The sequence below is a fragment of the Coregonus clupeaformis genome, chromosome 17, assembly GCF_020615455.1.
Source record: "Coregonus clupeaformis isolate EN_2021a chromosome 17, ASM2061545v1, whole genome shotgun sequence".
In the NCBI taxonomy this organism is placed as follows: Eukaryota; Metazoa; Chordata; class Actinopteri; order Salmoniformes; family Salmonidae; genus Coregonus; species Coregonus clupeaformis.
In genome coordinates this window covers 35,755,777-35,816,610 of record NC_059208.1, presented here as the reverse complement: position 1 = coordinate 35,816,610, position 60,834 = coordinate 35,755,777, and the positions used below count along the sequence as shown (strand labels likewise).

The 60,834-nt window shown below is 45.5% G+C and overlaps 1 protein-coding gene across 1 annotated transcript; it reads left to right on the top strand.

Annotated features, from left to right (window-relative positions):
• Positions 1–28,744: 28,744 nt before the first annotated feature.
• Positions 28,745–40,575, top strand: LOC121585543 (cellular retinoic acid-binding protein 2). Its single transcript, XM_041901868.1, has 4 exons — positions 28,745–29,025; positions 36,397–36,575; positions 38,662–38,778; positions 38,917–40,575. Exons 1-4 carry the CDS (start codon positions 28,944–28,946, stop codon positions 38,965–38,967), a joined length of 429 nt encoding a protein of 142 aa, XP_041757802.1. The 5' UTR covers positions 28,745–28,943; the 3' UTR covers positions 38,968–40,575.
• Positions 40,576–60,834: the final 20,259 nt, after the last annotated feature.

Genomic DNA, 60,834 nt, shown 5'->3' with positions numbered 1-60,834 from the left:
TGATTTGAGTAAGTTTATAGTACGTTAATAATTATATGACTGAAGCAATTCATGGATTCGGGATTGAATGTTTTGATTTTTGTTATGCTAATTGTGACATGGTTAAAGAAGTTGTGTACTAAAGATATTGACACTATTCTCAGCATGCCCTGGTTAATAGAGAGGGTGAACTCTGATCCTGAGAGTGAAACTGATCCTAATCTATTTGATCTGTATCCATTACCAAATTACATTTTTGATGATAATGATAATACTCAGGAACTATGCTAATGATACATAGAGTCCATAGGCGTTGCCTTATAAATAGTGGGATCATGATGTTTGTCCTGGGTCATGTTCATTAGGCACTAAATTGAATAAATGTTACTTAAACCGGGAGTTGGCCAACAAGATATGCTAATTTTAGCTCCTACAGAAGATGGTGTTATGGGGATGGAAATAATTATTTCCACCATGCTGACCAATGGGAGTATGCTCAGTATCAACATGATGATTTTGTTTCGTACTGATGAAAAATGTACTCTGATTTAGATTGCTGATGATTTCTTAAATGATATTTTATTGGTTATATCATTCCCAATGAAGGATAATTTATGTTAAGGTTAAAAGCTCAATGAACTAACAGAGGGAGCTTACATGGAAATAAGTTACTCGACATTGAAGGGTTTTGATTCTCTGTTTTTCTTATTTTTAATAATTAATATATTCTGCAACAACTGTTAGTAAGATTTGCCATGTTACTGTTCATATTCTTCCTGGAAGGAACGAAGTCCCTTGAGAGGGGAATGTGAGAGAAAAATTAACATGTCACATGTTGTCATGTGAATTTCTATCTCTAATTCGACCTAAGCTTGAATCATTACCAGAGGTTGTAAGGCTCTGGTTTTAATCATCAATGATTCAAGGTCCATAACCACGGAGAAGGATTTTTTGTATATTTATTCATGGAGAGAGCTCTGGGGCCAAAGACCCAAACATACGATTTTATACCTCCTGGACTTGACTCCTCCCACCTTTGTACCGCCCCCTCTGTTAGTGGGTTGACACTACATGATAAATCTAACATTTATACTGTATTTGGGGTAAAATCCTTTAGTCATTATTCTTAAAATCCAAATTAATCTAACAATCCACCCCTTTGACTAAATATTCCCACATTCAGGATAAATGTATTTTACAAGCATGATTAATCTCAGAGATCACATCAGAACTAATAAACATTTCATCCAATTGCGGTCTTTCAGGGTCCAAATCCTCGTCATCCACCAAGCCTGGAGGATCGTTTTTCACATTCCCCTGGTCAGAGTCCGGAGTCAGTCCATCTCTCATCATTGTTTAGATACTGCATTTCACCAACGCCTGACTCACCAATCCTCGGACACAGGGAACAAGACAACAACCACATAATACAAGAATACCCATACAAACACTGATCGCTCCTAAGATGGTGGCTGCTAGGGTTTTCCATTTACCAAATATTTCATCAAACCATCTATCCACAATGTACTAACTTCTGAGTTCAGTTCATCCTTCACTTAGTGCAGTTAATTCTGTAAGAGCTCTGGTGACTGTCCCATCCAGTGTGGTGTTGTTAGGGATAAATATGCAATAATGGCTTATCTTTCTATAGACACCAGCCCTTTCTGCCTGATCTAGAACCAACCTCTACTAAGTTATGAGCAGGATGGCGGATAATCGCTCAGAGATCCCCTTTACTGCATCTCTAGTCTGGTCAATAAATCGTTGTTGGTTGTAATAGATATAATTTATCCAATCCATATTTTTGTTTATTGTCACCCACCAGAAAAATGTTGTAGTAAAACTCTCTCATATTTGATTCATAGCTTTGTATTCGTCTGGAACACCCCTGGGGATGCCTATACCATCTATCCAAATTGGGCTATTTCCTTCCTGACTTATATTTATTTTTCTCCTAATTATTCTTCCTGTCACTGGTCTTTGATGACCAATTCTTACAGGTTGGACCAACAATACTGGTGCACAAGTACCCACCCATCCCTCTGGTAATGTCTGCCGAATGCTCCCTTTGTTAGTGCATGCCCACCACACATCAGTCAGAGGGATGGTTAGGCTCCTAATTTTTTTTCTCCCTTCCTTATCTAAATCAGTCACATTAATTATCTCCTTACAGCCATCAAAATCACCCAAGTTACGGGTGCCATTTCTATGTCTGTAACACTATTATTCGCCAGGAGTTTAAAGTGAATCTAGGTGGGCTGGCCCAGTATGTCAATTTTGCCAGCCCAATCCCTGTGCAATTTGGCTCTTTTTGATTGGACCCCAGGTCTAATACACAGGGAAACATTGCCTTTGGCATTGGTGCGGTCAACATTGTCGGTCGCCCAATGGAGCATGCATAACAATTGGTCTCCCCCAAGGCCCTAGCGGTGTATTTCATCCACTTTAACCAGAGATTCTCATCAGGGACCCCCTCCACTTCCCCATTGTTCCATTCTTGGAGGAGAAAATCTTTCATAGTGGACGGGTTAGTCGAATTGACTCCGTCATCCCTTGACTGATTTACTCGGTCTATTGCCATTAATGGATTAATGACAGTACCTGCTCCCTCTATATCTTTTGACTCCATCAAATGTAATCTTAGACAAGTATCCCGTCCGTATACGTCCGCGCAAGCCCAGTAAGTTCTTTTCATGTCCTCTTTAGTGACTTTTACTATCGTTACTACCATTTCCGTGGGGATGTCGTTATACCTTCTTATCCTCCATCTGGACGTCCAGCCCCCCCCGTCTCATATCTCCGTCCCCCAGTATGTCTAAATACCTGAGCCCAGGAACAATCTGCCGAGGGAGCTGAACATAAATACAACGGGATCTTATAATCCCCTGTTGCTTGCTTATCCGCTCTGATAAGATCCCTAATCCTAATTTTGAATCTTACTCCCCACCCCTCTCTGACTCCTATTTTGTAGATCACTCGCCCTTGACGGTCAGTATGTCGGGTCGCTTCCCTTTTATTTCTTAATAATGGTAAGGCCATAGCGTAATTGGTGCGAGGTGGTGGTGGATCTTGACATACCACGACTATTGCCGAGACTATGATGCAGCTCAGGGTCACCCATATTCCCAAAAACCGCCAACCCTCTCCTGTCTTGAGTCCTTCTGCTCGGTACCACCCCATACTCACACCCTAGGAACACACTACAGTGATGATAGGTCTGGGTAGGAGATCTTCGTTGACAGAGGTGACCCCCGGACCCTGTGGCCCAGTTCCGCTCGTCAACTCTGCGTGTGCTAAGCGGTGCTTGTATGTGGTCTTACCTTCTTGCAGTGGGTAACATGGACCCAGGTTCCTCTCTCTGCTATTCTAATGGCCAAGGTGGTTACCAACATAACCTGATAGGGCCCTTCCCAACAGGCCTGCTTCCAGTTTTCCTTCTAGTGACTGGATGCTCACCAGTCACCTGGTTAGATAGTGGGTCACCTTCTCCTTTAGTTCACCTGTGGGGCACAAAACCTCTGACATACGGGTGTGGTTAATAAACTATCTTCACACATGTTCAGATTAATGTAACAATTTCTGACTGCATTCTCTTTTTAGACTATCTAAAAAATGTTTGTTTTTAAAAAAAAGTATTTTGTCCTCTCCTTCGTATATTATTTAATCCTACAATTAGCCTCTTCCCCCCTCTTGACACATAGTTCTGCTTATGTGTCAAATTTTTTCCACCTTCCTAAACATTCCCTTAGGTAATTTATCAACCAATTGCCATGCCTTTCATTTTTGAGATTGTCTTTTGCTTATTTATTGCTCCTCCCACTTCCTTTGTCTTTATGGCGGCTAAATTCGACTTTCATTTAGTTCAGAATCAATTAGTAATCCAATCAAACAATCTCTTATCTTGTAAAAACACTTATGTTTAATTCAACCTCTGTTCTACCCCGGCTCTCCCGGGCTTGACCTGAAGACTGATTGTTGGACATGACAAGTCCATATTTAGGTCACCTAAGTGTTCTGCCTAGCAACAAAGAATAAAAACCTCTATGTTCGTGATTAACCCAGTTATCTCTAATAGCCCACCAAAAAAAACCCTCATCTTTAAATCACGACCAATGTCATATCCCTCCATCTACCATTTGGGTAACATCCCTGATATATGTATGAAAAGCTAAGACTGTTTGGGAAGAGAGCAACAACATAAACTGTTCTTCCTCCTCAGAGTTCCAAATGATTTTATCATGGGCTGCCATTGCCTTCCTATAGATAAGATCACTTAATTTACCCGTATGCAGTACATAATGGAGTACCCAAGCTTTACAGCAGTCTATCCTTACCAAAAAGCTCATCATTCTTCATCTAATTTTTTTTCTCTAGTCCTTATCTACCTGATCCTATTGCTAAATCAATGATCTAGGCAATAGTTGTCTCGCCTTAGATTGTACATTCCTCTGATTACTGCAGCTATCATTTCCCTGTCCCTAGGGAGGCTCAGGTATTTCACTTGGCTGATGGTCTCACTGTCTTTCTGTTTACATTCATGTACTTTGGAGAAGTCAGCATGTCGATGGTAAGGTTCCCTTAAATTATTACACAACTCAGTTATTTTCCCAACATTTTACCCATCATCTGCCCATGGTAGGACTGCTCCATTGGCATCCCCTGAAACCCACTGCCCCCGAACAGCTGCCCAATCTTTCCCAACTAGGGTTCTGACTGCCCTCTCAATTTCCCCTGTGTTTAGCTTAAAGCTTGCTGCTAGACTCTCCAAATCCCTCCTGAACCCCTCTATTCCTGTCTTAGGGTGCACTACACCCTCTATAGCTCTCACTACATCTCGCTGTGTCCATGCCCTATATACATCCAGTGTGTCTGGTGCATGCTCCACCCAAGCCCTTGGGTTCGGCAAGGCTATCAAAGGGTACTGGTCATCCCCTTCCTCATCATCTAACCACTCTTTCTTCCCTGGCTTATTGTAGTTTTCTAATCTTTTTAACTCCCTGTTTTTAAACTCTCTGTGTTTACTCTCTCTAGCTTTTCCTGCCTCTTCCCTCTCTACCCTCCTATCATTACTGAATCAATGATAATACATTTACATTCTAGTCACCTAGCAGACGCTCCTATCCAGAGCGACATACAGTTAGTGAATACATATTTTTTTTTACTGCCCCCCCCCTCGTGGGAATCGAACCCACAACCCTGGCGTTGCAAACACCATGCTCTATCAACTGAGCTACATCCCTGCCGGCCATTTTCCCCCCTACCCTGGACGACGCTGGGCCAATTGTGCGCCGCCCATGAGTCTCCCGGTCGCGGCCGGCTGCGACAGAGCCTGGATCCGAACCAGGATCTCTAGTGGCACAGTTAGCCCTGCAATGCAGTGCCTTAGACCACTGCGCCACTCAGGATAATAATAACTGCAATAACTATCAATAATAATTATAATAACTATTACAAATTATATTGTCCTTTTTCTGATGTTATAATTGTAGTCTATTCCATCACTTTAGTTTAAAATATAAAGTTATTTATAACAAATCCAGAACCCACCACAGGCTGGCGCTATTCCCCCAGCACAACAGCCAATGCCACTTGCTTCCCTGTAACAAAAATAAATTATCGTTTTAAAATGTTCCAACTATTTGTATTTTCCCGCTAACCCATTTCAGTTCGCTATTCAATATCTTTAACAGTTCTCTCTGATTCGGCCCCAATCAATAAAAGAAATGCTTGATATCGTTGATCAGCATACATGACATTCCTACCATCTGAACTTATTTACTGTCTCCCCCCCCCCTCTCCTGCTCCTTCCTACATTATGGGGGAGGCGCGGGAAACTTCCCTACAATCTTCCTTCTTAGGAAATAATGTCATTCGTACTTATAACATATTTTCATAGACCTATCTAATGCAACTTTTAATACACGTAAAAAAACTCTCTCCCTACACCCATATTTCACCTTATGCCATTCAAATGCCCAACACAACAGAATAGTTCCATGCAAACCTCTATTGGCTCTTCAAGTCGCTCCAGACCAGAGCGTCTGCCAAATGACCAAAAATGCAAATGTAATTCTTCTCTACTTTAGTAATAATTCCCAGAATTATTGTTCTAGGAGCTATTATTTTAGTGCGTCTTTTGAGCCAACGTATGATTTGCTTTTGTAATTAACCATTTAAAATTATTTAACCCCTAACCCAGAGCTTTTATTTAAAACTCCGGTTTCATGAAAGGGGTCGATAACCATTTTTTCTCACGCGACCTATTTTTTTTAGCTCCTTCCTAGAAATAATTATCACGTATACTGATGGATTCTTAAGTCTCACACGTACACAACATTATACAATCATTTGCTAAACCTATTTGTAACCTAGAGGTCGTAACTGCTCTAGTTTCATGAAACACACAGAGTTCTAGCAAAAATCCCCAGTCGTATACGCGACTTTTGACCCGTTTATCCATAGCACACGACGAAAATCATCCCATCTTGTCATTTCGGACTAGATTATTCTGGTAATAGCTATTAACCTAGGGTCAATTGCGGACCCTCCCTGTTTCGTAATAATTATTACTTCCTTTGACTTTGTGTCACGATCGTCGTAGGAAGTAGACCAAGGCGCAGCGTGATGAACGAACATGTTTATTTATCTTTAGTGATAAATACAGACAATCAACAAAACAACAAACGACTCGTGAAGTCCACGGTACAAACACAACCAACTGGAACAAGAACCCACAAACACAAAGGGAAAAACAGACAGTTTAAATATGGCTCCCAATCAGAGACAACCAGCCACAGCTGACACTCGTTGCCTCTGATTGGGAGTCACTCAGGCCAACATAGAAACAGACAAACTAGAACTCCCAACATAGAGATATAACACATAGAATGAACACACCCTGGCTCAACATATAGAGTCCCAGAGCCAGGGTGTGACAGTACCCCCCCCCCCCTAAAGGCGCGGACTGCGACCGCGCCTCAACTAGAGCAAAACAGGGGAGGGCTGGGTGGGCATTCCTCCTCGGCGGCGGTTCTGGCTCCGGGCTTGCCCACCACCCTCCAATACTCCCCCCATAGCGCCCCTGGATGCTATCACCCGCCCGTGCACGGGTTTCGGTGTCTTTAGAACGATAAAGATTATACTGTATTTATGATAAAACCAACAGCCACATTCCATTTCATGATTAATGGTGTGTGAGAGGGAGATGTCTCTGGTCTGACTAAGCCTGCATTTTCATAGACTGAATTGGTGTCTGTAAGGTACCAGGGACGAGATCTGTTATGAATAGTTGATAAGAACCTTGTCTTGGGGGCCAAACCCTGGTATCCCTACAATGAGAACAGTCTTCATAGCAGATACTGTCTGCTGTGAATTATTCCATTCTTTCATACAAATCCTAACCTTTTGACTCATTCCACACATCTGCTGTTTGTCATGTAGAGTGAGAGGGGGTATCGTGCAATAAAATATATTTGTATTGTCTGTATGTCAGAGCTCTCCACCCAACACTCAAGAGTGTTGGGTCGACCAGCCTCACTTACTACCGTTTTGAATAAAGTAATATCCTGATTGGTGATTGACCTTGTCTCTCCTCATTATTGATTAGAATTTCCACGACAGATGTATTCACTATTATTCTACATCCACAATCACCCGACCTCAATCCAATTGAGATGGTTTGGGATGAGTTGGACCGCAGAGTGAAGGGAAAGCAGCCAACAATTGCTCAGCATATGTGGGAACTCTTTCAAGACTGTTGGAAAAGCATTCCTCATGAAGCTGGTTGAGAGAATGCCAAGAGTGTGCAAAACTGTCATCATGGCAAAGGGAGGCTACTTTGAAGAATCTCAAATATATAATATATTTTGATTTGTTTAACACTTTTTTGGTTACTACATGATTCCATGTGTGTTATTTCATAATTTTGATGTCTTCACTATTATTCTACAATGTAGAAAATTGTAAAAATAAAGTAAAACCCTGGAATGAGTAGGTGTCCAAACTTTTGACTGGTACTGTATATATTTGCTAAATCTCGGTTGACCAACAACCTATCAACCAAACAATCGACCAGTCGAATAATGTTGACTATGACATTACTTTAGCTAATATGGTGACAACGATGTAGGCTGTGTGTAGCGGTTATGATATGGTTTGGCTTGGAAAGGTTTTTTCGCCTGGTCACATACAGCTGATGTATTGTGGATTGAAGTCCACAAGCGAAGGGAAAAGGTGAGAGGAGGAGAGCGCATAGATGCGAGAAGGAATACAACGTCGCTGCTATGAAAAAGTGAACTGTATTTACGCGTGATCAGGGGTGTATTCATTCTGCCAATTCTGTAAACAGCAAACGGAACGAAATGGGGATAAACATACCAGAATTTGTCCAATAGAAACTCTCGTTTGCAACTCGTGGACAAATGATTACACCCTATATCAGCTAGATGCTGGCAAGAGTGTGCAACGCGGAATGTGTCACTGTCTGTCCATGTGTCACTGTCTGTCCCCTGAAGTTTTTCTCTCGACCTGTGTTCACCTCTTTGTAAACTTTATTCATAGGCTAGGTTGTAGCAACCTCATGATGGGTATAGGGAAAATTGGAGTATCATGTAGTAGCCTAAACCTATCACTGTTACATTGAACTGGATGAATGGAATATGAATGACAGTCATCCAATATGCTATAATAGAAATAAGGCAATGCTCATGAAAAAAAACATTGTACTCCCTCATCTTTAACGGCACTGGCGTTGACGTTGCCCTCTTGGACCATCACCGTCCAAGCAACAAAACAAAGACATGTTGTGACTTGTACAAAGTCGTCCGGGTGGAAGCAAAATAGTACAAAATCTTCTGTTCCGCAATAATAGAAAATCATAATTAGAAAATCGCATTCAACACTAGATGGTGCTACATCGACATCCTATCCTGTGATGAAGCTTTACTTCGATCATGCACAACATAAATCAATTTTATTAGATTGGACAGAACAAGATTCAAATTTCATAATCATGTCAACAAATACTGAATTACTACAAATCAGGTAGCTCTGTTTTATAAAAGCCATATCAATGTGGTGGTACTAGTCTAGATCATGTTGTTTTTATTCCATTACATTTCTTCACTGTTTTTCCACCACTGACAGAAACATTTCTCAACACAAAATGGCAATACGGAGTGCATTAATGTAACAATATTCATTACATTCAGCTCCGTTTTAACTCCATCAGTTCAGGCCATCGATTAATTAAAATCAAATTCATAAACTCATGAAAATCCTTAGAATTTATGAAAAAACGTTTTTGTTATTGGCTTTTTAAAATGTATTCTTGAATTGAATGTCAATTATCATGCCATCTGAAATGAAATGGACCCTATGAGGACACAAACACACAATCATACATTGGGAATGCCTATTTCCCTCAATTGCTCCTCAGTGATTATTTCCTGTAAAATGAGACAACATTCAAGGGAAACATTAACAATCAAGAGTTTTGAAATGATACCGGTCATCATAACAACCAGGACTAGACGTCCTCACATTTCCCTTTTATCAGAGGACCTTCTCCTCTCCTTTCTCTAACTAAGTCCTTAGCTGGGCCTCTTAGATTCATAAACTGTGTCCGAAGGGCACCCTATTACTTATATAGTTCACTACTATGGTCAAAAGTAGTGCACTATGTAGGGAATAGGGTGTGATTTCAGGCTCAACAGTTCTTCAGGGAGCGATAAAAGGGGATGAGGTCAGCCAACGGTGAGTGTGGGACTGTGCATCTCATTCGAATTCTTAAGTATATTATTGAGCTGCTATAATGGAAAAGCAGAGGTAAATTACGTTTTAAATGACAAGATGAAAGAACATACGGGGGGAGGAGGGGGTAGAAATGTTTACCACTAGAATATTCTGCAAACAACATAGCTAAATGTTTTGAATGTAATTGTTTTGGTTGGTTGAATACACAGTATTAGGTTTCCATGGGTGTCAGTTTTGATCCAGACTTGTTGAAATGTTCTTTGCAGAAGGGAGAGGAAGAGAAGAGGAGAGGGAGGGGGGTTGTAAGAGGCTGTGGAGGAGAAGGAAGCAGTGGGACAGAATTGGTTGGTAATTACCTCTTGACATTTGGAGAGAGAGAAACGGGCGTCTCATAATTACCTCTGGACATTTGGATAGGGATAGAGGGGGGGGTGGAGAGTGAGAGATGTAGAGAGAGAGAGAGGGTCTTCTCATTTTACACCCTCACCCCAGTCTCCCTCTGCTGCTGTGGTACATTTGACTTTGATCTCTCACTCTGTTAAGCAACACATTTAAAGGGTGACAAATTGTATGGTTGCAGACTCACATGTATGGTCGCAGACTCACATGCTCACTTTCCCCTACTTTCCCTTATTGCTATATGAAAAGTGAGTTTCTTGTCATAACTTCTATTTTGGAAGAGAGGATTTTCACTGGAGTGCAATCAAAGGGATGGAGAGAGATATAAGGAAGAGATAGTGGTCTTTCTTCAGTTACTTACAATACAGTGGGGGAAAAAAGTATTTAGTCAGCCACCAATTGTGCAAGTTCTCCCACTTAAAAAGATGAGAGAGGCCTGTAATTTTCATCATAGGTACACGTCAACTATGACAGACAAAGTGATATTTTTTTCTCCAGAAAATCACATTGTAGGATTTTTAATGAATTTATTTGCAAATTATGGTGGAAAATAAGTATTTGGTCAATAACAAACGTTTCTCAATACTTTGTTATATACCCTTTGTTGGCAATGACACAGGTCAAACGTTTTCTGTAAGTCTTCACACACTGTTTACTGGTATTTTGGCCCATTGCTCCATGCAGATCTCCTCTAGAGCAGTGATGTTTTGGGGCTGTCGCTGGGCAACACGGACTTTCAACTCCCTCCAAAGATTTTCTATGGGGTTGAGATCTGGAGACTGGCTAGGCCATATGACATTCTCCCAATCCTCTTCTGGATCATCCAAATGCACTCTAGCAAACTTCAGACGGGCCTGGACATGTACTGGCTTAAGCAGTGGGACATGTCTGGCACTGCAGGATTTGAGTCCCTGGCAGCGTAGTGTGTTACTGATGGTAGGCTTTGTTACTTTGGTCCCAGCTCTCTGCAGGTCATTCACTAGGTCCCCCCGTGTGGTTCTGGGAATTCTGCTCACCGTTCTTGTGATCATTTTGACCCCACGGGGTGAGATCTTGCGTGGAGCCCCAGATCGAGGGAGATTATCAGTGGTCTTGTATGTCTTCCATTTCCTAATAATTGCTCCCACAGTTGATTTCTTCAAACCAAGCTGCTTACCTATTGCAGATGCAGTCTTCCCAGCCTGGTGCAGGTCTACAATTTTGTTTCTGGTGTCCTTTGACAGCTCTTTGGTCTTGGCCATAGTGGAGTTTGGAGTGTGACTGTTTGAGGTTGTGGACAGGTGTCTTTTATACTGATAACAAGTTCAAACAGGTGCCATTAATACAGGTAACGAGTGGAGGACAGAGGAGCCTCTTAAAGAAGAAGTTACAGGTCTGTGAGAGCCAGAAATCTTGCTTGTTTGTAGGTGACCAAATACTTATTTTCCACCATAATTTGCAAATAAATTCATAAAAAATCCTACAATGTGATTTTCTGGATTTTTTTCCCTCAATTTGTCAATTTGTCAATTTGTCTGACAAAATGAGGAAAAAAAATCCAGAAAATCACATTGTATGATTTTTTATGAATTTATTTGCAAATTATGGTGGAAAATAAGTATTTGGTCAATAACTAAAGTTTCTCAATACTTTGTTATATACCCTTTGTTGGCAATGACACAGGTCAAACGTTTTCTGTAAGTCTTCACAAGGTTTTCACACACTGTTTGTCACGCTGCTGTGGATTGGTGTGGTGTAGAATCAGGCGCAGGAAGCAGAGGATAAGTCCAACAAGACTTTACTAGAGCACACAAAAATAATCCAAACAGCCCGGAGGCAAAAGGACGCACACAGGCGTAAATAAGCGAGCGCACACACAGGTGCGAAAAATACTCTCCTAAACACAAGGAGGAAGCTATGAAAATAGCGTACCGACACGGGTCGCGCAACAACACGACACGAACAATTACACACAACACTAAACTAACAACAAGGAAACTAAATAGGGTGCTAAATGAGACATAACACAAAACAGGTGTGACTAACAGACAAAACCAATCAAACAAGAAACATAGAGCGGTGGCAGCTAGTACTCCGGAGACGACGACCGGCGAAACCTGCCCGAACAAGGAGGAGGAGCCGCCTCGGCCGAAACCGTGACAGTACCCCCTCTTGACGCGCGGCTCCAGCCGCGCGCCTCCCGGCCTCGGGGACGACCAGGAGGACGCGGAGCAGGGCGCGTAGGATGACCACGATGGAATTCGGTCATCAGGGACGGATCCAGAATGTCCCTCCTCGGCACCCAGCACCGCTCCTCCGGACCGTACCCCTCCCACTCCACGAGATATTGGAGACCCCCCATCCGGCGTCTCGAATCCAGGATGGTCCGAACAGTGTACGCCGGAGCCCCCTCGATGTCCAACGGGGCGGAGGAGTCTCCTCAATCTCAAAGTCCTGGAGTGGACCAGCTACCACCGGCCTGAGGAGAGACACATGGAACGAGGGGTTAATATTCTTGTAATCAATAGGTAGTTCTAACCTGTAACACACCTCGTTCAATCTCCTCAGGACTTTAAAAGGCCCCACAAACCGCCGACCCAGCTTCCGGCAGGGCAGGCGGAGGGGCAGGTTTCTGGTTGAGAGCCAGACTCGATCTCCAGGTGCGTACACTGGCCCCTCACTGCGGTGTAGGTCGGCGCTCGTCTTCTGTCGACGTATGGCACGCTGCAGATGGACGTGTGCAGCGTTCCACGTCTCCTCCGAGCGCCGCACCCACTCATCCACAGCGGGGGCCTCGATCTGGCTCTCATGCCACGGTGCCAGAACCGGCTGGTACCCTAACACACACTGGAAAGGGGTTAGTCTCGTGGAGGAGTGGCGGAGAGAGTTCTGTGCCATCTCGGCCCAGGGCACATATCTCGCCCACTCCTCCGGCCGGCCCTGACAATATGACCTCAGAAACCTACCCACATCCTGGTTGACTCGTTCGACCTGCCCATTACTCTCCGGGTGGTAACCCGAGGTAAGGCTCACCGAGACCCCCAAACGTTCCATAAATGCTCTCCAGACTCTGGAGGTAAACTGGGGACCTCGATCGGACACTATATCCTCGGGCACCCCGTAATGCCGGAAGACGTGAGTAAATAGAGCCTCAGCGGTCTGTAGGGCAGTAGGAAGACCCGGCATGGGAAGGAGACGACAGGCCTTCGAGAACCGATCCACAACGACCAGGATGGTGGTATTCCCCTGTGAGGAGGGAAGATCGGTAACAAAATCCACCGAGAGGTGAGACCAGGGTCGTTGTGGAACGGGCAGGGGCTGTAATATACCCCTGGGCAAGTGTCTGGGCGCCTTACACTGGGCACACACTGAGCAGGAGGAGACATAAACCCTCACATCCCTGGCTAACGTTGGCCACCAGTACTTCGTACTAAGGCAGTGCACTGTCCGGCCAATACCTGGATGTCCAGAGGAGGGGGACGTGTGAGCCCAATAAATCAGCTGATCCCGGACCTCGAGCGGGACGTACGCCCGACCCACCGGACACTGTGGAGGACTAGGGTCGGTGCGTAACGCCCGCTCGATCTCCGCATCGACCTCCCACACCACCGGTGCCACCAGACAAGACTCCGGTAGTATGGGAATGGACTCCACGCACCTCTCCTCCGTGTCATACCGACGGGACAGAGCATCTGCCTTCCCGTTCTGGGACCCAGGGATGTAAGTGATCTTGAACACAAACCGGGCGAGAAACATAGTCCATCGAGCCTGGCGAGGATTCAGTCTCCTAGCTGCCCGAATGTATTCCAGGTTACGATGGTCGGTCAGAATGAGGAAAGGGTGCTGAGCCCCCTCAAGCCAATGCCTCCACACCTTTAGGGGCCTGTACTACGGCTAACAGCTCTCTGTCCCCTACGTCATAATTCCGCTCCGCCGGACTGAGCTTCTTAGAATAAAAAAGCACAGGGGCGGAGCTTAGGTGGTGTACCGGATCGTTGAGAAAGAACTGCCCCGATACCGGCCTCAGACGCGTCCACCTCAACTTGGAAGGGTAAAGTGGGATCCGGGTGCGCCAACACCGGAGCCGAGGTAAACAGGTCCTTCAGTCTCCCAAAGGCCCTGTCCGCCTCAGCCGACCACTGCAAGCGCACCGGACCCCCCTTCAGAAGAGACGTTATGGGAGCTGCCACCTGTCCAAAACCCCCGGATAAACCTCCGGTAGTAATTCGCAAAACCCAAGAACCGCTGCACCTCTTTAACCGTAGTTGGGGTTTGCCAATTACGCACGGCTGCCACTCGGTCCACCTCCATTCTCACCCCTGACGCAGACAACTGGTAACCCAAAAAGGAAACTGACTCCTGAAAGAACAGACATTTCTCAGCTTTGACATACAGGTCATGCTCCAACAGTCTCCTCAATACCCTGCGCACCAGGGCTACATGCTCGGCCCGAGTAGAACTGTACACAAGAATATCATCTATGTACACCACTACTCCCTGCGCCTGCATGTCCCGGAAAATTTCATCTACAAACGATTGGAAGACTGATGGAGCATTCATTAACCCATATGGCATGACGAGATACTCGTAATGGCCGGAGGTAGTACTAAATGCTGTCTTCCACTCATCGCCCTCCCTAATGCGCACCAAGTTATATGCGCTCCTGAGGTCCAATTTTGTGAAGAACCGTGCCCCGTGTAATGACTCCGTCATGGTCCCAATCAGCGGGAGTGGATAACTATATTTCACAGTTACCTGATTGAGACCGCGGTAATCAATACACGGACGCAAACCTCCATCCTTTTTCTTCACAAAAAAGAAGCTCGATGACGCGGAAGAAGTGGAGGACCGTATGTATCCCTGTCTCAGAGACTCGGCAATGTAAGTTTCCATTGCCCTTTTCTCCTCCTGTGACAAAGGATACACATGGCTCCGCGGAAGCGCGGCTCCTGTCTGGAGGTCTATCGCACAATCCCCCTGTCTATGAGGTGGCAACCGTGCCGCTCTGGTCTTACTAAACACGAGCGCCAAATCCTCATACTCAGGAGGAATGTGCAGTGCTGGCATCTGGTTCGGACTCTCCACCGAGGTCGCCCCTACGGAAACACCCAGACATAACCCCTCACACTGAGCAGACCACCCTTTAAGAGCCTTCTCTCGCCACGAAATAGTAGGATCATGGGTAATCAACCAGGGAAGCCCCAGTACCACCGGATACGCAGGAGAGTCGATCAGATAGAGTTGAATCGTCTCCTCATGACCCCCCTGCGTCATCATCCTAAGTGGCGCTGTGACCTCCCCAATCAACCCAGATCCTAACGGACGACTATCTAAGGCATGTACAGGAAAGGGCTGTTCGACTGGAAGGAGGGGAATCCCTAACTTAACACAGAATTTCCGATCTACAAAATTCCCAGCTGCGCCTGAATCGACTAGCGCCTTATGCTGGGAACGAGGTGCAACCTGTGGGAAACAAACAGGTAATGTAATGTGCACGACAGAAAGCTCTGGGTAAGTAGGGCGCCTACTCACCTGGGAGGACTCCCCACTGTATGACCTGCCATCTCCCTCACCAGGGGACCCTCCCCAGCACCTAGCCGCGGTGTGCCCTCCGCGGCCACACTTGGGGCAGGAGACTGCCCCCCTCGGGCTCCTACCTCTTCTCCCTCTAGCGCCAGCACCTCCAAGCTCCATCGGACTCTGCTCGGAGGCGCTGGAGGGTGGAATGGGAGGCCCCCACCTGGGACGTCCCGCGGGTCGCAAGCAGGGTGTCCAGACGAATGGCCATGTCCACCAGCTGGTCAAATGTTAGTGTAGTGTCCCTGCATGCTAACTCCCTGCGGACGTCCTCCCGAAGGCTACATCTAAAGTGGTCTATGAGGGCCCTCTCATTCCACCCAGCATCAGCCGCTAGAGTCCGGAACTCCAGCGCAAACTCTTGAGCGCTCCTCATCCCCTGTCGGAGGTGGAATAGACGCTCCCCCGCCGCCTTCCCCTCTGGTGGATGGTCGAAGACTGCACGGAAGCGGCGGGAGAACTCCGCATAGGTGACTGTGGCGGCGTCTATTCCCCTCCATTCGGCGTTGGCCCACTCCAACGCCTTCCCGGTGAGACAGGAGATGAGGGCGGAAACGCTCTCGTATCCCGAGGGCGCCGGGTGTATGGTGGCAAGGTAGAGCTCCACTTGTAAGAGGAACCCCTGACACCCGGCAGCGGTGCCGTCGTACGCCCTCGGGAGCGAGAGCCGAATCCCACTGGGTTCCGGTCGATGGACGGGCTGGCTGTCCGGTGGTGATGGTGCGATAGGTGGGGCTGTGGGAACCCCGCTGGTTTCCCATCGACGAAGGGTGTCCATGACGCCCTCCAAGGCGTGCCCGATCTGGTTGATTCGGTGCTCTTGACCAAGGAGACGCTCCTCCATGATGTCGACGGGTGCTCCTGCTGATTCCATGTGGGGGTGTGTAATTCTGTCACGCTGCTGTGGATTGGTGTGGTGTAGAATCAGGCGCAGGAAGCAGAGGATAAGTCCAACCTGACTTTACTAGAGCACACAAAAATAATCCAAACAGCCCGGAGGCAAAAGGACGCACACAGGCGTAAATAAGCGAGCGCACACACAGGTGCGAAAAATACTATCCTAAACACAAGGAGGAAGCTATGAAAATAGCGTACCGACACGGGTAGCGCAACAACACGACACGAACAATTACACACAACACTAAACTAACAACAAGGAAACTAAATAGGGTGCTAAATGAGACATAACACAAAACAGGTGTGACTAACAGACAAAACCAATCAAACAAGAAACATAGAGCGGTGGCAGCTAGTACTCCGGAGACGACGACCGGCGAAACCTGCCCGAACAAGGAGGAGGAGCCGCCTCGGCCGAAACCGTGACACTGTTGCTGGTATTTTGGCCCATTCCTCCATGCAGATCTCCTCTAGAGCAGTGATGTTTTGGGGCTGTCGCTGGGCAACACAGACTTTCAACTCCCTCCAAAGATTTTCTATGGGGTTGAGATCTGGAGACTGGCTAGGCCACTCCAGGACCTTGAAATGCTTCTTACGAAGCCACTCCTTCGTTGCCCGGGCGGTGTGTTTGGGATCATTGTCATGCTGAAAGACCCAGCCACATTTCATCTTCAATGCCCTTGCTGATGGAAGGAGGTTTTCACTCAAAATCTCACGATACATGGCCCCATTCATTCTTTCCTTTACACGGATCAGTCGTCCTGGTCCCTTTGCAGAAAAACAGCCCCAAAGCATGATGTTTCCACCCCCATGCTTCACAGTAGGTATGGTGTTCTTTGGATGCAACTCAACATTCTTTGTCCTCCAAACACAACGAGTTGAGTTTTTACCAAAAAGTTATATTTTGGTTTCATCTGACCATATGACATTCTCCCAATCCTCTTCTGGATCATCCAAATGCACTCTAGCAAACATCAGACGGGCCTGGACATGTACTGGCTTAAGCAGGGGGGACACGTCTTGCACTGCAGGATTTGAGTCCCTGGCGGCGTAGTGTGTTACTGATGGTAGGCTTTGTTACTTTGGTCCCAGCTCTCTGCAGGTCATTCACTAGGTCCCCCGTGTGGTTCTGGGATTTTTGCTCACCGTTCTTGTGATCATTTTGACCCCACAGGGTGAGATCTTGCGTGGAGCCCCCAGATCGAGGGAGATTATCAGTGGTCTTGTATGTCTTCCATTTCCTAATAATTGCTCCCACAGTTGATTTCTTCAAACCAAGCTGCTTACCTATTGCAGATTCAGTCTTCCCAGCCTGCTGCAGGTCTACAATTTTGTTTCTGGTGTCCTTTGACAGCTCTTTGGTCTTGGCCACAGTGGAGTTTGGAGTGTGACTGTTTGAGGTTGTGGACAGGTGTCTTTTATACTGATAACAAGTTCAAACAGGTGCCATTAATACAGGTAACGAGTGGAGGACAGAGGAGCCTCTTAAAGAAGAAGTTACAGGTCTGTGAGAGCCAGAAATCTTCCTTGGTTGTAGGTGACCAAATACTTATTTTCCACCATCATTTGCAAATAAATTAATAAAAAATCCTACAATGTGATTTTCTGGATTTTTTTTCCTCAATTTGTCTGTCATAGTTGATGTGTACCTATGATGAAAATTACAGGCCTCTCTCATATTTTTAAGTGGGAGAACTTGCACAATTGGTGGCTGACTAAATACTTTTTTCCCCCACTGTATATGTCTGTTGTTTTGCAAACACACAAACATGTAAAGATATGAAACTGTGTTCTGTTCCAGATAGTTCTAGAACTTTCTAGAGCTTCTCATTGGGAAGCATCTCAAGATTTTTTCACCGAATTTACATTTACATTTACATTACATTTTAGTCATTTAGCAGACGCTCTTATCCAGAGCGACTTACAGGAGCAATTAGGGTTAAGTGCCTTGCTCAAGGGCACATTAACGTCATTTAGCAGACGCTCTTAGCCAGAGCGACTCACAAATTGGTGCGTTCACCCTATAGCCAGTGGGATAACCACTTTACAATTTGGGGGGAGCTTGTTCCACCATTGGGGTGCCAGAGCAGCGAACAGTTTTGACTGGGCTGAGCGGGAGCTATGCTTCCCGCAGAGGAAGGGAGCCAGCAGGCCAGAGGTGGATGAACGCAATGCCCTCGTTTGGGTGTAGGGACTGATCAGAGCCTGAAGGTACAGAGGTGCCGTTCCCCTCACTGCTCCATAGGCAAGCACCATGGTCTTGTAGCGGATGCGAGCTTCAACTGGAAGCCAGTGGAGTGTGCGGAGGAGGGGGGTGACGTGAGAGAACTTGGGAAGGTTGAACACCAGACGGGCTGCGGCATTCTGGATGAGTTGTAGGGGTTTAATGGCACAGGCAGGGAGGCCAGCCAACAGCGAGTTGCAGTAGTCCAGACGGGAGATGACAAGTGCCTGGACCAGGACCTGCGCCGCTTCCTGTGTAAGGCAGGGTCGCACTCTCCGAATGTTGTAGAGCATGAACCTGCAGGAGCGGGTCACCGCCTTGATGTTGGCGGAGAACGACAGGGTGTTGTCCAGGGTCACGCCTAGGCTCTTCGCACTCTGGGAGGAGGACACAGCGGAGTTGTCAACCGTGATGGCGAGATCATGGAACGGGCAGTCCTTCCCCGGGAGGAAGAGCAGCTCCGTCTTGCCAGGGTTCAGCTTGAGGTGGTGATCCGTCATCCATACTGATATGTCTGCCAGACATGCAGAGATGCGATTCGCCACCTGGTTATCAGAAGGGGGAAAGGAGAAGATTAGTTGTGTATCGTCAGCGTAGCAATGATAGGAAAGGCCATGTGAGGATATGACAGAGCCAAGTGACTTGGTGTATAGGGAGAAAAGGAGAGGGCCTAGAACCGAGCCCTGGGGGACACCAGTGGTGAGAGCACGTGGTACGGAGACAGCTTCCCGCCACGCCACTTGGTAGGAGCGACCGGTCAGGTAGGACGCAATCCAGGAGTGAGCCGCGCCGGAGATGCCCAGCTCGGAGAGGGTGGAGAGGAGGATCTGATGGTTCACAGTATCAAAGGCAGCAGACAGGTCTAGAAGGACAAGAGCAGAGGAGAGAGAGTTAGCTTTAGCAGTGCGGAGAGTCTCCGTGACACAGAGAAGAGCAGTCTCAGTTGAATGACCAGTCCTGAAACCTGATTGGTTTGGATCAAGAAGGTCATTCTGAGAGAGATAGCAAGAGAGTTGGCTAAAGACGGCACGCTCAATAGTTTTGGAAAGAAAAGAAAGAAGGGATACTGGTCTGTAGTTGTTGACATCAGTGGGGGTCGAGTGTTGGTTTTTGAGAAGGGGAGCAACTCTCGCTTCTTGAAGACGGAAGGGACATGGCCAGCGGTCAAGGATGAGTTGATCAGCGAGGTGAGGTAGGGGAGAAGGTCACCGGAGATGGTCTGGAGAAGGGAGGAGGGGATGGGGTCAAGCGGGCAGGTTGTTGGGCGGCCTGCAGTCACAAGTCGCAGGATTTTATCTGGAGAGAGAGGGGAGAAAGAAGTCAAAGCATAGGGTAGGGCAGTGTGAGCAGGACCAGCAGTGTCATTAGACTTGACAAACGAGGATCGGATGTCGTCAACCTTCTTTTCAAAGTGGTTGACGAAGTCATCCACAGAGAGAGAGGAGGGGGGAGGATTCAGGAGGGAGGAAAATGTGGCAAAGAGCTTCCTAGGGTTAGAGGCAGATGCTTGGAATTTAGAGTGGTAGAAGGTGGCCTTAGCAGCAGAAACAGATGAAGAAAATGTAGAGAGGAGGGAGTGAAAAGATGCCAGGTCGGCAGGGAGTTTAGTTTTCTTCCATTTCCGCTCCGCTGCCCGGAGCTCTGTTCTGTGAGCTCGCAATGAGTCATCAAGCCACGGAGCTGGAGGGGAGGACCGAGCCGGCCGGGAGGATAGGGGACACAGAGAGTCAAAGGATGCAGAAAGGGAGGAGAGGAGGGTTGAGGAGGCAGAATCAGGAGATTGGAGGGAGAAGGATTGAGCAGAGGGAAGAGATGATAGGATGGAAGAGGAGAGAGTAGTGGGAGAGAGAGAGCGAAGGTTGCGGCGGCGCATTACCATCTGTGTAGGGGCAGAGTGAGTAGTGTGGGAGGAGAGTGAGAGAGAAAAGGAAACAAAGTAGTGGTCGGAGACATGGAGGGGAGTTGCAGTGAGATTAGTAGAGGAGCAGCATCTAGTGAAGATGAGGTCAAGCGTATTGCCTGCCTTGTGAGTAGGGGGGACGGTGAGAGGGTGAGGTCAAAAGAGGAGAGAAGTGGAAAGAAGGAGGCAGAGAGAAATGAGTCAAATGTGGACATAGGGAGGTTGAAATCCCCCAAAACTGTGAGGGGTGAGCCATCCTCAGGGAAGGAACTTATCAAGGCGTCAAGCTCATTGATGAACTCTCCAAGGGAACCTGGAGGGCGATAGATGACAAGGATATTAAGCTTAAATGGGTTAGTGACTGTGACAGCATGGAATTCAAATGAGGAGATAGACAGATGGGTTAGGGGAAAAATTGAGAATGTCCACTTGGGAGAGATGAGGATTCCTGTACCACCACCCCTCTGACCAGATGCTCTCGGGGTATGCGAGAACACATGGTCAGACGAGGAGAGAGCAGTAGGAGTAGCAGTGTTTTCAGTGGTGATCCATGTTTCCGTCAGCGCCAGGAAGTCGAGGGACTGGAGGTTGGCATAGGCTGGGATGAAGTCAGCTTTGTTGGCAGCAGAACGGCAGTTCCAGAGGCTGCCTGCGACCTGGAACTCCACGTGGGTGGTGCGTGCAGGGACCACCAGGTTAGAGAGGCAGCAGCCACGCGGTGTGGTGCGTTTGTGTAGCCTGTGCAGAGAGGAGAGAACAGGGATAGGCAGAGGCATAGTTGACAGGCTGTAGCAAATGGCTACAAAAATGCAGAGGAGATCGGAATGAAATGGGCTAAGCATCTGGGAGCGGAGAGAGCAGGGCCTCCCTCACCAAAAACTTCTACCTCAGAAACTAACATTGTTTCACTGAACCACCCGAACAAAAACTCTCCCAACTTCCGCCTTTAGAAATCAGAATTGTTGTGAACCACAGCGGTTCAATGTTTAAGGAATAGACTCAACCCACTTTATTCAGCTAGCCAACTATGACACCATAGCCAACTAGCAAGCTAGCATCCAATAACAATAACACACCGTTTAGCACCAACACTTGGTCACAACAAACCACCAATAATGTGATAACACACTAAACAGATCATTCGTGTCTGTGTCAAGTTCCTTTCATGACGCAGCAATGATTAGACGTTGGCTAGCTAGGACAAGTATATTGTAGTTAGCTACTACAGTACAGCTAGCTGGTCATGTTGGGGAGCTAGCAATGGCCACTGTGTTGACTTTGTTTGAAGAACGGCTAGCTAGCTAGCTTCGTGCTACAGCTGGCACGGCCGAGGACACTGCCAAGACACAGTAACTACCCACAACAACCCACGAAGCCTAGCTATGACGCCGTAGCTAACTTGCAAGCTAGCATCCATTAACACACAATTTAGCATCAATACTTGGTTACAACAAACTGCCAAGAGTGTGTTAGCACACTAAACAGATAATTCAAGTCCGTGTCTAGTTCCTTTCATAACGCATAACGCAGCAAAAAAATAAACGTTGGCTAGGACTACATTAACATTGGAAACAGCTCTCCAGCGTTGCTAATCGTTACCAGTAGCTACCCGCTAGCTAGCTAGCCTCGTGCTTCGATACTAACCTACAATTACCTACGGAAACCTACAATAACAACAATACTAACCTATAATAAATACAATACCTAACTACAGCTAACTACCTACCTACGATCTAATACATGGTTAAGCTTTACTCAACACCATATGAGAAGCTTACCTCCTGCTTACCTCCAGCTTTATTTGAAGATGTGAGATCTTGTTCAAAATTCTATATCAAAAGCTAACATTAACACATCCACATATGCATTGATGAAAGTTAAGAAAAACTCCTATAAACAGAGCATATAAACCTATTACTCTCCTTGAGGTGAAATTGTTTGGATGTGTTACACTTAACAGCATTTAGGCCTACAGTGGCTTGCGAAAATATTCACCCCCCTTGGCATTTTTCCTATTTTGTTGCCTTACAACCTGGAATTAAAATGGATTTTTTGGGTTTGTATAATTTGATTTACACAACATGCCTACCACTTTGAAGATGCAAAATTTTTTGTGAAACAAACAAGAAATAAGACAAAAAAACAGAAAACTTGAGCGTGCATAACTATTCACCCCCCCCAAAGTCAATACTTTGTAGAGCCACCTTTTGCAGTAATTACAGCTGCAAGTCTCTTGGAGTATGTCTCTATAAGCTTGGCACATCTAGCCACTGGGATTTTTGCCCATTCTTCAAGGCAAAACTGCTCCAGGTCCTTCAAGTTGGATGGGTTCCGCTGGTGTACAGCAATTTTTAAGTCATACCACACATTCTCAATTGGATTGAAGTCTGGGCTTTGACTAGGCCATTCCAAGATATTTAAATGTTTCCCCTTAAACCACTCGAGTGTTGCTTTAGCAGTATGCTTGGGTCATTGTCCTGCTGGAAGGTGAACCTCTGTCCCTGTCTCAAATCTCTGGAAGACTGAATTTCCCTGTATTTAGCGCCATCCATCATTCCTTCAATTCTGACTAGTTTCCCAGTCCCTGCCGATGAAAAACATCATAACAACATGATGCTGCCACCACCATGCTTCACTGTGGGGATGGTGTTCTTGGGTAATGAGAGGTGTTGGGTTTACGCCAGACATAGCGTTTTCCTTGATGGCCAAAAAGCTAAATTTTTGTCTCATCAGACCAGAGTAACTTCTTTCATATGTTTGGGGAGTCTCCCACATGGCTTTTGGCGAACACCAAACGCGTTTGCTTATTTTTTTCTTTAAGCGATGGCTTTTTTCTGGCCACTCTTCCATTAAAGCTCAGCTCTGTGGAGTGTACGGCTTAAAGTGTTCCTATGAATAGATACTCCAATCTCCGCTGTGGAGCTTTGCAGCTCCTTCAGGGTTATCTTTGGTCTCTTTGTTGCCTCTCTAACTAATGCCCTCCTTGCTGGTCCGTGAGTTTTGGTGGGCGGCCCTCCCTTGGCAGGTTTGTTGTGGTGCCATATTCTTTCCATTTTTTAATAATGGATTTAATGGTGCTCTGTGGGATGTTCAAAGTTTCTGATATTTTTTTATAACCCAACCCTGATCTGTACTTCTCCACAACTTTGTCCCTGACCTGTTTGGAGAGCTCCTTGGTCTTCATGGTGTTGCTTGCTTGGTGGTGCCCCTTGCTTAGTGGTGTTGCAGACTCTGGGGCCTTTCAGAACAGGTGTATATATACTGAGATCATGTGACACTTAGATTGCACACAGGTGGACTTTATTTAACTAATTATGTGACTTCTGAAGGTAATTGGTTGCACCAGATCTTATTCAGGTGCTTCATAGCAAAGGGGGTGAATACATATGCACGCACCACTTTTCCGTAATCTATTTTTTTCAAAAAAACTCTTAAAGGGAGTGCTCCTAATCTCAGTTTGTTACCTGTATAAAAGACACCTGTCCACAGAAGCAATCAATCAATCAGATTCCAAACTCTCCACCATGGCCAAGACCAAAGAGCTCTCCAAGGATGTCAGGGACAAGATTGTAGACCTACACAAGGCTGGAATGGGCTACAAGACCATCGCCAAGCATCTTGGTGAGAAGGTGACAACAGTTGGTGCGATTATTCACAAATGGAAGAAACACAAAATAACTGTCAATCTCCCTCTGCCTGGGGCTCCATGCAAGATCTCACCTCGTGGAGTTGCAATGATCATGAGAACGGTGAGGAATCAGCCCAGAACTACACGGGAGGATCTTGTCAATGATCTCAAGGCAGCTGGGACCATAGTCACCAAGAAAACAACTGGTAACACACTACACCGTGAAGGACTGAAATCCTGCAGCGCCCGCAATGTCCCGCTGCTCAAGGAAGCACATATACAGTGGGGAGAACAAGTATTTGAAACACTGCCGATTTTGCAGGTTTTCCTACTTACAAAGCATGTAGAGGTCTGTCATTTTTATCATAGGTACACTTAAACTGTGAGAGATGGAATCTAAAACAAAAATCCAGAAAATCACATTGTATGATTTTTAAGTAATTAATTTGCATTTTATTGCATGACATAAGTATTTGATACATCAGAAAAGCAGAACTTAATATTTGGTACAGCAACCTTTGTTTGCAATTACAGAGATCATACGTTTCCTGTAGGTCTTGACCAGGTTTGCACACACTGCAGCAGGGATTTTGGCCCACTCCTCCATACAGACCTTCTCCAGATCCTTCAGGTTTTGGGGCTGTCACTGGGCAATACGGACTATCAGCTCCCTCCAACGATTTTCTATTGGGTTCAGGTCTGGAGACTGGCCAGGCCACTCCAGGACCTTGAGATGCTTCTTACGGAGCCACTCCTTAGTTGCCCTGGCTGTGTGTTTCAGGTCGTTGTCATGCTGGAAGACCCAGCCACGACCCATCTTCAATGCTCTTACTGAGGGAAGGAGGTTGTTGGCCAAGATCTTGCGATACATGGCCCCATCCATCCTCCCCTCAATACGGTGCAGTCGTCCTGTCCCCTTTGCAGAAAAGCATCCCCAAATAATGATGTTTCCACCTCCATGCTTCACGGTTGGGATGGTGTTCTTGGGGTTGTACTCATCCTTCTTCTTCTTCCAAACACGTGCGAGTGGAGTTTAGACCAAAAGCTCTATTTTTGTCTCATCAGACCACATGACCTTCTCCCATTCCTCCTCTGGATCATCCAGATGGTCATTGGCAAACTTCAGACGGGCTGGACATGCGCTGGCTTGAGCAGGGGGACCTTGCATGCACTGCAGGATTTTAATCCATGACGGCGTAGTGTGTTACTAATGGTTTTCTTTGAGACTGTGGTCCCAGCTCTCTTCAGGTCATTGACCAGGTCCTGCCGTGTAGTTCTGGGCTGATCCCTCACCTTCCTCATGATCATTGATGCCCCACGAGGTGAGATCTTGCATGGAGCCCCAGACCGAGGGTGATTGACCATCATCTTGAACTTCTTCCATTTTCTAATAATTGCGCCAACAGTTGTTGCCTTCTCACCAAGCTGCTTGCCTATTGTCCTGTAGCCCATCCCAGCCTTGTGCAGGTCTACAATTTTATCCCTGATGTCCTTACACAGCTCTCTGGTCTTGGCCATTGTGGAGAGGTTGGAGTCTGTTTGATTGAGTGTGTGGACGGGTGTCTTTTATACAGGTAATGAGTTCAAACAGGTGCAGTTCATACAGGTAATGAGTTGAGAACAGGAGTGCTTCTTAAAGAAAAACTAACAGGTCTGTGAGAGCCGGAATTCTTACTGGTTGGTAGGTGATCAAATACTTATGTCATGCAATAAAATGCAAATTAATTACTTAAAAATCATACAATGTGATTTTCTGGATTTTTGTTTTAGATTCCGTCTCTCACAGTTGAAGTGTACCTATGATAAATATTACAGACCTCTACATGCTTTGTAAGTAGGAAAACCTGCAAAATCGGCAGTGTATCAAATACTTGTTCTCCCCACTGTACATGCCCGTCTGAAGTTTGCAAATGAACATCTGAATGATTCAGAGGAGAACTGGGTGAAAGTGTTGTGGTCAGATGAGACCAAAATGGAGCTCTTTGGCATCAACTCAACTTGCCGTGTTTGGAGGAGGAGGAATGCTGCCTATGACCCCAAGAACACCATCCCCACCGTCAAACATGGAGGTGGAAACATTATGCTTTGGGGGTGTTTTTCTGCTAAGGGGATAGGACAACTTCACCACATCAAAGGGACGATGGACTGGGCCATGTACCGTCAAATCTTGGGTGAGAACCTCCTTCCCTCAGCTAGGGCATTGAAAATGGGTCGTGGATGGGTATTCCAGCATGACAATGACCCAAAACACACGGCCAAGGCAACAAAGGAGTGGCTCAAGAAGAAGCACATTAAGGTCCTGGAGTGGCCTAGCCAGTCTCCAGACCTTAATCCCATAGAAAATCTGTGGAGGGAGCTGAGTTGCTAAACGTCAGCCTCGAAACCTTAATGACTTGGAGAAGATCTGCAAAGAGGAGTGGGACAAAATCCCTCCTGAGATGTGTGCAAACCTGGTGGCCAACTACAAGAAACGTCTGACCTCTGTGATTGCCAACAAGGGTTTTGTCACCAAGTACTAAGTAATGTTTTGCAGAGGGGTCAAATACTTATTTCCCTCATTAAAATGCAAATAAATTTATAACATTTTTGACATGCGTTTTTCTGGATTTTTTTGTTGTTATTCTGTCTCTCACTGTTCAAATAAACCTACCATTAAAATTATAGACTGATCATGTCTTTGTCAGTGGGTAAACGTACAAAATCAGCAAGGGATCAAATACTTTTTTCCCTCACTGTATGTGTCAAACAAGAACCACTTATATGCTTTAAGGTAGCCTATTCTTTAATAGATTGGTGAATGTAATTAGGCATGATTACAAATATTTATTAATATTTTTTAATATTATTTATATTTTAATCAGTAAAAGGGAGTGAAGGACTTGTACCCCATTGGCTCTATATTGCATAAACTCTTTGGGGAATAATATTATGTTTTGATTGATTTATTGATATATTGTCAATATGCAATTTTTCTAATGTGCTCATCGATAAGAGCCAGCCCATGATAGGAAATATCCTCATATGGATGATTGACATGGGTCATTGATTGACGTCACCCAACTCCAGATTTCTTATCTTGGTGTCATCTCATTGCCCTCAGCACTTCCTTCTCTCCTCTTTCTACAGGAGCTAACCCAACCTATCTGATTTCACATTCCAAAATCTTAATCTTCTTTAGGATGGGATCCTCTTTAACAAACTTGACGTTTTCAATAGGATCCACGATATTCCTTTTTTATCCCATCACTCAATTGCCCAAATTCTTGTTTTGAGGTCCACAACCAGATTTACCCCACTGGCGCCATTCAACTTCAAAGTGCAAGCATACTTTCTTAATAAGGGAGCATCTTCTTGCAGTTTGTTTGGCAATAAAAGCCCGCTCTATTGAACTGGCACGATATAAAAAGGTTACATCTGAACATCATTATTACGAAAATTGTAACCTACTAAAAATGTATGTAACCTAGCTTACAAAAAGCCATATTATTGTAACGACCCTGTATTGTGTTCTGTGTTCATGGATGTGTTATCGTTCTCATGGGTACTAGCAGGGGTTAAATATGCCAGGACAGATGGAAAGGTTGGGGGGTATGATGGGTAATCCCGCGGGATTTTGGGAATGATTAAATAGGGGTTACGGTCTCATATCTCCCTCTTCGGTTCGGGACCCTTGATTTTGACATGTTCTATTTGTGTATGTTCGAGGTTTAGCGGCGTGGGTTGTGGCCTGAACAATAGCCCATTTAGGAATAAACCTGTGTTCTGCCTGTACACCTGGTGCCCGTCTCTCTTTTACTTTATGACCCAGCTGGGTCATAAAGTAAAAGAGAGACGGGCACCAGGTGTACAGGCAGAACACAGGTTTATTCCTAAATGGGCTATTGTTCAGGCCACAACCCACGCCGCTAAACCTCGAACATACACAAATAGAACATGTCAAAATCAAGGGTCCCGAACCGAAGAGGGAGATATGAGACCGTAACCCCTATTTAATCATTCCCAAAATCCCGCGGGATTACCCATCATACCCCCCAACCTTTCCATCTGTCCTGGCATATTTAACCCCTGCTAGTACCCATGAGAACGATAACACATCCATGAACACAGAACACAATACAGGGTCGTTACATTATATAATGTAATAGTAATAGATCTAGCGTCTACATATTTCAGTAGGCTATTTTACGTTAATATACAGTCAAAATTCTAGATTCTTCCACCAATGCTCGAGAAGAAGGAACAGGCACCTGGGTGGAGTGTGCTCTTTGGTTCCATGGTCTTTGGTTCCATGGTGGGATTCTTGCTATTCATTACCACCCAGGGCGCGCTCGGCGCGCTTACGCCAAGCAAGACATGAGCCAAAGAAGGGAGTGAGCCGACCAGATTGAATCAACCTCTGAATGATTGAGAGAGCGAGAGAGAGAGGGAGGAGGCAGAGGGAGCAAACAGAGAGCACCAAGTAACAGTGCCCAACCTGAGAGACAAAACGCAGAGGAAAATCAGAAGAGCTGCAAACAGTTTATTTTATGGGTCTGCAGAGAACAAAATAATAACGTTGTCTATCTTTTTTCTGTAACTATCGACTGCTATAACAAACAATTACAGAAATGGACCAAAAAATTGCAGACTTCTCTGGGATGTGGAAAATGAAGACTTCTGAAAACTTTGAAGAACTACTGAAAGCGTTGGGTGAGTATTTTCACGTAGCCACGGGAAGTAGGGGTGCTGATGGTGCTGCAGCACCCCCTGAAAAATCAGAATTAGGTCTAAAAATATATATTAATAAAAACAAAATGTGTTTTTCACAAAAGTAGTGCACTGCGCCTTTTACTAGTATTAGCAGACCGATAAATAAAAAAATGATCTGCATCTCGCTTTGGCAAAAAAGGTAGTTGTATAATTAAGAACAGTATCTTGCAGGATTCAACAGTTGGAATTGTAAGAGTTGTTGCCCTGTCCCTTTCTCTGCGATTATCATTGTAATGGAATCTAGAAAGAACAAAACCCTGTTCTCAAACATTTACATCAAAAGGTGCAAAGTTATGGGTAAAGACACAAAACATCCACATCAAATAAAATATTTTTCTTGACCAAATAACATGGAAAACAACCACTTTTTGTGCAGTATTAAATTTACCATCTTTAGAAACCACTTAATGTAAATGTACATTACTGTATTGTATATAGGCTGGTCATCTAGGTTTGTACCTGTATACTTTCCATCGCCATGAAGAAAAACACTGCACAATACAGTAACTGAGTACATAGAGACATTAGTGGTTTGTGATGATGTGATGATGTGGCTCAGTTGGTAGAGCATGGCGCTTGCAATGCTAGGATTGTGGGTCCCATGGGGTCCAGTACGAAAAAGTATAAAAAATGTATGCACTCACTACTCTAAGTTGCTCTGGATAAGAGCGTCTACTGAAAAGGAATGAATCGACCATTTCAGTTTTCACATAGAAATAAGTTGCATTTGCAAAGTATTTCAAGAAAATTGAAAACATATATCAAGCAAGTATATTTATATTCCACAAGTACTATCAGATTAACTGTTTTGTACAGATAATTATCAGACTCAAGTTACAAATGCTGGTAAACACTCAAATACATTTAGTTTAAAAAAAGTATTTTCATACTATTTGAACATGGACAGAGCCTTTTGGTTATTACAACTAACATTCAAATGTCTTAATGCAACCTATCTAGAAATATTTTTGTAGTAGACATGTCTGTAAATATAGACTCTTTGATGTAGACTCAGATCATCATAAATTCTGCAAATCACTGTTGCACTTATTTATGCATTTGCAATTACCTTTTTTCAATCTATGGAGTCTTTGTCAGGGATATGTCAAGAATGTGTCAGAAATGTGGCAAAAAGGAGCAAACACACGAAAAGACCAAAGCATCCTGAGCAGCATCCCACTCTGGGCTATGGGGTGAAATGTTAAACCAGCTTGGTCTGTGGCCACATATACCACTCAAGTGTTTATACTCCTCTATGCACATGTTTGGTTTTATGGGGAATTAATTAATTATTATTTCCAATAATGTTCTTGCTTGATTTATTGTTTTAAAAGTCCTTTGTTATCCTTTTTGAAGCACCCATCCAGCTACACACCCAGTCACTGTCAGAGTGTGGTGGGTGGAATAGTAGGAATCAGGTGCAGGAAACCAGGAGGACTTCAACAGATCTTTACTAGAGTCCAAACACAAATAAGTCGCCAACCCAACCGGGTGGCGCGAACAATTACGCACGAAACCAACAGTGCGGTAACAACAAGAAAAGCGCACGCAGTGCGAGCTCTCGAAACACAATAACGAGAGAACCAAACACGTAGAGGCAAGCTGACATTCACAATCACGCATAACACCTGACCCAAACACACGAAACTAAATAAGGGAACAATTAAGACACAAATAAGGGACAGGTGTTATGAACAGACAAAACCAAATGAACATGAAACATAGAACGGTGGCAGCTAGTACTCCGGAGACGACGACCGCCGAAGCCTGCCCGAACAAGGAAGAGGAGCAGCCTCGGCCGAAACCGTGACAGTACCCCCCTTGACGCGCGGCTCCAGCCGTGCGCCGACCGGAGCTCGGGGACGACCCGGACGACGCGGAGCAGGGCGCGCAGGATGACCCCCGATGGAAATCGGTCAGTAGGGACTGGTCTAATACGTCCCTCCTTGGCACCCAGCACCGCTCCTCCGGGCCGTACCCCTCCCACTCCACGAGATATTGAAGACCCCCCATCCGGCGTCTAGAATCCAGGGATGGACCTCACGGTGTACGCCGGAGCCCCCTCGATGTCCAAACGGGGGCGGAGGAGTCTCCTCAATCTCAAAGTCCTGGAGTGGACCAGCTACCACCGGCCTGAGGAGAGACACATGGAACGAGGGGTTAATATTTTTGTAATCAACAGGTAGTTCTAACCTATAACTCACCTCGTTCAATCTCCTCAGGACTTTAAATGGCCCCACAAACCGCCGACCCAGCTTCCGGCAGGGCAGGCGGAGGGGCAGGTTTCTGGTTGAGAGCCAGACTCGATCTCCAGGTGCGTACACTGGCCCCTCACTGCGGTGTAGGTCGGCGCTCGTCTTCTGTCGACGTATGGCACGCTGCAGATGGACGTGTGCAGCGTCCCACGTCTCCTCCGAGCGCCGCACCCACTCATCCACAGCGGGGGCCTCGATCTGGCTCTCATGCCATGGTGCCAGAACCGGCTGGTACCCTAACACACACTGAAAAGGGGTTAGTTGGGTGGAGGAGTGGCGAAGAGAGTTCTGTGCCATCTCGGCCCAGGGCACATATCTCGCCCACTCCTCCGGCCGGCCCTGACAGTATGACCTCAGAAACCTACCCACATCCTGGTTGACACGTTCAACCTGCCCATTACTCTCCGGGTGGTACCCCGAGGTAAGGCTTACCGAAACCCCCAACCGTTCCATAAATGCTCTCCACACTCTAGAGGTGAACTGGGGGCCTCGGTCAGACACTATATCCTCGGGTACCCCGTAATGCCGGAAGACATGGGTGAACAGAGCCTCAGCGGTCTGTAGGGCAGTGGGTAGACCCGGCATGGGAAGGAGACGACAGGCCTTAGAGAACCGATCCACAACGACCAGGATGGTAGTATTCCCCTGTGAGGGGGAAGGTCGGTAACAAAATCCACCGAGAGGTGGGACCAGGGTCGTTGTGGAATAGGCAGGGGTTGTAACTTACCCCTGGGCAAATGTCTGGGCGCCTTACACTGGGCACACACCGAACAGGAGGAGACATAAATCCTCACATCCCTAGCTAACGTTGGCCACCAGTACTTCGTGCTAAGACAGTGCACTGTCCGGCCGATACCCGGATGGCCAGAGGAGGGGGACGTATGAGCCCAACAAATGAGGCGATCGCGAACCTCGAGCGGGCGTGCACGTCCGACCCACAGGACACTGTGGAGGACTCGGGTCGGTGCGTAACGCCCGCTCGATCTCACCATCAACCTCCCACACCACCGGAGCAACCAGACAAGACTCCGGTAGTATGGGCGTGGACTCAACTGACCTCTCCTCTGCGTCATACCGCCGAGACAGAGCATCTGCCTTCCCGTTCTGGGACCCAGGGATGTATGTGATTTTAAACACAAACCGGGCTAGGAACATAGTCCAGCGAGCCTGGCGAGGATTCAGTCTCCTAGCTGCCCGGATGTACTCCAGGTTACGATGGTCAGTTAGAATGAGGAAAGGGTGTTGAGCCCCCTCGAGCCAATGCCGCCACACCTTTAGGGCCTGTACCACGGCTAACAGCTCCCTGTCTCCCTACGTCATAATTCCGCTCCGCCGGACTGAGCTTCTTTGAGTAGAACGCACAGGGGCGGAGTTTAGGTGGAGTGCCAGAACGCTGGGAAAGAACGGCCCCTATCCCGGCCTCTGACGCGTCCACTCTACTTGGAACGGTAAAGAGGATCCGGATGCGCCAACACCGGCGCCGAGGTAAACAGGTCCTTTAGTCTCCCAAATGCCCTGTCCGCCTCAGCTGACCACCGCAAGCGCACGGACCCCCTTTAACAGAGACGTTATGGGAGCTGCCACCTGTCCAAAACCCCCGGATAAACCTCCGGTAATAATTCGCAAAACCCAAGAACCGTTGCACCTCCTTCACAGTGGTTGGGGTCTGCCAATTACGCACAGCTGACACCCGGCTCCACCTCCATCTTCACCCCCTGACGCAGATAACTGGTAACCCAGAAAGGAGACCGACTTCTGGAAAAACAGACATTTCTCTGCCTTGACATATAGGTCATGCTCCAACAGCCTCCTCAATACTCGGCGCACCAGGGCTACATGCTCAGCACGGGTAGGACTATACACCAGAATGTCGTCGATGTACACAACTACTCCCTGTCCCTGCATGTCCCGGAAAATCTCATCGACGAAGGATTGGAAGACTGAGGGAGCATTCATCAACCCATATGGCATGACTAGATACTGTAGTGTCCGGAAGTCGTGCTAAACGCTGTCTTCCATTCATCGCCCTCTCGAATGCGCACCAAGTTATATGCGCTCCTAAGATCCAATTTTGTAAAGAACTGCGCACCGTGCAGTGACTCCGTCATAGTCGCAATCAGAGGAAGTGGATAGCTGTACTTCACTGTGATCTGATTGAGACCGCGGTAATCAATACACGGGCGCAGACCTCCATCCTTTTTCTTCACAAAAAGAAACTTGAGGAAGCGGGTGAAACGGAGGCCCGTATGTATCCCTGTCTAAGAGACTCAGAGATGTATGTCTCCATAGCCTTTCTCTCCTCTTGAGACAAGGGATACACATGGCTCCGCTGGGAGAGCTGCTCCTGACTGGAGATCTATCGCACAATCCCCCCGTCTATGAGGCGGCAGCTGCGCCGCCCTAGTCTTACTGAACGCCAGTGCCAAATCCTCATACTCGGGGGAATCTGCAGTGCTGGCATTAGATTCGGACTCTCCACCGAGGTCGCCCCTATGGAAACACCCAGACACCGCCCCTCACATTGAGCAGACCACCCTTTAAGAGCTTTCTCTACGCCACCTAATACTAGGGTCATGAGTCATCAACCAGGGAAGACCCAGCACTACCGGATACGCAGGAGAGTCAATCAGATAGAGCTGAATTCTCTCCTCATGACCCTCCTGCGTCGTCATCTGAAGGGGTGCTGTGACTTCCCTAATCAACCCAGACCCTAACGGACGGCTATCTAGGGCATGGACGGGGAAAGGCTTATCCACTGGAAGGAGGGGAATCCCTAACTCTATACAGAACTGGCGATCTACAAAATTCCCAGCTGCGCCTGAATCTACCAGCGCCCTTATGCTGGGAACGAGGTGCAACCTGTGGGAAACAAACAGGCAAGGTTAGGTGCACGACAGAAAGCTCTGGGTAAGCAGGGCGCCTACTCACCTGGGGGACCCCCAATGCGTGACCTGCCATCTCCCTCACTGGAGGACCCGCCCCAACACCTAGCCGCGGTGTGCCCTCCACGACCACAGTTGGTGCAAGGGCCGGGTCCCCTCGGGCTCCTCCTCCTCCGTTCCCTAGCGCCAGCACCTCCGAGCTCCATAGGGCTCGGCTCGGAGGTGCTGGAGAGTGGAATGGGCGAACCCCCTCCGGGGACGCCTACGGGTGGCGAGCAGGGTATCCAGCCGGATGGCCATGTCGACCAGCTGGTCGAACGTCAACGACGTGTCCCTGCACGCCAACTCTCGCTGGACGTCCTCTCGGAGGCTGCAGCGGAAATGGTCGATATGGGCCCGCTCATTCCACCCTGCGTCAGCCGCTAGGGTCCGAAACTCTAAGGCAAAGTCCTGGGCGCTCCTCATCCCCTGTCGGAGGTAGAATAGACGTTCCCCCGCCGCCTTCCCTTCCGGTGGATGGTCGAACACAGCACGGAAGCGGCGGGAGAACTCCGCATAGTTCGTGGTAGCGGCGTCCATTCTCCTCCACTCGGCGTTGGCCCACTCCAACGCCTTGCCGGTGAGACAGGAGATGAGGGCTGAGACGCTCTCGTGTCCCGAGGGCGCCGGGGTGTACGGTGGCGAGGTAGAGCTCCACCTGCAGCAGGAACCCTTGACACCCGGCAGTGGAGCCGTCGTACGCCCTCGGGAGCGAGAGCCGAATCCCACTAGGTTCCGGAGATGAGGCAGGGGGGCTGACCGATGGGGCTGGTTCGGTTCGTGGAGGTGTGGGAACCCCGCTGGTCTCCCATCGGTGCAGAGTATTCATCACCCCCTCCAGGGCATGACAGACCTGGTTGATGCGGTCCTCCTGACCACGAAGACGTTCAGCCATCTCGGCTGTCGGCGCGGTCGCTCCTGCTGATTCCATGGTGAGGATGCGTGATTCTGTCAGAGTGTGGTGGGTGGAATAGTAGGAATCAGGTGCAGGAAACCAGGAGGACTTCAACAGATCTTTACTAGAGTCCAAACACAAATAAGTCGCCAACCCAACCGGTGGGCGCGAACAATTACGCACGAAACCAACAGTGCGGTAACAACAAGAAAAGCGCACGCAGTGCGAGCTCTCGAAACACAATAACGAGAGAACCAAACACGTAGAGGCAAGCTGACATTCACAATCACGCATAACACCTGACCCAAACACACGAAACTAAATAAGGGAACAATTAAGACACAAATAAGGGACAGGTGTTATGAACAGACAAAACCAAATGAACATGAAACATAGAACGGTGGCAGCTAGTACTCCGGAGACGACGACCGCCGAAGCCTGCCCGAACAAGGAAGAGGAGCAGCCTCGGCCGAAACCGTGACAGTCACCTTCACACACACACACACACACACACACACACACACACACACACACACACACACAGAAAGGCCAAAGGATGGCCAGTCAGTGGCATCCATTAAAATATAAAGACAAATAGCCCGTGGAGGAATGTTATATTTTCCCTCATTTCAAACCAAGTCCTCGTGAGATTGTAATTAAAGCCAGTGTAAATGGAACTAAACCTTAAAATGGGCCCCCTCAGTCAGCCGGTACTGAGACTGACATTCCCCCAGTACCCTGGGACTCCTCAACTAACTCGCTCCAGGGGTTTCTCTGTGGGCAACAGCAATATTTCCCTCCAAATAGCAATTTCGCTCCAATGAGAAGGTTTGTCTGATTTTTATTTAGGGATAAGAATGTTACTTTGAATAGGCGAGAGGAATGAAAGTCAGTCTGATGTAACATCCTGTTATCTGCATGTCAGGTCTACGCTAATCATCCCTTGAAGTTGAATGAATGAGAGCTCTGTCTGAGATCAAACCCTCCCTCTCCTCTGATGTCTTTCCCACTACCCATAAATCAATGGCTATGAATGATGGCTGTGATATGGCTTTTCAACACAATGGATGCAACCCAAATGGAACCGTATTCCCTATATAATGCATTACTTTTCAAAAGCCCCATAGGGCCCTGGTCAAAAGTAGTGCACTATGTAGTGAATAGGGTGCCATTTAGGACACATCCAATGTCTCCATTCTCAATCTACTCCTGTGACACCTTATTGATCCCCTATGACCAGGTGTGAACGTGTTTGTCAGGAAGATAGCCGTGGCTGCAGCCTCCAGACCTGCAGTAGAGATCACCCAGCAGGGAGAGAGCCTCTCCATCCAGACCTCCACCAGCATACGCACCACCCATGTCTCCTTCACCGTGGGCCAGTCCTTCATTGAGGACACAGTGGACGGACGCCCCTGCACGGTAACACTCCATTGAAACACTCTTCATCTCTACATATGTTGCATGAAATATTTTTGTTATTACTGTACGTGCATATTTTGCCAGGACTCAGTGTATGAAATCAGGGGTCTGTATAAGCATGTGGAAAAAAATCAGTGTGTAACTTGATAGTTATTCTTGGTGATGGTTTAGTATTCTCATTTTCTTTATGGTTTGTGGAGGGCAGCAACATAACGCCTAACAGACTTGAAGAAGCAGTAACATGCCGCAACAGTACTGAGTTCCAATGCTGGCTAACTCTCAGTTTGTTATTTTTGATTAAAACAAAAAAACTATTCATAAATACGAATACAGAACTTGTTTTTGCGTGGATTCCACGATGCGGTTAGCTTTTAACAGCTAGGACCGCTATTTCTTCTCCTGGAATCCCGCTTAAGAGACAGGTTGAAGCCTGCTTGACAGAGACGCTAAGCTGCTAGCCATCAAGCTAACGAAGTTGGTACCAGATGAGTTTTGTAATGGAGCCCATGTGTCACGACGCCAGGACAGCGGAGTCACTCACCACCTTCCGGAGACATTTGAAACCCCACCTCTTTAAGGAATACCTGGGATAGGATAAAGCAATCCTTCTAACCCCCTAAAAAAAAAAAAAAAAAAAAAAAATTGTAAAGTGGTTATCCCACTAGCTATAGGGTGAATGCACCAATTTGTAAGTCACTCTGGATAAGAGCGTCTGCTAAATGACGTAAATGTAAATGTAAATGTATGTATGCGGATGACTCAACACTATACACGTCAGCTACTACAGCAACTGAAATAACTGCAACACTTAACAAAGAGTTGCAGTTAGTTTCGGAATGGGTGGCAAGGAATAAGTTAGACCTGAATACTTCCAAAACTAAAAGCATTGTATTTGGGTCAAATCATTCACTAAACCCTAAACCTCAACTACATCTCGTAATGAATAATGTGGAAATTGAGCAAGTTGAGGTGACTAAACTGCTTGGAGTAACCCTGGATTGTAGACTGTCATGGTCAAAGCATAGCTAAGATGGGGAGAAGTATGTCCATAATTAAGCGCTGCTCTGCCTTCTTAACAACACTATCAACAAGGCAGGTCCTACAGGCCCTAGTTTTGTCGCACCTAGACTACTGTTCAGTAGTGTGGTCAGGTGCCACAAAGAGGGACTTGGGAAAATTGTAGTTGGCTCAGAACAGGGCAGCATGGCTGGCCCTTTAAAGTACATGGAGAGCTAACATTAATGACATGCATGTCAGTCTCTCCTGGCTCAGAGTGGAAGAGAGATTGACTTCATCACTGCTTGTTTTTGTAAGAGGTGTCGACAAGCTGAATGTACCGAGCTGTCTGTTTGGAATACTGGCACACAGCTCGGACAGCCATGCATACCCCACAAGACATGCCATCAGAGGTCTCTTCACAGTCCCCAAGTCCAGAACAGACTATGGGAGGCGCACAGTACTACATAGAGCCATGACTACATGGAACTCTATTCCACATCAGGTAACTGATGCAGTAGAATCAGATTTTAAAAACTGGTAAAAATACACCTTATGGAACAACGGGGACTGTGAAGAGACACACACAAGGGTATAGACACATGCATACATTTGACATTTTAGTCATTTAGCAGACGCTCTTATCCAGAGCGACTTACAGTTAGTGAGTGCATACATTTTCATACTGGCCCCCCTTGGGAAACGAACCCACAACCCTGGCGTTGCAAGCGCCATGCTCTACCAACTGAGCTACACGGGGCCTACGCACACATACGCACACATTGTGATATTGTTATATGGTGGTATTAAACATTTTGTATTGTAGATAGGTAGTGGCGTAATAATGTCATATGATGTACTGTTTTATATTTTGTTTGATATGTAATGTAAGTGCTTTAATATGTTTGGACCCCAGGAAGAGTAGCTGCTGCCTTGGCAACAGCTAATGGGGATCCCTAATAAATATAAATACAAATGAGAAGCCTCAGGTCACACACAGATCTACTGTGTCTTTCTATCTAACCACTTCACTGTAACATGCAGTGTCACTTATTCAATCCTTGCATGGCCTACTTCCTATGTCCTCCAGAGTACCCCTCGCTGGGAGACAAATAGCAAGATCAGCTGTGAGCAGACTTTGCAGAAAGGGGAGGGCCCTAAGACTGCCTGGACCCGTGAAGTGACCAATGATGGTGAACTGATTTTGGTAAAGCATACATTTTTATTGCCTACAAACGGTGATCCTATTCCTGTATTGACATGTTCAGCTTTAACTGTGTTTGGGGGAAAAGTATGTGCTGATTTATCTGAGTTGTGAATTCATTTTGTTGTCATTTCTTTTCAGACAATGAGCGCTGGGGATGTCGTGTGCACCAGAGTGTATCAACGAGAATGAAATACTTTCAAGACTGTCAAACATGTAATTTTGTGTAACGTTTTTCAAATATTTTATTTCTACCTGTTCCGTTTGCTTATTTAATCTTCCAGTCATTCAGATTGTGGTTAACAAGACGTCAGTTGTGTGTGTTTTGTCAGACAGAGTTTGACTGTTGTGAAAGCCTTGTGCCAGTTTATTTTCCTGTATAATGTTCTCGTATTAGCTTGTAATGGTTTTGTAATGTTATCATTGTTCCTCCACAACTAAAGCTGTATTTATTCTCAGTATACCGCATGAAAACCCTATCTGTATTTTTCTTCAAAATGTCTTATCAAAGCAACTGTAAACCATCCTCATCAAACAAACTGTGTTGTTAAAACAATTATAAATTGATCATGTATTTACAAAACCTGATTTTATTAGCTTTGTGAAACTGATTTAAACCAAGACCTTGTCCATCATCGCTGTTCTGACTTTCTCGCTCCATACTACCTCCTTCCTACTTCTCCTCTTCCCCTGCCTAAGATCTTTGTATGCATCCCTCCCTTGTTTTTCCTCCCTCCCTGCAACTTGCCCTCTCCTTCTCTCCTCCACACCCTTTCCTCTCCATCCTCCTCCTTGTCCTCTATGTGCTCTCTTTCCTCATCCCTCACCATTTGTCCATTTAGAATTTTAAAACTCCCAAAGAGAATCCATATTTTATGTACACCACTGTGTCTGAAAGACATTTGGCAAGAACAAGGGGAAAAACTGGGAGTGGTAGGGAAAGAGTGAGGGACCATAAGAAAATAATTTCATATTGAGAACAGTACTATTCCCTCCGCTTTCCTTCCCAGCTGTACCTAATTACAGTATGAGCTCACTAAAAGGTTCCCCACCCCCTCTTCCCTGGACTCGGCCCGCACCCAGTTACAAAGGCTAAAATGACTGCCTCTGATTTGTGTGCGGACACTTGTAGCTGCTCTCCCACTCACCTCTGAACTGGACAGCCAAAATAAAAAAGTCACACCTACATTAACACTCATACTTGGGAGGACGGATCAGTTGTTAGAAAATAATGGATTGAAGAATGGATTGAACATACCCCAGAATCCAGCTTGCTGTGAAATACAGTGCAGGGTCTCTCATGCTCTTCCTGAGGAGAGAGAGCACTTACTCGATCCATAGGAAGTTTTGTTTTTTCCAGATTAGCAGACGGTGTGCCAAGGGTCCCAAATGGCATCCTATTGCCTTTATAGGGCTCTGGTCAAAAGTAGTGCACTATGTAGGGAATAGAGTGCCATTTTGGATGCAACAAGCCTTCCGAGATCCTCCTCAGGTTTACTCACTCTGTGCTGAGCCAGCATCAGGCCTCCTGGGCCTCCTGGGCCTAATTTCTCCAGACTGTGCTCTCTCAATAAACTCACAGGGTAAGTTAGTGAGTGAATGAATGAAAGTGAGTGTGGGTTATGTAACCTCATGTGCATAGCTCCCATTTCACACAGAGTTCAGCCAAAAGTGTTCATCCATATTGTAACTGTATATGTGTTTATGTATTTTTTTTAAACACAGTCCTTCTGCTCTGGTCTGAAATTGAACTGAACTATGGAAAATCTGAGGATGTTTGCTCAATAAAGCTCCACAAGGTCACAGAGAGACACACATGTCTAATTCGTATTGAATGTCAACTAAATGATAAATGATTGTTGTGTTTATAGGGACAGGTAAAACCATAGAAAGTGCCCAGTTCACTCAATCTCTCTTCGTTACCAAGGTCACTTTCCACACAGCGATTGTGTCAGCTCATTCCATAGGCTATGATGTCATGGGGCCACACATCGCTTGATTGAATGCTGTGGTTTTAGGACCAGGTGGGAGGCACCCGACTCCAAGGCTGCGTCCCAAATAGCACACCCTATTTAGCGCACTACTTTTGACCAAGGTCCATAGGCTCTGGTCAAAAGTAGTGCACCATATAGGGAGTAGGGTGCCATTTGGGACAGGCGCCAACTCTAGACAAGCCACCTGGACGACTCATACCGACTATTAAAAATGAATCACTACGGACAAACACAGATGTCACTGGACATAAACATGGGAGCAGACTCAAACAAACAATTACAGATCCAACGCTGCAATGTCTTTGTTCACCTATTCCCCAAACCCACTATTCCATGTTGGTTCAACGTCATTTCATTGAAATTACTTTGAAACAATGTTGATTCAACCAGTGTGTGCCCAGTGGGAACCCTTCTGGGCCCTGGTCAAAAGTAGTGTACTAAATAGGGAATCGGGCAGTAGCGGTGAGTGGGTAAAATCACTGGGGAAGCCAAGCCAGAAAAAAAGCCATATTACAACCTATGTGTTGTGATAATTGTGTTGTTTGCTCTATAACCTGTTAGCAGTGGCGGCTCCTGAAAAAATTCTCAGGGGGGGCAATTTTTCTGATGATTTAGGTGACCTACACACATTTTAAAAAAGATATGTCCAGCAACAACATGAAGACAGGGGCAGCATATAAGTCAATACCAGAAGCATTTATTGACTGATCTCAAAAGTGTTGGCTTACCAGGGTTGGTGGAGCCCTCAGTTTCATCTTTGCCTCGCAAAGCTAACTCAAACACTCCGCAAAACTTCACACACTGGATTAGCCGGCTGAGGATGTAGCGGTTCTTGCTAATGTCGTAGTAAATATATTTGTTATAGTGAATATGGAATATGATATGTTGAGTAAAATGTTGTGCTAAGATCTATTTAGGTCAGGAGCTGGTTATAAGTTCTGTTCCTATCCAATAACAATGGACAAAAGGGTCCTATCTTGTCAGCCTTGTCAGTTTCAGTTCTCCAGTAAACTTGTGATTATCAACACTAACCTCATCGTTGTGGCGGCGGACAGCTAGCCTGTATCCCTCATCCAGTTGAGTGGGAATGTTCACTCTCCCCAAAGCAGACAATCTCAAACAGCTATCCATGTGGGTCTTTGACAGCTCATGTTTCTTAATCTTTCCTGAAAGATGGTGCATGTCCGTTACACACCAGTCGCTGTCCAAGCGGTGCTGTCTGCCGTGCCGCCTTCAGGGTGAAAGAGTAAGCAGGGGGTAGCAGAAGACTGCATTAGCTACATCGCAGCCTGCTAGCCAGGTTTTTCGTTCGTACCAATTTTTGGAAAATCCTCGGGTGTAGGACTTCCCCCCTTTAGTAGAAACCTGTTGAATTATTAAATTTGGTCTGGGAGGTCCTAATTGTTTCGTTGCCAATTTATCTTGATTTGTAAAAAAAAAAAAAGTAACTTATTTCAAAGAGACAATCGAGTTGCACTGAACGCTATAGCCATCTTGATAGTAGTACGTGAATTGATTGATGAGGCTACCCGCTCTTTTCTTAGTTACGTTCATGGTTACGTTACGTATGACGAAAGCGCGTAAGTGCAAGCCCTCAGAAACCCATAGAGATTGTATTGAAAGCTCTGATATTTGAAAAAATAGATTTTACATGGGAGTCTATGACAGACTTCTGGGCGATTTTCAACCTGACTGAAATCGCCCCCAAAAAGGGGGGGCCATTTGAAGCACGACTTTAGCCTGATTGGACATTTAGTGGCACTGTGGCAGATCAGACGTCTAGATTACAACACTGATAACTACTGTTGCCGTGATATAATTGATTAGAAAAAAAATCCCTTCCTTTTCCCGTTTGGCAGTGCGTCGCCCATATCGCCCTATTGAACACACCGCCCCTGCCTGTTAGTTCATATGCCTTGACATCGTGATATATAGGCCTAAGGCCAAGACAATAAGAAGAGATAGTGGCAGAATAAATTCAACCACACCTTTGTTTCATCACAAAACCGGAGAGCAACATCTGTCCGATGAAGTCCACAAAACATATTGCATGTAACGAACAGTTACATGACCTACAGCATGGTCAAGCAAGTTAATGTTTCCGACATTTTCGGACTACTAAACAACTATTGATTTAGAACCAAGGAGAGTTAACGCAAGTCACACCATTTCAACATAATCTAATCACCTATGCTTAGTCTAATACAGTGACAACTAAAAGATACCAAAAACGATTTAGTCCAATCAGCGTAAGCTAAATATGATGTGGTTGTCCATGGTACTGATTTATGTGTGTGTGTGTGTGTGTGTGTGTGTGTGTGTGTGTGCGTGCAAGTAGAAAAAACATGTTGACTCACCCTACTTGTAGAGAAACGCCAATGTCATCCTCCTCTTTCATGTTGCCTAAATGGTCTATGACTCTGTCATACACGCTTTTAGTTTTTGTTGTCTTAGGCTACCTGGCTAAAATGCTAGCTCGCTAGCCTATCTTCTTTTTATGGGCAACTAGTTAACAGGCCAGCTAGTTAACATTAGCCTAATTGTATTACATCTAGCTACATGTTGAACTTCCATCCTCACAGGCCAGGGGCAAAATGTATGACTTTATGGTTGGATCAGAATCGCCATTATAATCATTGGCCAGTGCGGAGAATTAAGTAAAACCACAAGTCCAAATCCCTATCTCCATCCATGGCTAATTTAGGAAAGGGACGATTTTAGCTAGCTAGCTAGCCACCGGAGGACAACGACACAATGGGATGCAAAGATTCAATTTTTTTCTGTCAATGACATTTGGTTTCTAATGTGATGGGATTGGTCTGAAGCCAAATCCAAACTGGCTTCCTTTGACTTTTATTTGGTGCGCCAGGACCATTCACAGCTGAACTCACTCAGTTTAGATCGACGCTGATTGGCTATTATTTTATATATTTTTTATCAAGAGAGGCCAATTGCTCGCTGGCTTCCCTTGCATTCAATGTTACGGGCAGCAACAATGACATACTCTTTTTGACCAGCAGCATGGGCTACACACACACAGAGACAGAGGGGTGCTGTTTCGTTCGCTTGGATGCTTTCTCCAGTGAGATATAGTGCATTCGGAAAGTATTCAGACCCCTTTACTTTTTCCACATTTTGTTACATTACAGCCTTATTCTATTGATTAAATAGTTGTTCCCCTCATCAATTTACACACAATACCCCCATAAGGACAAAGCAAAAACAGAATATATATATATAAAAACAACGGATATAGCACATTTACATAAGTATTCAGACCCTTTACTCAGTACTTTGTTGAAGCACCTTTGGCAGTTTCTCCCATTCTTCTCTGTAGATCCTCTCAAGCTCTGTCAGGTTGGATGGGGTCATTGTCCTGTTGGAAGGTGAACATTTGCCCCAGTCTGAGGTCCTGAGCGCTGTGGAGCAGGTTTTCATCAAGAAAGTCAATGTACTTTGCTCCGTTCATCTTTCCCTTGATCCTGACTAGTCTCCCAGTCCCTGCCGCTGAAAAACATCCCCACAGCATGATGCTGCCATGACCATGCTTCACCGTATGGATGGTGCCAGGTTTCCACCAGATGTGATGCTTGGCATTCAGGCCAAAGAGTTCAATCTTGGTTTCATCAGACCAGAGAATCTTGTTTCACATGGTCTGAGAGTCCTTTAGGTGCCTTTTGGCAAACTCCAAGCGGGCTGTCATGTGCCTTTTACTGAGGAGTGGCTTCCGTCTGGCCACTCTACCAAAAAGGCCTGATTGGTGGAGTGCTGCAGAGATGGTTGTCCTTCTGGAAGGTTCTCCCATCTCCACAGAGGAACTATGGAGCTCTGTCAGAGTGACCATCGGGTTCTTGGTCACCTCCCTGACCAAGGCCCTTCTCCCTAATTGCTCAGTTTGGCAGGGCGGCCAGCTCTAGGAAGAGTCTTGGTGGTTCCAAACTTCCTTAAGAATGATGGAGGCCACTGTGTTCTTGGGGACCTTCAATGCTGCAGAAATGTTTTGGTACCCTTCCCCAGATCAGTGCCTCGACACAATCCTGTCTCGGAGCTCTACGGACAATTCCTTCGACCTCATGGCTTGGTTTTTGCTCTGACATGCACTGTCAACTGTGGGACCTTATATAGACAGGTGTGTGCCTTTCCAAATCATGTCCAATCAATTGAATTTAACACAGGTGGACTCCAATCAAGTTGTAGAAACATTTAAAGATGATCAATGGAAACAGAATGCACCTGAGCTCAATTTTGAGTTTCATCGCAAAGGGTCTGAATACTTATGTAAATAAGGTATTTCTGTTTTTTATTGTTAATACATTTGCTAAAATGTATACAAACCTGTTTTCACTTTGTCATTATGGGGTTTTGTGTGTAGATTGATAAGGAAAATGTTTTATTTAATCAATTTTAGAATAAGGCTGTAACGTAACAAATACTTTCTGAATACTTTCCAAATGCACTGTACATTCAGCCTCTTGCGAATTGAAGGAAGTTTATGAAACACAGAGAGACGAAAGATACATTATTTTGTATGTTTTATTCTTTTTTTCTTGGTAAATTCTTGGGAGAAGCCTGACTTCCCTTGGCATCCATGAACACACGCCACTGGAATAGGGTGCCATTTGGGACACAGCCTATGAGATCTTTGCTAGCATTTCTAGTGCTGCTGCCACCATACATCATTTAGTGGAACAGCCTTGCATGTATCTGTGCAATGTCTTGCATTTCTACTGTGCAAGGTCTTATGCGTCTATCTTTATGTTAAGTGGAAATTAATGTGTGTGTGTGTGTGTGTGTCTTGTGCTATCATATGACTGCCCTCCTGTCTCCCATGTGACCCCACACGACTGGAGGGGAGAGAGCAGGGAGCGAAGGGGAACTAATGGGATTGACGGAAAGACAAAGGTACCATGAAAGAAAAGAGAGCTAGTCAAGCAAGAAGAAAATACATGAAAATGAGAGAAAATTAGAGATACTGAAGTTAAGGGGGAAGAATAGCATGTGTACACAACCTCTAATTTTTTTCATAGTCTTGTTCTTGAGGGCTGTGAAAAATATAACTGTCAAGGACAACATCCCAGTGGGCACAAACTGTTTAAATAAACATTGTTTCAACGTAATTTGTCATCGTATTGTGACGTGGAATCTACATGGAAAAATACATTGGATTTGGAAAAAGTATTTGTTTTGAGGGTAAAATGTCAATCATAAATGCAACCATTCAAAGATGTTACTGAGCTACAGTTCATATAAAGAAATCAGTCAATTGAAATATATTCATTAGGCCCTAATCTATGGATTTCACATGACTGGGAATACAGATATGCATCTGTTGGTCACAGATACCTTTTATTTTTAAGTAAGGGCGTGGATCAGAATACCAGTCAGTATCTGGTGTGACCATTTGCCTCATGCAGCGCGACACATCTCCTTCGCATAGAGTTGATCAGGCTGTTGAATGTGGCCTGTGGAATGTTGTCTCACTCCTCTTCAATGGCTGTGCGAAGTTGCTGGATATTGGCGGGAACTGGAACACGCTGTAGTACACGTCAATCCAGAGCATCCCAAACATGCTTAATGGGTGACATGTCTGGTGAGTATGCTGGCCATGGAAGAACAGGAATTGTGTACAGATCCTTGCGACATGGGGCCGTGCATTCTCATGCTGAAACAGGCGGCAGATGAATGGCATGACAATGGGCCTCAGAATCTCATCACGGTATCTCTGTGCATTCAAATTGCCATTGATAAAATGCAATTGTGTTCGTTGTCCGTAGCTTATGCCTGCCCATACCCTAACCTCACCGCCACCATTGGGCACTCTGTTCACAACGCTGACATCGGCAAGCCACTCGCCCACATGACGCCATACATGCTGTCAGCCATCTGCCCGGTACAGTTGAAACCGGGATTCGTCCATGAAGAGCACACTTCTCCAGTGTGCCAGTGGCAAGGTGAGCATTTGCCCACTGAAGTCGGTTAGGACGCCGAACTGCTGTCAGGTGAAGATTCTGGTGAGGACGACGAGCACGCAGATTAGCTTCCCTGAGACCATTTCTGACAAATTCTTTGGTTGTGCAAACCCACAGTTTCATCAGCTGTCCGGGTGGCTCGTCTCAGACTGTCTCGCAGGTGAAGAAGCCAGATGCGGAGGTCCTGGGCTGGCTGGCATGGTTACACATGGTCTCCGGTTGTGAGGCCTGTTGGACGTACTGCCAAATTCTCTAAAATGACGTTGGAGGTGGCTTATGGTAGGGAAATTAAAAATTTTGTGTGACAAAACTGCACATTTTAGAGTGGCCTTTTATTTTCCCCACCTGTGTAATGATCATGCTGTTCAATCAGCTTCTTGATATGTTAACTTGTCAGGTGTATGGATTATCTTGGCAAAGGATAAATGCTCACTAACAGGGATGTAAACACATTTGTGCACAAAATATAAGAGAAATAAGCTTTTTGTGCAAATGGAACATTTCTTGGGTTACATGCGGAAGACACATTTTGGTTGAATGCATTCAGTTGTGCAACTGACTAGGTATCCCCTTCCCATCCAGGGATTTAACCAATCCATTATTAATTTGTAGACAAACTGGAATTAAAGCCAGACTCAGTGGCACAGATGGAGCTATCCAAGCAGAAGATACATCTCCTTCAAATGTTGATTTTTGGTTGCGTTGACAACCAAACACAATTCAATATTACTTTTGCAATACGGTAAATAACCTATTAACTTGTCGACAAGTGTTATGTTGGATTCACGTCTCCATCTCAACCAAAAATAAAAGTTACAGAATAGGATTAAGCCAGTGGCTATCTAAGCATTATACATCTCCTTTAAAATGTCAACCAAACACAATTCAATATTACTTTTGTAAGACAGTAAATAGCCTAATGTTAAGGCTATCTTAATGTAACAATATTTATTCAACCTGATCCTGCTTTAGCGCCCTCTAGTGGCCCCCCCAGGAATCAATTTATTAATATTTTTCATCATTTAAAAAACTAGCCTAAAATGTGGTCCTTCAACCAGCCAAATCACCAGTTGAGATCTTTATCAGCCTCTCTCCCCTCTGACACAGGGTCATGTAGCTCAGTTGGTAGAGCATGGCGTTTGCAACGCCAGGGTTGTGGGTTTGATTCCCACGGGGGGCCAGTATGAAAATGTATGCACTCACTAACTGTAAGTCGCTCTGGATAAGAGCGTCTGCTAAATTACGTAAATGTAAAAAAAAATCATAAATCAACAGATGTCAGCAGGGCCATAAATTACCAGCTGCCTGCCCATCCTCAGTCTCCCATACACATCAAAAGTGCCCCAACACAGATAACTTTAACTCTGATAAATCCTTTTTCAATACAGAAACAAAATTACCAACTTTAAAAGTGGAATAAACAACTCCATATTATATATATTTCCCTGCTCACGTCAGCCATTGAAACCAATATACATCCGGTGTGATCACAATACTTTTCCCAATAAACCACCAATAAGCCACTGGTTAAAAAACAACTTACATTTTATTTACCTTTTATTGAAGCTTTGGTTTTTATGTAATTAATCTGTGGAGACTTTTTGTAATTTCTTTCAGATTGACCAGAAAATATGTCCTCATTTGCATAGTCCAAAATGGCTAGGCTAAAGTATTGACGTTTTGGTAACGCATAAATCCATTTCCGTGAAAGATGCACAAATATTCTGCGCAACACCTATGCACATTCGGTTTCTATATCCCTTGAGCTTTCCAACTAGATATAACTTGTCCTATCCCGTTGAAGTATCACGACATGTGTGCACATTCCTCCCTATGCAGTGACTCTCAGACAACACAGTGTTGCATGCGGCTTGTATGCAAGGCACATGTGAGCTACAGGTGCGCTGCACTTTTGTATCGATCTGGTAAAGCATCACCTTCAGCGGAGGAGGCTGATGGGAGGAGCTATAGGAGGACAGGCTCATTGTAATGACTGGAATGGTATAAATAGAACGGACTGTTCCATTTATTCCATTCCAGCCATTACAATGAGTCCGTCCTCCTATAGCTCCTCCCACTAGCCTCCTCTGACCTTCAGTCTATCTTGATGGTATATGAGTCACATACACTGAGTGTATAAAACATTAGGAACAACTGCTCTTTCCATGACATAGACTGACCAGGTGAATCCAGGTGAAAGCTATGATCCCTTATTGATGTCACTTGTTAAATCCACTTCAATCAGTGTAGATGAAGGGTAGGAGACAGGTTAAAGAAGGATTGTTAAGCCTTGAGACAATTGAGACATGGATTGTGTATGTGTGCCGTTCAGAGGGTGAATGGGCAAGACAAAAGATTTAAGTGCCTTTGAACAGGGTATGGTAGTAGGTGCCAGGCGCACCAGTTTGTGTGTTAAGAACTGCAATGCTAATGGGTTTTTCACGCTCAACAGTTTCCTGTGTGTATCAACAATAGCCAACTTGACTGTGGGAAGCATTGGCATCAACATGGGCCAGCACCCTGTGGAATGCTTTCGACACCTTATAGAGTCCATGCCCCGACGAATTGAGGCTGTTCTGAGGGCAAAAGGGGGTGAAGCTCAATATTACGAAGGTGTTCCTAATGTTTTGTACACTCAGTGTATACATAGTCAGCACTGCCCATCCCCCACCCAAATGCATGGACCTCAACATTGGCTTATTGCTGCCCAGTGTGTGGACCTGTGTTTTTTGGTGGAAGACACATTCAAGCAAGCAAGGGGATATGGCTCTGAAGAGTAATCATGGAACAAAAACAGAAATATTTGGACAGGGACACAGAAACATAGATTTCTGAGAAGGAATGGAGGCGGAAAAAGAGGAAGAGGAGGTTGAAGAGAATGAGGAAAGCAGAGGTTGGATTTGAATCTGAGGAAATTGGCGATAAAATTGGAGATGGGGTGACGAAGAAGATTGGTGTCAAGTGCAAACAGAGTGAGCCGTGCGCCAGACCGAGTTCTGGAGGAGAAATGGAAGTGAATGAGGGCGAGTTTAGTGAGGTGGAAGGTGTGATGAAGAGCTTGCAACCTGAGCTTGGCATCGTTGGACATGATAGAAAATAATCTGGTCCAATAGGAGTGACATTTTGGGATAAAGTGGATCCTTGCCTTTTGACGGATCCATTTGTGGTTTCAGGGTGGGTCGGGTGGAAAAGGAGTTGGGTGCAGTTGAGTCAGTGAAGGTAACCTGTAGTGGACTTGTGATATTTGTTTGTGTTTCTTCTGACCAGAGGGAGAAGGCACAACGTGTCACGTAACTTGGGTCAAGATCTGTTTTGTGCTTTACTCTTAGGATCAGGGCACCATTGAAATTAGTGATTTCTGGGGTAGAGTTAAGTGTGGAAGTGAGGTAATTTAAGTTGAAAATTCCTGGTGTTTGTGACGCCCGCCATTTGGTACGACGCAGACCCGGTGGGGAGCGTGGTGAAACAGTCACTGTCAGTTCATTTTTTTCAGTTTTGAATCCATTGCGCTGTTTCAGGTGCAACATTTATGGTTATGTCGCAGCAGTATGTAGGAGGGAGATTCCAAGATATGGGAAGTGTGCAGGAGGGCATGGGACAGAGTCAACTGTAGGGGTGCCCATATTGCCGGGGATCAGAAGTATCCGGTACGAGAGAGGCAGGTTGAAGTAGCCAGAGTCAGAGTAGTGCAGAAGGTGTTGTATGCTGAGGATGTGAAGAAGGTAGAGGAGGATGGGTCAAGAGTGAGGAATCCTGAGTAGATCCCAGTGAGTAGTAGATTTGTGTTAACACAGAGGGATAGGCCATCAAGTGTTTTGAGCTTCAGTAAGGTTGGCTTCATAGTGTTCATAGCAATGGTTATCAACTGTACCACAGAAATAGAACGTAAATCACAGAAAATAGATGTAGTAGCAGCTGCAGAGAAGTACACTACATGACCAAAGGTATGTGGACACATGCTCGTCGAACATCTTATTCCAAAATCATGGGCATTAATATGGAGTTGGTCCCCCATTTTCTGCTATAACAGCCTCCACTCTTCTGGGAAGGCTTTCCACTAGATGTTGGAACATTGCTGCGGGGACTTGCTTCCATTCAGCCACAAGCGCTTTAGTGAGGTCGGGCACTGATGTTGGGCGATTAGGCCTGGCTCGCAGTCGGCGTTCCAATTCATCCCAAAGGTGTTCGATGGGGTTGAGGTCAGGGCTCTGTGCAGGCCAGTCAAGTTCTTCCACACCGATCTCGACAAACCATTTCTGTATGTGCCTTGCTTTGTCCACAGGGACATTGTCATGCTGAAACAGGAAAGTGCCTTCCCCAAACTGTTGCCACAAAGTTGGAAGCACAGAATCGTCTAGAATGTCATTGTATGCTGTTGCGTTAAGATTACCCTTCACTGAAAAACAGCCCCAGACCATTATTCCTCCTCCACCAAACTTTACAGTTGGCACTATGCATTGGGGCAGGTAGCGTTCTCCTGGCATCCGCCAAACGTAGATTAGTCCGTCAGACTGCCAGATGGTGAAGCATGATTCATCACTCCAGAGAACGCGTTTCACCGGTTCCAAAGTCCAATGGCGGCAAGCTTTATACCACTCCAGCCGACGCTTGGCAGTGCGCATGGTGATCTTAGGCTTGTGTGCGGCTGCTCGGCCATGGAAACCCATTTCATGAAGCTCCCGACGAACAGTTATTGTGCTGACATTGTTCCAGAGGCAGTTTGGAACTCTGTAGTGAGTGTTGCAACCGAGGACAGACGATTTTTATGCACTACGCACTTCCCGTTCTCGGCGGTCCCGTTCTGTGAGCTTGTGTGGCCTACCACTTCACGGCTGAGCCGTTGTTGCTCCTAGACATTTCCACTTCACAATAACAGCACTTATAGTTGACCGGGGCAGCTCTAGCAGGGCAGCAATTTGACAAACTGACTTGGTGGAAAGGTGTCATCCTATGACGGTGCAACGTTGAAAGTCACTGAGCTCTTCAGTAAGGCCATTCTACTGCCAATGTTTGTCCATGGTAATTGCATGGCTGTGGGCTCGATTTTATACACCTGTCAGCAATGGGTATGGCTGAAATAGCCGAATCTACTAATTTGAAGGGGTTCCACATACGTTTGTATATATTGTGTATGTGGGTATAGAGATTTGACTTCAGAAGAATTACAGGGTGTGTTGAGTGTGGGTGTCCCATCCTCCCAGGCCGTTGGCATGGTTCAGGAGCAAATAGGGTCAAAGTAGTGGAATGGGGTAGTGGGTTTTGTAATGAGTGTAGGTAGCAGTTGCAGAGAAATACCTGGGTTTACTGCAGAAGAGTTATAAGATGTTTTTTTAATGTAATAGTGGTATAAGGTGTAGGGTTGGTACGGTTGGTTGGTGGTGCAATTTAAACAATTTACAATATTATTTGGGCATCACAAGTAACGCCATTGAACATACACTACCGCACAGTAGGTGGCGGCATGCAAAAACAAAATGTGCGAACGCCATCATACCAAAGAAGAAGAGCAAGCACGGGATAAATGTATTGTTGCTGGACATGAGTTGTAAGTAGCAACATTGGATATTGTATTGATTATTGGTGTTATTGTTATAGCTAGAATGTGTAGTTATTGCTAATGACGTTAGTTACATAGCTATGCGTTCAGGTTTCAAAGAGCTGCATTGTAGCCTCTGTGTAGCCTAAACAAAGGGACAATCGAGCGGTAGCGACATCAAACACATTATAATGTGAACAAAATGTTCAGATTGAAATATATTTACGCATTGTAAATAAGGATTTGTTCTTAACTGACTTGGCTAGTTAAATAAAGGTTAAATAAATAAAAAATAATGCCCGAGAGGGTGTGGTATATATATACCACGGCTAAGGGCTGTTCTTAGGCACGACGCAACGCCTGGATACAGTCCTTAGCCGTGGTATATTGGCCATATACCACAACCCCCCGAGGTGCCTTATTGCTATTATATACTGGTTACCAACATAATTAGAGCAGTAAAAATAACTGTTTTGTCATACCCGTGTATACGGTCTGATATACCACGGCTGTCAGCCAATCAGCATTCAGGGCTCGAACCACACAGTTTATAATATAGAACACATGCGTCTGACATGTAGAATATGGAATCCTGTCAGCTCTGTTTATGTAATTTGTTTCTGTCACAGAGAATTGATGGCATCAGCGCCAGAAAAACTTGAAATCAGAGTTGCTAGTCTATCCAGAGATTCAGCTGGTGACTCCATTACTTCCTGTAATTCACACTTGCGCAAGGAAGAGTCAGGCAGAAGTCAATAGAAAATTGTCACATTGTAAACTACAGGAAGTAATCTCATTTTGAGTCAGTGGTTTCTCCTGGTTTTTCTATTTAGCCTAGCTTGCAAAAGTGGGGGATTCTTCTATCTAATATAACTTTCCATCCCATGTCAAGTTCCATAAGCGATATAACGTTAAACAACAAAGTAAATCAATAAAGAACGCGTTTATGAAGTTAGACATGAGTGTTTTGGCCTGTTCAATGTGGATTCTTCAATAGCAAAACCAGTTTAGTGTGTCTTTTATTGTAAACATGTTGTTGTTATGATAATGTTCTGTCTTAGTTGGCAGGCTAATGCTACCACACATTCATGGACGTTACCCAGCACATACTGTGTAGACCTTATGCCATTTTTAGAACTTTTTAAATAATTTGTTTATTCTATTTTACTTCAGGAATGATGTTCAAACACCTGCTCGGATGAAACCTCTCACCTGGATGAAACAATTGATCTACGCCAGTCACTGTCCTCCATCCTCACCTACCACAGGTACTCCTGGCTGGCTGAGTTAGTGTTGTATAGCCAATTTGAGCCAATGCAAACACAACACTATTTAGGATATCTAGTTTATTCAAAATGGTAGAGCCTACTGACTCACTTTTGAAAAAAATCCTGAATATGCTGCAAAGCAATTGTGGTCCCACAAGGGTCCCTGTTTATAGTGTCTTTAGGCTATCCAGGGTTTTTCTGAATCCTAGACAAAACTACTAGACATTTACACAATTGTATGTATTTTGCCTTTCAGGAAAGATTACCTCTGTGACGCAACCACTCCCCTGGATGTCCCTGACCAGAGCTCCTCTTCGCATGCCCATAAAAACATCTAGAGGTATCTGTACATCCCCTTTACTGTGACATGAACCCAGGCTACCTATATTTCCCTTGTCTGTCTTTTGCTCTGTATTTGTAGTGTCTGTATAACATCCACATTGAGCAAAGCTGGAACAGTTCAAATGGGCTGTGGGCCTGTGTTCGGTACAGCTACATGTTCAGTACAGCTGATCTGTCATGACCTGTGCAATTGACACCTCTCCACTAGATGGAATGATGCACTTGTTGTTGGTTATATAAAAGTTGCTGTTGAAGGGGTCACAGCCTGTCAAGTCTCCTCACTGCTAATTTGGTCAGTTCAGTGGAGCAGGATCCTTATCTGTTCCATGCTGGAGAGGGGGAGGTGTAGTTAAGTGAGCTGGAGCCTTTTATGGTCTGTGCCTGTCAGCCTGCCTGTCAAATCAAATCAAATGTTATTTGCAACATGCGCCGAATACAACAGGTGTAGACCTTACAGTGAAATGCTTACTTTCAAGCCCTTAACCAACAATGCAGTTTTAAGAAGAAAAAAAAAAGTGCTAAGTAAAAAATAGATAAGTAAAACATTTAAATGAAAATTAAAATAAAAGAACAGTAGGTTAGTCGAGGTAAATGAGGTAATATGTACAGTGGGGAAAAAAAGTATTTAGTCAGCCACCAATTGTGCAAGTTATGAAATGAGAGAGGCCTGTAATTTTCATCATAGGTACACGTCAACTATGACAGACAAATTGAGAAGAAAAAAATCCAGGAAATCACGTAGGATTTTTTATGAATTTATTTGCAAATTATGGTGGAAAATAAGTATTTGGTCACCTACAAACAAGCAAGATTTCTGGCTCTCACAGACCTGTAACTTCTTCTTTAAGAGGCTCCTCTGTCCTCCACTCGTTACCTGTATTAATGGCACTAAACTCCACTATGGCCAAGACCAAAGAGCTGTCAAAGGACACCAGAAACAAAATTGTAGACCTGCACCAGGCTGGGAAGACTGAATCTGCAATAGGTAAGCAGCTTGGTTTGAAGAAATCAACTGTGGGAGCAATTATTAGGAAATGGAAGACATACAAGACCACTGATAATCTCCCTCGATCTGGGGCTCCACGCAAGATCTCACCCCGTGGGGTCAAAATGATCACAAGAACGGTGAGCAGAAATCCCAGAACCACACGGGGGGACCTAGTGAATGACCTGCAGAGAGCTGGGACCAAAGTAACAAAGCCTACCATCAGTAACACACTACGCCGCCAGGGACTCAAATCCTGCAGTGCCAGACGTGTCCCCCTGCTTAAGCCAGTACATGTCCAGGCCCGTCTGAAGTTTGCTAGAGTGCATTTGGATGATCCAGAAGAGGATTGGGAGAATGTCATATGGTCAGATGAAACCAAAATAGAACTTTTTGGTAAAAACTCAACTCCGTCGTGTTTGGAGGACAAAAGAATGCTGAGTTGCATCCAAAGAACACCATACCTACTGTGAAGCATGGGGGTGGAAACATCATGCTTTGGGGCTGTTTTTCTGCAAAGGGACCAGGACGACTGATCCGTGTAAAGGAAAGAATGAATGGGGCCATGTATCGTGAGATTTTGAGTGAAAACCTCCTTCCATCAGCAAGGGCATTGAAGATGAAACGTGGCTGGGACTTTTAGCATGACAATGATCCCAAATACACCGCCCGGGCAACGAAGGAGTGGCTTCGTAAGAAGCATTTCAAGGTCCTGGAGTGGCCTAGCCAGTCTCCAGATCTCAACCCCATAGAAAATCTTTGGAGGGAGTTGAAAGTCCGTGTTGCCCAGCGACAGCCCCAAAACATCACTGCTCTAGAGGAGATCTGCATGGAGGAATGGGCCAAAATACCAGCAACAGTGTGTGAAAACCTTGTGAAGACTTACAGAAAACGTTTGACCTGTGTCATTGCCAACAAAGGGTATATAACAAAGTATTGAGAAACTTTTGTTATTGACCAAATACTTATTTTCCACCATAATTTGCATATAAATTCATTAAAAATCCTACAATGTGATTTTCTGGATTTTTTTTCTCATTTTGTCTGTCATAGTTGACGTGTACCTATGATGAAAATTACAGGCCTCTCTCATCTTTTTAAGTGGGAGAACTTGCACAATTGGTGGCTGACTAAATACTTTTTTTCCCCACTGTATATAACAAAGTATTGAGAAACTTTTGTTATTGACCAAATACTTATTTTCCACCATAATTTGCAAATAAATTCATAAAAAATCCTACAATGTGATTTTCTGGATTTTTTTCCCTCATTGTCTGTCATAGTTGACGTGTACCTATGATGAAAATTACAGGCCTCTCTCATCTTTTTAAATGGGAGAAGTTGCACAATTGGTGTCTGACTAAATACTTTTTTTCCCCACTGTACATGTGGGTAGAGTTAAAGTGACTATGCATAGATAATAAACAGAGTAGCAGCAGCGTAAAATAGGGGGTGGGGTGGGAGGGACAATGCAAATAGTCCGGGTAGCCATGAGTCAGGAGTCTTATGGCTTGGAGGTAGAAGCTGTTAAGAAAATGGCATAAGGTCTACACAGTATGTGCTGGGTAACGTCCATGAATGTGTGGTAGCATTAGCCTGCCAACTAAGACAGAACATTATCATAACAACAACATGTTTACAATAAAAGACACACTAAACTGGTTTTGCTATTGAAGAATCCACATTGAACAGGCCAAAACACTCATAATTGCATTCTTTATTGATTTATTTTGTTGTTTAACGTTATATCGCTTATGGAACTGGACATGGGATGGAAAGTTATATTAGATAGAAGAATCCCCCACTTTTGCAAGCTAGGCTAAATAGAAAAACCAGGAGAAACCACTGACTCAAAATGAGATTACTTCCTGTAGTTTACAACGTGACAATTTTCTATTAACTTCTGCCTGACTCTTCCTTGCACAAGTGTGAATTACAGGAAGTAATGGAGTCACCAGCTGAATCTCTGGATAGACTAGCAACTTATTCAAGTTTTTCTGGCGCTGAAGCCATCAATTCTCTGTGACAGAAACAAATGACATAAACAGAGCTGACAGGATTCCATATTCTACATGTCAGACGCATGTGTTCTATATTATAAACTGGGTGGTTCGAGCCCTGAATGCTGATTGGCTGACAGCCGTGGTATATCAGACCGTATACACGGGTATGACAAAACATTTATTTTTACTGCTCTAATTACGTTGGTAACCAGTATATAATAGCAATAAGGCACCTCGGGGGTTTGTGTTATATGGCCAATATACCACGGTTAAGGACTGTTTCCAGGCGTGGCGTCGTGCCTAAGAACAGCCCTTAGCCGTGGTATATTGGCCATATACCACACCCTCTCTGACATTATTTTGTATTTATTTAACTAGCCAAGTCAGTTAAGAACAAATCCTTATTTACAATGCGTAAATATATTTCAATCTGAACATTTTGTTCACATTATAATGTGTTTGATGTCGCTACAAATGTGCATGTGTCTGCTCAAACGGTCAGAAACAGACTCCATGAGGGTGGTATGAGGGCCCGACGTCCACAGGTGGGGATTGTGCTTACAGCCCAACACCGTGCAGGACGTTTGGCATTTGCCAGAGAACACCAAGATTGGCAAATTCGCCACTGGCGCCCTGTGCTCTTCACAGATGAAAGCAGGTTCACACTGAGCACATGTGACAGACGTGACAGAGTCTGGAGACGCCGTGGAGAACGTTCTGCTGCCTGCAACATCCTCCAGCATGACCGGTTTGGCGGTGGGTCAGTCATGGTGTGGGGTGGCATTTCTTTGGGGGGCCGCACAGCCCTCCATGTGCTCGCCAGAGGTAGCCTGACTGCCATTAGGTACCGAGATGAGATCCTCAGACCCCTTGTGAGACCATATGCTGGTGCGGTTGGCCCTGGGTTCCTCCTAATGCAAGACAATGCTAGACCTCATGTGGCTGGAGTGTGTCAGCAGTTCCTGCAAGAGGAAGGCATTGATGCTATGGACTGGCCCGCCCGTTCCCCAGACCTGAATCCAATTGAGCACATCTGGGACATCATGTCTCGCTCCATCCACCAACGTCACGTTGCACCACAGACTGTCCAGGAGTTGGCGGATGCTTTAGTCCAGGTCTGGGAGGAGATCCCTCAGGAGACCATCCGCCACCTCATCAGGAGCATGCCCAGGCGTTGTAGGGAGGTCATACAGGCACGTGGAGGCCACACACACTACTGAGCCTCATTTTGACTTGTTTTAAGGACATTACATCAAAGTTGGATCAGCCTGTGGTGTGGTTTTCCACTTTAATTTTGAGGATGACTCCAAATCCAGACCTCCATGGGTTGATAAATTTGATTTCCATTGATAATGTTTGTGTGATTTTGTTGTCAGCACATTCAACTATGTAAAGAAAAAAGTATTTAATAAGATTATTTCATTCATTCAGATCTAGGATGTGTTATTTTAGTGTTCCCTTTATTTTTTGAGCAGTGTATATCACAATATTTGTTAAATGCATCGGGAAATTATTTTAGAATATATTTTCAGATTTATTTACATATATATTTCGTAAATGTATTTTAAAATGAATTTGGAAATTTTTTGTAAAATCATATTTTAACGAAATGGTCACTGTCAATTAATCTTTAGTAGGCTCTGTGGTATCACATGCACTTATGTCAGTGTTATTAAAGATGCACTTTGCAGAAATCGCTCTGCCATTTCCTGGTTGGTAAAATTCTAATAGTTCGCCTAATCTAAACCGCTGAGAAAAATATTTTCCATAACCAAAAATATTGTATTTTCAGCTGTTTGAAGCTGGTGTACAAAAGTAAAAGACTCCAAAAACCAAACGTTATAACGGGAAGCATAGAAATAGTGCACAAAGAACAGATCTACCGCTTCTTAGACTTGTTTTCAATGAGAATGACAAATCTATAACATTTACATCATTTAGCGACTTACAAATTGGTGCATTCAACTTATGACAGCCAGTGGGACAACCACTTTTTTTCTTCTTCTTTTTATGGAGGGGGGGGGGTAGAAGGATTACTTTATACTATTCCAGGTATTCCTTAAAGAGGTAGGGTTTCAAGTGTCTCCGGAAGGTGGTCAGTGACTCCGCTGTCCTGGCGTCATGGGGGAGCTTGTTCCACCATTGGGGTGCCAGAGCAGTGAATAGCTTTGACTGGGCTGAGCGGAAACTGTGCTTCCGTAGAGGTAGGGGAGCTAGCAGGCCAGAGGTGGATGAACGTAGTGCCCTCGTTTGGGTGTAGGGTCTGATCAGAGCCTGAAGATAAGGAGTTGCCGTTCCCCTCACAGCTCTGTAGGCTAGCACCATGGTCTTGTAGTAGATGTGAGCCTCTACTGGAAGCCAGTGGAGTGTGCGGAGGAGCGGGGTGACATGAGAGAACTTGGGAAGGTCGAACACCAGACGGGCTGCGGCGTTCTGGATAAATTGTAGGGGTTTAATGGCAGAGGCAGGGAGCCCAGCCAACAGCGAGTTGCAGTAATCCAGACGGGAGATGACAAGTGCCTGGATTAGGACCTGTGCCGCTTTCTGTGTAAGATAGGGTGGTACTTTGCAAATGTTGTAGAGCATGAACCTGCAGGATCGGGTCACCGCTTTGATGTTAGTGGAGAACGACAGGGTGTTGTCCAGGGTCACGCCAAGGTTCTTTGCACTCTGGGAGGAGGACACGATGGAGTTGTCAACCGTGATGGCGAGATCATGGAGCGGGCAGTCCTTCCCCGGGAGGAAGAGCAGCTCCGTCTTGCCAAGGTTCAGCTTGAGGTGGTGATACGACATCCACACTGATATATCTGCCAGACATGCAGAGATGCGATTCGCCACCTGGTTATCAGAAGGGGGAAAGGAGAAAAATAATTGTGTGTCATCTGCGTAGCAATGATAGGAGAGACCATGTGAGGATATGACAGAGCCAAGTGACTTGGTGTATAGAGAGAATAGGAGAGGGCCTAGAACTGAGCCCTGGGGGACACCAGTCATGAGAACACGTGGTGCGGAGACTGATTCTCGCCACGCCACCTGGTAGGAGCGACCTGTCAGGTAGGACGCAATCCAAGAGTGAGCAGCGCCGGAGATGCCCAACTCGGAGAGGGTGGAGAGGAGGATCTGATGGTTCACAGTATCAAAGGCAGCGGATAGGTCTAGAAGGATAAGAGCAGAGGAGAGAGAGTTAGCTTTAGCAGTGACACAGAGAAGAGCAGTCTCAGTTGAATGACCAGTCTTGAAACCTGACTGGTTTGGATCAAGAAGGTAATTCTGAGAGAGATAGCAGGAGAGTAGAGACGGCACGCTCAAGAGTTTTGGAGAGAAAAGAAAGCAGGGATACTGGTCTGTAGTTGTTGACATCGGAGGGATCGAGTGTAGGTTTTTTGAGGAGGGGTGCAACTCTCGCTCTCTTGAAGACGGAAGGGACATGGCCAGCGGTCAAGGATGAGTTGATGAGCGAGGTAAGTTAAGGGAGAAGGTCTCCGGAAATGGTCTGGAGAAGAGAGGAGGGGATAGGGTCAAGCGGGCAGGTTGTTGGGCGGCCGGCCGTCACAAGTCGCAAGATTTAATCTGGAGAGAGAGGGGAGAAAGAAGTCAAAGCATAGGGTAGGGCAGTATGAGCAGGACCAGCGGTGTCATTTGACTTGATAAATGAGGATCGGATGTCGTCAACCTTCTTTTCAAAATGGTTGACGAAGTCATCCACAGAGTGGGAGGAGGGAGGGGGAGGAGGAGGATTCAGCAGGGATGAGAAGGTGGCAAAGAGCTTCCTAGAGTTAGAGGCAGAGGCTTGAAATTTAGAATGGTAGAAAGTGGCTTTAGCAGCGGAAACAGAGGAAGAGAATGTAGAGAGGAGGGAGTGAAAAGATGACAGGCCGCAGGGAGTCTAGTTTTCCTCCATTTCTGCTCGGCTGCCCGGAGCCCTCTTCTGTGAGCTCGCAATGAGTTGTCAAGCCACGGAG

Coding starts and splice junctions, on each gene's coding strand:
- LOC121585543 (XM_041901868.1), top strand. CDS start 28,944: ATGGACCAAAAAATTGCAGACTTCTCTGGGATGTGGAAAATGAAGACT. Junction 36,576..38,661: donor TGGACGGACGCCCCTGCACG/GTAACACTCCAT, acceptor TATGTCCTCCAG/AGTACCCCTCGCTGGGAGAC. Junction 38,779..38,916: donor ATGATGGTGAACTGATTTTG/GTAAAGCATACA, acceptor ATTTCTTTTCAG/ACAATGAGCGCTGGGGATGT.